This window comes from Arachis ipaensis, chromosome B6 (genome assembly GCF_059453495.1).
Source record: "Arachis ipaensis isolate K30076 ecotype BB chromosome B6, ASM5945349v1, whole genome shotgun sequence".
In the NCBI taxonomy this organism is placed as follows: Eukaryota; Viridiplantae; Streptophyta; class Magnoliopsida; order Fabales; family Fabaceae; genus Arachis; species Arachis ipaensis.
Window position 1 is genome coordinate 97472890 of NC_142441.1, and position 72089 is coordinate 97544978.

General features: G+C 35.3%; 2 protein-coding genes and 2 non-coding genes across 4 annotated transcripts; 2 read left to right on the plus strand and 2 right to left on the minus strand.

Moving 5' to 3' along the window:
• Positions 1–2439: 2439 nt before the first annotated feature.
• LOC148561897 (small nucleolar RNA R71) lies at positions 2440–2547 on the plus strand. The gene has a single exon (XR_015886872.1). It is a non-coding gene; the product is annotated as a small nucleolar RNA R71 (small nucleolar RNA).
• Positions 2548–25693: 23146 nt separating this feature from the next.
• On the minus strand, positions 25694–32430 carry LOC107647006 (uncharacterized). The gene is made up of 7 exons (XM_088490798.1): positions 32289–32430; positions 29781–30205; positions 29224–29289; positions 28823–28981; positions 26783–28302; positions 26525–26687; positions 25694–26001 (listed from the first exon to the last, which is right to left on the minus strand). The coding sequence occupies exons 1-5, from the start codon at positions 32428–32430 to the stop codon at positions 28258–28260; spliced, it is 837 nt and encodes a 278-aa protein (XP_088346924.1). The 3' UTR covers positions 25694–26001; positions 26525–26687; positions 26783–28257.
• A 29487-nt stretch (positions 32431–61917) lies between these two features.
• On the minus strand, positions 61918–62025 carry LOC148561898 (small nucleolar RNA R71). The gene has a single exon (XR_015887512.1). It is a non-coding gene; the product is annotated as a small nucleolar RNA R71 (small nucleolar RNA).
• A 1149-nt stretch (positions 62026–63174) lies between these two features.
• LOC148561899 (uncharacterized) lies at positions 63175–63711 on the plus strand. Its single transcript, XM_088490799.1, has one exon. It carries the CDS (start codon positions 63175–63177, stop codon positions 63709–63711), a length of 537 nt encoding a protein of 178 aa, XP_088346925.1.
• The last annotated feature ends 8378 nt before the right edge of the window (positions 63712–72089 follow it).

The following is a 72089-nucleotide window of genomic DNA, read 5'->3' on the forward strand; positions in this document are numbered from 1 at the left end:
TTCTCTGGCCTTAGGTGCCATCAATGGTTATGGAAAAAAACAAAAAAGCTATGCTTTTACCACACCAAACTTAGAATATTGCTCGCCCTCGAGCAAAAGAAGAAAGAATAGAAGAATAAGAAGAAGATATGGAGGAGATGGATGGGAGTGTGTATTCGGCCATATGGGTGGGATTGGGTGGGAGAGAGATGTTGAATTTTTGAAGGTAGTGGGTGTATGGATGTGAGTGGTAAATGGAAAAAAAAGAAGGGATGATCATGAATGGAAAGAGAGATGATGAGGTAGGTGGGGATCCTGTGGGGTCCACAGATCCTGAGGTGTCAAGGCATTTACATCCCTGCACCAATTTAGGCATGTAAAATGCCCTTGCACACAACTCTGGGCGTTCAGCGCCAGGTTGGTGCCCATTTTGGGCGTTCAACACCCCTTTGCTGCCATTTCTGGCGTTGAACGCCAGAACCATGCTTGTTCTGGGCGTTCAGCGCCAGGATGCTCCCATTCTGGGCGTTCAGCGCCAGAACTATGCTCTGTTCTGGCGTTTGAACGCCAGACAGATGCTCCTCCAGGGTGTGATTTTTCTTCTGCTGTTTTTGATTCCGTTTTCAATTTTTATATTTATTTTGTGACTCCACATGATCATGAACCTAAGAAAACATGAAAAACAATAAAAATAAGAATTAGATAAACATTGGGTTGCCTCCCAACAAGCGCTTCTTTAATGTCAATAGCTTGACAGTGGGCTCTCATGGAGCCTCACAGATGTGCAGAGCTTTGTTGAGACTCTCCAACACCAAACTTAGAGTTTGGATATGGGAGTTCAACACCAAACTTAGAGTTTGGTTGTGGCCTCCCAACACCAAACTTAGAGTTTGACTGTGGGGGCTCTGGTTGACTCTGCTTTGAGAGAAGCTTTTCATGCTTCCTCTTCATGGTTGCAGAGGGAGATCCTTGAGTTTTAAACACAAGGGAGTCCTCATTCCATTGAAGGACTATTTCACCTCTGTCAACATCAATCACAGCTCTTGCAATGGCCAGGAAAGGTCTTCCTAGGATGATGGATTCATCCTCTTCCTTTCCAGTATCCAGGACTATGAAATCAGTAGGTATGTAAAGGCCCTCAACCTTTACTAATACATCTTCTACTTGTCCATAAGCCTGTTTTCTTGAGCTGTCTGCCATCTCTAGTGAGATTTTAGCAGCTTGCACCCCATAGATTCCCAGTTTCTCTATTACAGAGAGGGACATGAGGTTTATTCCTGAACCAAGGTCACACAGAGCCTTAAAGATCATGGTGCCTATGGTACAAGGTATTATGAACTTTCCAGGATCCTGTCTCTTCTGAGGCAATGTCAGTTGATCCAAATCACTTAGTTCATTGATGAACAAGGGAGGTTCAACTTCCCAAGCATCAATGCCAAATAATTTGGCATTCAGCTTCATGATTGCACCAAGAAACTTGGCAGTTTGCTCTTCAGTAACATCCTTATTCTCTTCAGAAGAGGAATACTCATCAGAGCTCATGAAGGGCATAAGGAGGTTCAATGGGATCTCTATGGTCTCTAGATAAGCCTCAGAGTCCTTTGGTTCCTCAGAGGGAAGCTCCTTATTGACCACTGGACGTCCCAGGAGGTCTTCCTCCTTGGGATTCACGTCCTCTCCTTCCCTTACAGGTTCGGCCATGGTGCTTATGTCAATGGCCTTACACTCTCCTTTTGGGTTCTCTTCTGTATTGCTTGGGAGAGTACTAGGAGGGATTTCAGTGATCCTTTTACTCAGCTGGCCCACTTGTGCTTCCAGATTTCTAATGGAAGACCTTGTTTCATTCATGAAACTTACAGTGGCCTTAGATAGATCAGAGACTAGATTTGCTAAATTAGAAGCATTTTGTTCAGAGTTCTCTGTCTGTTGCTGAGTGGATGATGGAAAAGGTTTACTATTGCTAAACCTGTTTCTTCCACCATTATTAAAGCCTTGTTGGGGCTTTTGATCCTTCCATGAGAAATTTAGATGATTTCTCCATGTTGAGTTATAGGTGTTTCCATAAGGTTCACCTAAGTAATTCACCTCTGCTATTGCAGGGTTCTCAGGATCATAAGCTTCTTCTTCATAAGAAGCCTCTTGAGTACTGTTGGATGCAGCTTGCATTCCATGTAGACTCTGAGAGATCATATTGACTTGCTGAGTCAATATTTTATTCTGAGCCAATATGGCATTCAGAGTATCAATCTCAAGAACTCCCTTCTTCATAGGCGTCCCATTATTCACAGGATTCCTTTCAGAAGTGTACATGAACTGGTTATTAGCAACCATGTCAATGAGTTCTTGAGCTTCTGCAGGCGTTTTCTTTAGGTGAATGGATCCACCTGCAGAAGTGTCCAGTGACATCTTTGATAGCTCAGATAAACCATCATAGAATATATCCAGGATGGTCCATTCTGAAAGCATGTCAGAAGGACACTTTTTGGTCAACTGTTTGTATCTTTCCCAAGCTTCATAGAGGGATTCACCATCTTTCTGTCTGAAGGTTTGAACATCAGCTCTAAGCTTGCTCAGCTTTTGAGGAGGAAAGTACTTGGCTAAGAAAGCCGTGACCAGCTTATCCCAAGAGTTCAGGCTGTCTTTGGGTTGAGAATCCAACCATAATCTAGCTCTGTCTCTTACAGCAAAAGGGAAAAGCATGAGCCTGTAGACTTCAGGATTTACTCCATTAGTCTTAACAGTATCACATATCTGCAAGAACTCAGTTAAGAACTGAAAAGGATCTTCAGATGGAAGTCCATGAAACTTGCAGTTCTGCTGCATCAGAGAAACTAACTGAGGTTTCAGCTCAAAGTTGTTTGCTCCAATGGCAGGAATGGAGATGCTTCTTCCATGTAAATTGGAATTAGGTGCAGTAAAGTCACCAAGCATCTTCCTTATATTATTATTATTTTCGGCTGCCATCTCCTCTTCCTGTTCGAAAATTTCTGAAAGGTTATTTCTGGATTGTTGTAATTTAGCTTCTCTTAAAATTTTTTTTTTCAGAGTCCTTTCAGGTTCTGGATCTGCTTCCACAAGAATGTTCTTATCCTTGCTCCTGCTCATATGACAAAGAAGAAGGCACAGAAAAATAATAATAATAATAGAGATCCTTTATACCACAGTATAGGGATCCCTGTGTGAGTAGAAGAAGAGGGGGAGACAAATAATGTAATATAATGGAAGAAACACAACTGTGAGGAGGCTAGAGATGTGAGATGAGATGTTAGGATATGAATGAATAAATAGAATAAGATGGGAGGGAGGGAATTTTCGAAAATATTTTTGAAAAAGAGTTAGTGATTTTCGAAAATGGTTTTTGAAAAATGTTAGTAATTTTCGAAAATTTTTTTAATATAAAAAATAAAAATAAAAATAATTAGTTAATTAAAAAGAAATTTTTGAAAAAGAGGGAAGATATTTTCGAAAATTAGAGAGAGAGTGTTAGTTAGGTAGTTTTGAAAAAGTTAAGAAACAAACAAAAAGTTAGTTAGTTAGTTGAAATAAATTTTGAAAACCAATTTTGAAAAGATAAGATGTTAGGAAGTTAGAAAAGATATTTTGAAAAGATATTTTTGAAAAAGATAAGATAAGAAGATATTTTTGAAAAGATATGATTGAAATTAGTTTTGAAAAAGATTTGATTTTTAAAATCACAATTAATGACTTGATTCATAAGAGATCACAAGATATGATTCTAGAACTCAAAGTTTGAATCTTTCTTAACAAGCAAGTAACAAACTTCAAATTTTTGAATCAAAACATTAATTGATTATGTTATTTTCGAAAATTTGGTACAAAAATAAGAAAAAGATTTTTGAAAAGTATTTTTGGAATTTTCGAAAATAACTAAGAATTTTGAAAAAGATTTGATTTTTGAAAAAGATTTTGAAAAAGATAAGATTTTCAAATTGAAAATTTGATTTGACTCATGAGAAACAATTTTATTTTAAAAATTTTTGAAAAAGTCAACTCAAATTTTCGAATTTGATGAGAGAAAAAAGGGAAGATATTTTTTTGATTTTTTGAATTTTTATGAAAACATGAAAATTATACAATGCATGAAATTTTTAGATCAAAACAATGAATGCATGCAAGAATGCTATGAATGTCAAGATGAACACCAAGAACACTATGAAGAACATGATGAACATCAAGAACATATTTTTGAAAAATTTTTACTGCAAAGAAAACATGCAAGACACCAAACTTAGAATTCTTTAATGCTTACGCACTAAGAATTCAAGAATGCATATGATAAACATGAAAAGAAACAAAACAAAAAATCATCAAGATCAAACAAGAAGACTTACCAAGAACAACTTGAAGATCATGAAGAACACTATGAATGCATGATATTTTCGAAAAAATGCAAGATGCATATGCAAGTGACACCAAACTTATGATATGACTCAAGACTCAAACAAGAAACACAAAAATATTTTTGATTTTTATGATTTTCTAATTTTTTTTTTTTTGGATTTTTATTTTATGTTTTTCGAAAAATAATTTTGAAAAAGAAAATAAGGATTCCAAAATTTTTAATATGAATTCCAGGAATCTTATGCTCTAAAGCTCCAATCAAAGGGTCAGGCATGGCTTAATAGCCAGCCAAGCTTTAGTATGTAACTCAGACATGACACACCTGACATTCCTTACATTCAACAGCCAATTGGCTAAGAAAGATAAAGAAGCTCTTCTCTTGAGTATAAGAATTGAGACATGGCTTTACAGCCAGCCAGGCTTCAACATGCTCCATGAAACACTAGAATTCATTCTTAAAAATTCTGAAAGGAAAATATATTTTTGAAAACATTTTTATTTTAAAATTTTTTTTCTCGAAAACAAAGGAAGAATTTTTGAAAGATTTTTGAAAAATTTTTTGAAAACAAGACAAAAAGAAAATTACCTAATCTGAGCAACAAGATGAACCGTCAGTTGTCCAAACTCGAACAATCCCCGGCAACGGTGCCAAAAACTTGGTGCTGTTGCCGGATCAAAAGGGAATCTGGCACTGATGTTACCGGACCAAAAGCTTGCCGAAGACTCAAACAATCCCCGGCAACGGCGCCAAAAACTTGGTGCACGAAATTGTGATCTCCAGGCTCGAACAAATCCTGGTAATGGCTCCAAAGCTTGGTGCTTTGATCTTAATTCATAATTGTCACAACTTCGATACAACTAACCAGCAAGTGCACTGGGTCGTCCAAGTAATACCTTACGTGAGTAAGGGTCGAATCCCACGGAGATTGTTGGTATGAAGCAAGCTATGGTCACCTTGTAAATCTCAGTCAGGCGGATATAAAATAATCATGGAGTTTTCGAATAATAAATAATAGAATAGGGATAGAGATACTTATGTAAATCATTGGTAAGAATTTCAGATAAGCGAATGGAGATGCTTTTCGTTCCTCTGAACCTCTGCTTTCCTGCTATCTTCATCCAATCGGTCTTACTCCTTTCCATGGCTGGCTGTATGCAAGGGCATCACCGTTGTCAGTGGCTACATCCCCTCCTCTCAGTGAATAATATGCTCACGCACCCTGTCACGGCACGGCTATTCATCTGTCGGTTCTCGATCATGCTGGAATAGGATTCACCCTCCTTTTGCGTCTGTCACTAACGCCCAGCACTCGCGAGTTTGAAGCTCGTCACAGTCATTCAATCATTGAATCCTACTCAGAATACCACAGACAAGGTTTAGACCTTCCGGATTCTCTTGAATGCCGCCATCATTCTAGCTTACGCCACGAAGATTCCTGTTAGGAGATCTAAGAGATATTCATTCTAGCTTATTTCATGTAGAACAGAAGTGTTTGTCAGGCACGCGTTCATAAAGGAGAAGGATGATGAGCGTCACACATAATCATCACCTTCATCACGTTCTTGGTTGCGAATGGATATCTTAGAAGAGAAATAAGAAGAATTGAATAGAAAACAGTAGTACTTTGCATTAATCTTTGAGGAACAGCAGAGCTCCACACCTTAATCTATGGAGTGTAGAAACTCTACCGTTAAAAATACATAAGTGAAAGGTCCAGGCATGGCCGAGATGGCCAGCCCCCTAAAACGTGATCAAAGGATCATAAGGTAATCCAAAGATATCAAAATACAATAGTAAGAGGTCCTATTTATAATAAACTAGCTACTAGGGTTTACATGAGTAAGTATTTGATGTATAAATCCACTTCCGGGGCCCACTTGGTGTGTGTTTGGGCTGAGCTTAAGTGTTGCACGTGCAGAGGCCATTTGTGGAGTTGAACGCCAGTTTTTCTGCCAGTTTGGGCGTTCAACTCTGGTTTTGGATCCTTTTCTGGCGCTGGACGCCAGATTTGGTCAGAGAGCTGGCGTTAAACGCCAGTTTACGTCGTCTATTCTTGGCCAAAGTATGAACTATTATATATTGCTGGAAAGCCCTGGATGTCTACTTTTCAACGCAATTGGAAGCGCGCCATTTCGAGTTCTGTAGCTCCAGAAAATCCACTTTGAGTGCAGGGAGGTCAGAATCTAACAGCATCAGCAGTCCTTCTTCAACCTCTGAATCTGATTTTTGCTCAAGTCCCTCAATTTCAGCCAGAAAATACCTGAAATCACAGAAAAACACACAAACTCATAGTAAAGTCCAGAAATATGAATTTAACACAAAATCTATTAAAAACATCCCTAAAAGTAACTAGATCCTACTAAAAACATACTAAAAACAATGTCAAAAAGCGTATAAATTATCCGCTCATCACTTACGCGTACGCGACGCCCAAATTAAACCCCTCAGCGCCTGAATTCAAATCATCCACCTCCAATCCTAATTCTCTCTTGTTCTTTTATCTTTTTATAATTCTTTCCTCATACTATTTGTTTTTATTTTCAGTTTTTCTTTGCTTGAGGACAAGCAAACCTTTAAGTTTGGTGTTGTCGCTTCGCTTATGGCTTTTCTACTTATTTTAATAGCAAAAAAGGAAGATGAATGCTCTTCATGGAGGAATTAGATGGCCACTAGCATAACTGAGGTGGTTGAGTTCCTTTCATTATATTTCTCTTCCGTTCTTATGTTGTTGTTGTCTGTTTTCTGTTGCTTTGATTGTCTTCATGATCTTTAGTACTTTCAGTTCTTAAAATTAGTTTCATTCTGTTATTTGTCTCATGTACTGCTCACTGAACTTGAATCTAAAAAGAAAAAGAAAAATAAGTGATGTATTGCATGAGAAATTGAGTTTATATTGAAGAATAGTCTTATTCACTTAAATGTGGTGGTATTTTCTGTGATTCTGAATGCATGACATGAATAATGCATATTTAAATTTGAATCAAAGAATGTTAATGTACAAGGAATAGGGATTTAGAGAATTATTATGGTTTCTCTTAAATAAACAAAAATTTAATCCTTGAAGTAAAAGAAACAGCATTGAAAAAAAAAGAGAAGCAAGGTCCAAGGCTCTGAGTATCAATGACTAGGGAGGTCAGACATGATTAAAAGCTCAAAGAGTTGTTTTCCTAGTTATATGCTTGTGGTGTTCTTGTGTCAAGTAATCCTTGAGACAAAATATTTAGAGTCGAGATCAATTGCAATTAGCAGAGTATGCCAAAGGCTTTGAGCACCACTATCTGGGAATAACTGAAAGAAAAATCAGAACTTCAAAAGAGTTCCCTAGTTAAGTGCTTGTGGTGTTTCTGTGTCAAGTAAAACTTGAGACAAAACATTTAAAGTCACGGCTAGGCTCAAGGTGCAAAGCACCAAAGAAAAGAAAAATTGATGTGTTCAAGGGTTAAATTGAGTTACAAAAGATCAGAGAATTCATAATATTATCCGGATTCTAATTCCGAAGGACAGTAACATTCTTCTGATTCAAAGGAGAGTGAGATGCCAAAACTATTCAGGATTACAGTTGTAAACCCCACTATAAGAAGAGACATGAGCTTAATCGAACTCTCATTCTCATGCAAATTCACATTCTAAGCGTATATTAGTTTGGTTGCTTGAGGACAAGCAACAATTCAAGTTTGGTGTTGTGATGCGTGAGCATCTTTCTTATCTTTTTCTAGTGAATTTGCATTTAAATTGTTAAGTTTTATCAAGAATTAATTATCTTTTAGCCATTATGGATGCTACTTTGAGTCTTGTGCAATTTTATTCATTTTAGGTAGCATTCAGATGGATTTTATGGAGTTTCTGCAGAGAAAGATAAGAAAACAAGGAGCTGACCAGCGAGGAGCGACGCGTGCGCGTGCCTGACGCGTATGCGTGATTTGGAGCTATTCATGGCGACGCGTGCGCGTACGCGTACCTTACGCATACACGTGACACACGAAAAGGACCATCGATGCGTACGCGTGATTGACGCGTACGCGTGACATGGAGAAAACGCAGCAAAACGCTAGGGGCGATTTCAGGCTGAGTTTCGACCCAGTTTTCGGCCCAGAAACACAGACTAGAGCTAGGGGATAGTAGAGACTCAAGGGAAATTCACACAAGAATGATTATGCCCACTCCAAGTTAGGCTTGGACCCTACGAAGCAAGTGGTCCCCATCCATCAATTCAAGACATGCTGATTGCTTTAATTAATTCTGATTTAAAACTTTATTTTATTTAAAAATAAGAAAAGCTATTATTTTAGTTTTAGAAGATAGAATTTAAATTATTTAGGATTAGATATAAAAGGAGATTCCAACAGGGGGATTCCAACACAACATTATTCCATTCCAATTCACAAGTTACAATCCTTATTTTCACTTTGAACCATGAGCAACTAAACCTCCACTGTTAAGGTTAGGAGCTCTGTCTATTGTATGGATTGATTTTATTGTTTTTCTATTTTAATTCATGTTTTGATTTATGTTTAAGAATTGTTTTCGTTCTGTATTTTATGAATTTGGGTGGAACGAAAGTATGACCCTCTTTCTAATTGAGTTCTTGTATAACTTGGAAAAGCTCTTTACTTGAACAACAGCTTGAAAACATATTCTCCTAAATTTCTAATTTATCTGAATTTAACGGGATACGTGACATATAATACTTTTATATTTGGGTAATTAGGATTTCTGTGGCATATAACTAGAATTGAACTACACCCCCTAATTGGAATTAATTGACCAAGGAATTGGCTGTTGATGAATTTTAGAGTAGACTAGGAAGGTCTAAGGAATTAGGGTCTAGTCACATATAGTTTGCCATGAATTAAATCTTACATGATTAAAATAATTTAATAAGAAAATTCAATCTAGAAAATAGATAACTCTGAAGCCTTAACTGTTTCTCCATATTTTATTCCCAACTTATTTACTTGCCTTTCTTTAATATTCTTTATATTGTTTAATGTCTTTGAACTCTCAAACACTATTTTCTGTTTGCCTAACTAAGTAAATCAATTAACCATTGTTGCTTAGTCCTTCAATCCTCATGGGATCGACCCTCACTCACCTGAGGTATTACTTGGTACGACCCGGTGCACTTGCCGGTTAGTTTGTGGTTAGAATTACCGCACCAGTTAGAAAGTAGAAAAGAGTTGTGTGTTAGTTGGAAACAAGAATCAAGGTGCATAGTGGATGGAAACTCAAATTTTAGGATTCATGGTTGGAGTGAAGCTCAATTCAAGGGATCTAGGATGATGAGTAGGAGTTACAAGGAGAATTCAATAAGTTTATCAACCAATTGGAAGCATGAAGTTCAAGAAGAAAGGGGGTTGACAAACGAAGTTTGAGACCCCAGAATATACATAGATAATCATCAACTTTGGGGCCTTGGTACTCGCTTGAGATCCTGGAGGACATTGGAAATGCAAGCATTGGTGAGGATTCAAGGAAGGATTTAAGCATAAGCCACTATAGCAAAGTCCCTACCAAATGTCCAACTTAAGGACTTAAACTAAAAGTGCTAGGTGGGAGACACCCCACCATGGTAACCTCTTTCCATTCTCTTGTAGATATAATAAATGAATGAATTGAGTTACCATTGTAGGTAGTTTTTCTTAATTCCTATACTCTTTACATTTCTTTGATAGATAGGTTGCTTATTAGATTCATGCTTTGATTAGAATAGTTGTTTTTGAATTGTATTTTTCTTGAAGTGCAAGTTTTGTTTGTTTTGTCTTTGAAAAATTTTCAAAAAAAAAAACTAAAAGATTTTTGTTAAATTTGAATTTTGGTTGCTTTAGAGTGTTTATAGGTTAGGAGAGTGCCCTGTTTCTATTTTCTATGTTTCAAAAAAAAAAAGTCACCCTACGCGTAAGAGTAGGCAACGCGTACGCGTCGATTGCACTTCCGCAACTCCTGGTACAAAAACCTGAGAGTTGTGCGAGAGTTGTGCTGGTTTTGTGCGAATAGCACAATTTGTCATCCACGCGTACGCGTGGGCGATGCTTACGTGTCACATGCACTTTCTGCATTCCACGCGTATGCGTGGGCGACGGTTATGTGTCGCTTGTCCCTGCTGCAATCCATGCTTAAGCGTGGGCGACGCTTATGCGTCGCCTCGCGCCCTGTTTCTTCTCCTTTCTTCTTCTTTCTTTCTTCTCCTTTTTTCTTTTCTTCTTCTTTCTTTCTACTTTTCTTCTTCTCTCTTCTTCCTTTCTCACTTTCTTCTTTTCTCCTATGTCAAAAATAAATAAATAAATAAATAAGAAATTTCACTTTTTATTTTTCTCATCTTTCATTTTCTTTTGTTTATTGCATTTGCATACTTTTATTCATTGCATATGAATTTTGTTTTTGTAGCTTGTTCTTATTTTATTTTCTAAGTTCTTATTTTAGTAAGGGTGTTGAATTCTCTTACTCAATTGTTGAGAACTTTTTGCATTGTTTTGGTGCTTCGTGACTTGTTTAGCATTAATGGTCATATTTGTTACACACACAAGATTAGTGCTTTAGTCCTTCCTAATTCATTATTCTTTGTTTTGTACCTCATTGAGTTAGGATGGGACCAAATGCTTTCATGCTTATCACTAATCTTGTTTGTGTCAATTCATGCTTGAGCTTGATGTAACATGCTCTTCATGTCATTTATTGATGCTTTGACTTTACTCTTGCATCAAGTATTAGTTAATATGCCTTAGCTTATATTGTTTTCTCACTCATATGTTGTAGCTACCATATAGTTGAAAACTTTATTCTTATTTGGCATTAGCCCCAGCCTATGTTCTATTGCTTTGATATCTTTGTTGTATGCTTAATTTTCTTTCTTTTTCCTCTCCTTTTAGGATGGCCACCAAAAGGAAAAGGAAAAGCATTCTAAATGGGGCAACAAACAAGTTTATCCACACGAATCTTTTGGAGAAACTCATCAGTTGTAGCAACCCGTCCACCTTGCTCTTCTTTGCATGCACCGAGGACGGTGCAATCTTCAAGTGTGGGGAGGTTCGGTCGATGACTGACCTCCGTGGGTAACCACTACCTTTTTCAACACCAATGTTAGATTAGTTGTTGCATTGCATAATAGGTTGCATGATAGTTAGAATCTGTACATATTTTACCACTTCTTTCTTATTTTAGGACTACTTGGTTAGGGTGATAATTGATTTTCCAAGAAACTATTTTAGGGCACCCTACCAATTTGAAAATTTTTTTGTTGAACTTGCTTGAAAGAATTTATTTTGGAACATGGTTTTTGAGCTAAGAACACAAGCATGTGAGTTTTGAGCCTAATTGCATGGTTACATCATATAACCACTTATTTCTATTCTTGTGTGCATTATTCTCTTTCTATGATTGTAATCCTTGATTTGTTTTATTCTTTATGTCCATTATTCCATGTATACATGCACTTATATGATTGATGCCATCATTTTATTTAGCTCACTTACCCAAATAGCCTACCTTTCATCAACCAATATTAGCCAATTTTGAGCCTATTTAATCCCTTTTGTTCTTAATTTTAGTACATCACTACTTCTAAGTGAAAAACAATAAATGTTCCTTAATGGATCTTTGATTAGCTTAGACTAGTGAGTGTGTATCATTCAAGTGTGGGGAAACTTGAGACATTGGTTGAGGTAAAAGGATGTTTTGTATTTTCATTGAAAGTCATGGGAATTGGGTACATACTCATGTATTAATTATGTTTAAACCATATGCATTTATGCTCTTGTATATATTTGTAGTTCGAAAATAAAAAAAATACAAATACAGAGAAAAATAGAATATATATATATATATATAAGAAAAAATAGAAAGAAAAGAAAAAGAAAAAGAAAGAAATAAAAAGGGGACAAAATGCCCTAAAGTAAGATTCAATAATAATCAATGCATATGGGATGTGATAAAAAAGGAAAATGCATGAGAGTGTGAAAAAGTGAAGAATGGGTAGTTAGGCTTATATTAGATTTTTATAGGTTGTTATATAGGTTAGGTGGGAAGTTTAGGTTAATCAAAGATTCAAATTTCAAGCTCACTTGACCATATGCATTCTTACCTTTACCATAGCCCCATACAACCTATGAATAAGTCTTCATGATAAATGTATGCATGCATTGAATAATTGTTGATTGTTACAAGAAAAATAAATCATGGAAAGCATGATTAGAAGAGAATTGAGTGAATCAACCCTATACACTTGAGCGACTAGAGCGGATACACTTCCGGTGAGGGTTCGATGCTCAATTCCTTGTTCCCGGCTTTTATGAGCTTTCTTCTTGCAAGTTTACTTGTACTTCATTTTGATATTTGAATTGGTGGGATTCATGAATCATCATACTATCTTTGCCCTACTTGCTTATATATGTTCTTGGAGATTGATTCATTTTTAACCAAGTAGGTAGAATCTCTTTGCATTTTGTTGCATTCATATAGATAGGTGCGTATAGTTTCTTTACATTAAATAAATGTTCATACCCCTTTTCTTGTCTTTCTTGGTTTAGCATGAGGACATGCTTGGTTTAAGTGTGGGAAGATTTGATAAACCCCAATTTTGTGGTTTATCTTGTGCTTAATTTAGGGGATTTTATCAACTTTTCCCACATTTATTCAATGAAATAGCATGGTTTTGTAAATTCTCCTTTATTTGTGCTTAAGTGTGAAACATGCTTCTTAGGCCTTAAAATAGCTAAATTTAATTCACTTTAATTTCATTCGATACCTTGATATATTTGTTAAGTAATTTCAGGTTTAAAAGGCAAAGATTGAATTGAAGGAATGAAGAAAAAGCATGCAAAGTGGGAGAAGAAATGAAGGGAATTGCTAAGCTGTCAATCCTGACCTCTTCGTACTAAAACGATCATAACTTGAGCTACAGAGGTCCAAATGAGGCAGTTCCAGTTGCGTTGGAAAGCTAACATCTGAGGCTTCAAAATGATATGTATTTTGACATAGTTGCCTAGCGTTTAGGCAACGTGCATGCGTCGACCATGCGTGTGTGTCGCAGGATCAGCATGTGCCATTTTGAGCAACTAGTGGCCAGCAATTTTTGAGGCATTTTGGGCCCAATCTAACTCATTTTTTATGCTATTGAACCCAAGGATTTAAGGGGGATGAACCAAGGAGCCATAGTTTAGTTTTCATCATAATTTAGATGTAGTTTTCTAGAGAGAGAGGCTCTCTCCTCTCTCTAGATTAGGGTTCTTAGTTTACTCCTTTTTAGATCTAGATCTCTTTCTCCTTCTCCTTCTATTTAGTTTTCCTTTACTTTTACTTGTTCTAGTATTTTACTTCTCTTGTTAATTCTTTTATTTTGTTAATTTTAGTTCATGCACTCTTTTGTTGATTTCAATTCTCCTTTAATGCAATTTATGATTTCCATGTCTTTTTATATTTGCCTTAGTTTCCATTGTTGATTTCTTGCTTTGATTAATTATAGCTTCCATTAATTCTTGCAATTGATGATGTTTATTTTTATTTCCCACTAGGTGTTTGATGAAATGTTTCTTTTAGTTATGAGCTAGATTTTTCTCCTTTTGACTTTGATTGAGTAATTGGAAACTCTTGAGTTATCAATTTCTCTTGTTGATTGACAATTGAAAGTTGCTCATTGACTTGAATGCCACTAAAGCTAGTCTTTCCTCATGATTTGACTAGGACTTGTGGACTCAAGTTGATTGTATCCACTTGACTTTCCTTCATAGTTAGAGATTAACTAAGTGGGAGCAATGGACAATTCTTGTCACAATTGATGATGATAATGAGGATAGGACTTCTAATTCTCATTCCTTGTCAAGAGCTTTCTTAGTATTTAGCTTATTTCTTTTGCTATTTACATTTCTTGCCCCTTATTACAAAATCCCAAAACATTCCTTCATAGCCAATAATAAAGCAATTCATTGTAATTCCTAGGGAGAACGACCCGGGATTAATACTCTCGGTTATTTTTATTGGGGTTGAACTAGTGACAACCATATTAAATTTGATGTGAGGATTTATTGTTGGTTTAGAACTATACTTGCAACAAGAATTTATTGTGAAATTCTATACCGACACAAAATTTCTTCTCATCAACTATATGGATAAGTTTTAATTTTATACAGAAAAATAACCATTTGTATTTATGAACTTTGTGAACGCTTATAAAAGTACCCATTAAAAAAAGAAATTAATGATATACTCATGAAAAATGGGTTCTATGTGACAAAAGTACTTAAACCCTGATTTTTTGTTAACTTTTTTTAATAAAATTTTGAAATTATCCCAACCTTTTATCTTCAACCTCAACTCCACCACCACTTCTTCTTCTCTAAATCTCAAACTTTCACAACAATCACGACCCAAACATTCCTACCACCTCTGGAACTCTATCCTTTTCTGCATCTAACACTCCTAGTCCTTTGTTGCCCGTCCCTTTCGCTTCCAATCCTCTGTTGCTGCCCTTCAAAATAGCTCCCTGCTTCTACACGAACCTCCCAGAGATGACATCATAGTCAAATCGAATGCCGTCATCGAAGGCCCTACCTTACCAGTGCTGCTCATGCTTCCACAGTCGTCGTCCTCTTCCGAAAACCTTATTGCATTCTCTGAAACTCTCGAAGTCGACACAAAAGGCGTATCGCACGACTCCACCACCATGATTTGTTCTCTTGGCTCGATCCCCTTATTCAATTTTGACGACAATCCCCGCGCGACCGCTTCCTCTCCTCGCACATGATTGTCCTTATCTTGGCGAAACATGCAAAGTTTGGCATATTCGTGGCTACTACTGATAAACCGCTATTTTACGGTTTATTTTGTATTGAATTGAATGGATTTTATCCATTATTCTCACACTTATTCATACAATTTGCATGTTTTACAATTTCCTTCCTAATTTTGTGCTGTGATTGAAAACATGCTTCTCTGGCCTTAAATGTGCTAATTTTTAATCCTCTTTTATTACCATCAATGCCGTGATATGTGTGTTAAGTGTTTTCAGGTTTTATAGGGCAGGAATGGCTTAGAGGATGGAAAAGAAGCATGCAAAAGTGGAAGGAACACAAGAAATTGAAGTTTTGAGAATTTGGTAGCGACACGCACGCATGGTCGACGCGTACGCGTGACTTGTGCATTCGACAGATGACGCACACGCGTGGCTGACGCGTACGCGTGACAGAGCGTCACATGTTGCATTAAATAAAAAATGCTGGGGCCGATTTCTGGGATGCTTTTGATCTAGTTTCAGGCTCGAAAATACTGATTAGAGGCTGTAGAGTGAAGCTGTAGGGAATCAATCATTCAATTCTCATTCTCACACTTTAGGTTTTAGATGTAGTTTTCTAGAGAGAGAGGCTCTCTCCTCTCTCTAGGTTTTAGGATTTTTAGGTTTAGCTTTTCTCAAATCCAGATTTCTACCTTGCTTTTATTTAGTTTTCTTTTACTTTTATTTGTTCTAGTACTTTGGTTTGTCTACTTCTATCATTGATTCCTTTATGTTGCCAATTTAGTTCATGAATTCTTCCTGTTTCCTTTAATCCTTATTAATTCAAGTTATATTTTCATGTTTATGATTGATTCTTTCTCCATTTGTTAGTATTGTTTCCTATTACAATTGTTGGTCTTAGATTTTTCTATGCCTTATTAGTTTTCTATGTTCTTATTTTATGCCTTTCAAGTATTTGATAAAATACTTGGTTGGATTTTAAATTAGATTTTTATGTTTTTGACTTCGATTGATTAATTAGAGACTCTTGAGTTATCAAAAGTCTTTTGTTGATTTGTGATTGAAGATTGCCGGCTAGCTTGAACTTCACCAAAACTAGTCTCTCACTATGAGTTGACTAGGAATTGTGAACTCAAGTTGATTGTATGCACTTGACATTCCTCCATTGGTTAGAGGTTAACTAAGTGAAGGCAATTCACATTTACCATCACAATTGACAATGATAATGAGGATAGGACTTCTAATTCTCAATCCTTGCTAAGAGATTTCTTAGTTATTAACTTATTTTCTTGACATTTTACTTTCTTGTCTCTTATTTCCAAAACCCAAAAATATGCTTTTTCATAACCAATAATAACTACACTTCCCTGCAAATCCTTGAGAGACGACCCGAGGTTTAAATACTTCGGTTAATTTTATTAGGTTTGCTTAAGTGACAAATAATTTAAACATTGATTGAGGATAATTTGTTGGTTTAGAACTATACTTGCAATGCGACATTTTTGTGAAATTCTTTACCGACATTTTTCCTCCATCAACTGCCGGCTGCTTATCCGACCTCCTCAGCTACAAAATCGGGCTTCTATTCGTGTTCACAAAGGCACGGCGGAGGAACGATGAGTTTAGGTTGATGGGGAAAATAAATAGTGTGGATTCAATGGTGGACATTCACGTGGCGAGCACGAATGGTTACAAGGTGCCAGAGGGAGAGGGAGAGGGGTCGGTGGCAGGAGTGGGGCAGATGGAAAAGGGGGGGATTCAAACAAAGGAGGGCCACGGGGGAGGAAAGGGGGAATGAGGTGAACAATGAAAGAGGAGTGTTTGGGCTGCAGGATTTGATGAAGTGGTCAGCAGAGGTGCTGGGGAACAGGGAATTTAGGAAAGAAGAGAGGGAATGGAGGTGAAGTTGAAGATAAAGGGAGGGGGTAATTTGGAAATTATATTAAAAAGTCAACAAAAAATTTGGGTTTGGATACTTTTGTCATACGAAACTCATCTTTTATGAGTATATTGTTAGTTTTCTTATTTAGTGGATACTTTTGTTAGTGTTCACAAAGTTTATGGGTACAAATATTTGTTTTTTCTCTTCATAAAGGTATGGGCAAAACTCTCTTATTATTTCTAAAGTAAAAAAAAATTTGTGTCTATGAATCTTAAATTATTAAAGGTAAAAATAGAAAAATATAGAATTTATTTTTTATTTTGAATTCCATATTTAAATTTGATACTATAAAAAAACCAAAAAATAATTACTAAACTTGATATTAATCACAGAGAATTATGAGAAAAAATTGCAAGAAAGAAAGAAAGGCGGAGAGGCAACAAGAAAGGAAACAGTAGTAGCCTACATTACAAAAAAAAGAGGTTTAAAATGGAATTTATATTATGACAATTTTAAAGAACCGCCATAACATTTGGATATCATGGCTTTTTATGTTGCTGTCGTAATTAATTTGCATAAAATGGCAGTTTTAGGGGATTCTGACGGTTTTAAACTGCCATTATTTGTGCCATTATTTAGAAAAGCCCAAAACTCTATCTATTTCAACCCTAAAATTGTAGTCAGTTTCCTTGTCTCTTTATGTAATTGATTCTCTATCTGATCAATCTTTCATGCAGTTAGTTTTGGTTCTTCCAATAGGTTGGCTATTTTCAGTTCTTCTTTACTTGGTTTCTTTTGAATCAAGAACACTGATTTTGGAAGAACAACATTATAGATTTACATTTTATATTACAAGAGGTTATTTTATGTGCAAGTGATCAAGACAAATTGATTTGGAACTATTTAGAAGATGGAAGCTACTTAAATAAGAAGCACTTGAAAATAGAGATCATTTTTCATTCATCTGGTGAGTATTAACATGCTGAACTTAAATAATCACTTAATCGATCCAACAAGTAAAAAAACAAAATGATATAATTCAATTCAGTGATTTGGAATATATCTTTTCGACCCTGAATGAAAATTATGTAAATATCTGAAACAAAATGTCTTAGTTGCAAGTTTTCAGTATTTCGAATGATGAATAAGATTTGACAGATTTGTTATAAAAAGAAAGGAATAATAATAATACGAGAAGTTCGATGAAGAATTACATCTCAAAACAGAAACAGAAAACTGTGAAGCGTTCACACGATAATTAAAAGCATAAAGGTGCAAGATACAACATAAGACATAATATAACAATAATCAATATATATATAAGTGTGATAGGCAAAAGAACACTAGCCATAGCCCGCAGAGTTAGGCCGACTGGTGACATATAGACAATACAGAATTTTTGAAAAGTTAAACAGCAACATATGTCTCTCAAACTTAGCCTCTATGGCAACCAAAATAAAAAAGATAGAGAGATTCTACAATAAAATATCCAAAATATACAAAAGAGATATCAAAAGATCCTCCACTCTATCACCATCTAGTAACTTACCGTGGTGGGCTGCGACCTGCATCTGAAAAACAACAACAGAATATGGTATAAGAACAGGAGGTTCTCAGTATGGTAACAGTGCCCAATATGGCAATATATAAGATATAAGGTTCCGGGATGGCAAAGGCAATCCTAGAACTTCACATTGATATAATTATTCAAGCTTAAATAAAATATGATATATAAAACATAAATAGGGTATTCTAACTTAAGGGATTTCTAAACTAATAGTCCGTAAAAGCCCAGACCACCTGCTAGCACGATATTGTCCGCTTTGGCACACAAGACCTCACGGTTTTGCCTTTGATGATAAGGATGATAGCACATGCCCCCCACACTCACTCGTCAAAACGCGTCATGATAGGGAGAGGTATTCACACCCTTATAGGGCATGCTTCATTCCCCTCCCCAACCGATGTGGGACCTTACAATCCACCCCCTAAGGGAGCCCAGCGCCCTCGCTGGCTCATCGATCCCGGCTCTGGCTTTGATACCATCTGTAATAGCCCAGACCACCCGCTAGCACGATATTGTCCGCTTTAGCACACAAGGCCTCACGATTTTTCCTTTGATGATAGGGATGATAGCCGAAACCCCCCACACTCACGCGTCAAAACGCGTCATGCTAGGGAGAGGTATCCACACCCTTATAAGCATGTGATGTTGTATGGATATATGGACTGATATGTTTAATTGATGAAAAGGTTGAAGCTCTTGTTGATGAGCATGTCTTTGGAGTATGATATTGATATGTGAAAATATATGGTGATTGAGGAAATTGATTGTTGCTTTGGAAATTGAGAGAGGGAAGAGTGAATAATGAATTGAGTTATGTAATGTTGTGTGAAAACGTAGGTTAGTGGCCCTAGGATAAGATTTGGAATTATTGATATGATTAATTGATGATGTATTGGTTGTGAAAATGAAATGGCTTATGAATGATGATATCTGAGATACGAGTTTTCCCTGGATAAAAGCAGTGGCTAGCCACCACGTGCTCCAGGTGGAGACTCGATAATCTGCTGACCCTATGTCGTAAGTGTGGCCGGGCACTATGAAAGTCCCGGATGAGCTTGCCCCTGTAAATATACACCAGTAAGGGTGTTGGATATATATGAGATTATGACTTATGTTGAAAATAACTCGAGTTGGGGGTGCACAACAGAGGGACAGTCCAATAGTTAGCTACCAAGACTTGTCGAGTTGGCTTTATAACCGACAAATGAGACTCATCAGCCACTAGGACAGGCATGCATCATCTGCGTTATATGTGAATTATCTGGAATGCCTATTTGATTGCATCGTTACTTGCTAATTGCCTAATTATCTCACTTATTTCCTACTTGTGCATTTCATTGCTTGATTTAATTGTGCTTGCATATTGGATCACTGTTGGCGGTTGGGAGGTTTGCAGGATTTCGAAAGGGGATGTTTAGTTAGTCTGAAGATCCTTAAGTTAGTCACCTATTTACATATCTTATGGTTTAGCATGTTTATACGCTCTGATACCATCTGTAACAGCCCAGACCACCCGCTAGCACGATATTGTCCGCTTTGGCACACAAGGCCTCACGGTTTTGCCTTTGATGATAGGGATGATAGCCTATGCCCCCCACACTCACTCGTCAAAACGCGTCATGCTAAGGAGAGGTATCCACATCCTTATAAGGCATGCTTCGTTCCCCTCCCAACCGATGTGGGACCTTACACAGTCACCGCTGTCCCATAGCCTTCGCCAATCTACCCTCCGTGTGATCCCATCACCACCGCTTACCGATCCTCCTCAACGCCAGTAAAACAGATATAATACAAACAAGTAAAGCACAAATAGTATACATATATAGCAGGTAAACCAACTAGCAATTAGGCATGTTATTCAAATAGGCATAACTCAAGTAATCAAAGCAAGCAAGTATGAAAAAGATGCATATGATGAATGTCTGTCCTATTTGGCTTGTGATATCACTTGTCAATTCAAAATGCCAACACGACACATCCCCGGGATGTTGCCTTTCTGCCACGACCAGGGATATAGTGTCATGCTCACTCTTTCTTGCACCATACGAGTTATAGTGCCCGGAACACTCTTTCTGGTTATAGTGACCGAGTTCACTCTAGCGGTAGAGAAGGTTATGCCAGCGGGAGACTGCCTCAGTCCTCACATCTCAATGTATACAGGACTGCCTCGGCCCCTACGCTGGCACCGCTACCTCGACAAGCGAGAGACTGCCACATCCCTTATCTGAGGTGTATAATGATTTACCAATTCAATGCATGTCACGTGAGCAGGAGGCTGCCACAACCCTCACATCTGAACGTAGGTAGAAAACTGTCACAACCCCTACGATGGAGAACAATGCATATCACAGTCACATACTCAATCTCAGAGATATACTGCTCATAGCAAAAGTCTGCTTATACTCATCTCATTAACCATAATCATTCATGTTTCTCAATTCGTTGTCACCTCAACACTCCGCCCAAACACTCAAGCTACAGAACTTCCCATCCCTAGTCACCGTCTTCTAAACTTATAATAGAAATTCATCAATTTAATTTACTAACTCATGTCTAATAGTCTTAGGACCTAATTACTAGATAGAAATCGTAAACGGTAACTAAAGAAGTTTAGAAAGCTAGAGAATCCTTGAAAATGTGAAGAAAACCATTTTTCAGCAAAACAGAGGTTTCACATACGCGAACCCTTGTCCTGCGTACGCATGCCTTGAAATTTGAATATCCACGTACGTGGCACCCTACACACGTACGCGAGTGTTCCAACCCAAATGGAATGCTCGCATCGCGTGTTAAAATCTCACGTATACATGGATAAAAATTTGAGTTTCCGCGTACGCATTCAGTGCCCGCATACGCGAAACTCCCAGGTAGTGGAGAATGCCCGCGTCGCATGCATTGTGTTGCGTACGCATGCTGTATTAGACTTAGAAAAATTTAAAACTACAGAATTTCAGATTTTTGTACCAAACTTTCGATGTTCATAACTTCATGTAGAAAACTCTGTTTTCCTCAAACTTTATATCATTTTAAAGCTCTTGAAATCATCTTTAATTTGAAAGAAAAACCACTCAATTTCAAAATTTGAGACTCAAGTTATGTTCTGCCAAAGTTCATTAAAAACAAAGTTTTACACAAAATTACCAAAATGCTCTAGTTTCCAAAACTTCAAAACCAAACCAAACAAACACACTCAACACAGCATCTAGCTATCAAACAATTTCTCAAGCATCTAGCTATCAAACCATCAAATTCTCATAATTTCCTTAATGTCTTCCCAATATAACCATTCTTAAACATAATTAACAATTCCAACATCAAACAATTCACATATACACCATTCTAAACCATCACAAACATTGTTTATCCACTTATCATAAATTCTCAAATTTCTTATAAAATAATATCTAATAACTTTATTGAACAAGATTATTATTATTATTATTATTATTATTATTATTATTATTATTATTATTGAGTGACAATATATATATATATGCCTTTTTATATTTTTATACAAAATTTTTTTTATATTATAAATACATACATAAGAATCTAATGAATAAATTTATTATTATTTTTGTCTAAAAATATACAAAAAATTATAATACAGTATTATTGTGCAATTAATAATAATAATAATAATAATAATAATAATAATAATAATAATAATTTATTTTATTTTACTTTTTTTTATGTGGTGTAATTGGTACTAATGAATGTCATTAAATGCGTATTCGGTGATGATGACTGTATGAGCATATTTACTTATAATTTTATATAGTGTATACACATGTATATAATCAATGTTTGGACCACTTTTTAATGAAAGGTATATTTGACTTGGAGTTATAGAATACTCAACATAACAAAATAAAACGTACAAATAGGACATGAAACTAAACAAATCACAATAATATGCTTTTAATTTAAGAGACTTAATACATCTCTTTTTGTCAAATTTAAAATTGTGTATGTAATAAAAATAGTTCAATAATATTTTTTTTAAAAAATATCATATTAAAAATTAAATTGATTTAACTTTATCTTAAAAATTAATTTGATTATAATATCTATTAATATTTTTTTTAATAAATACTTGAAGAATTTAGTGAATTATACCGAAAAATAGACAAAAAACTGTTATGTCTAATAAAAAAAATATTAAAATTATCTGTATATTAATTTTTTTTGAGATTAAAATATCTATTTTTAAAAATTTTAAAAATTTATTTAGATAATTACTTTATCAAAAAATGAATAAAAATTGATTTGTCTATCGAAATAAAATTTTTTAAAAATATTTTTATATATTAATTTTTTTTAAAAATTAAAATGTTTGTTTTTAAAATATTTAAAAACTTATTTGAATAATTTCTCTTATTTTATTTATCCATTTTGCACCAACCTCGTTACTGTGATACTATCTCATTTATCTGTTTATAATTCAGTATTCAGTACAGATTCAAGATTATCATATACAGTACTAAATTTATTTACTGAATCCGTGTCAATGTGTCATTAATGAGATTTTAGGTGAGCCTATTTTATATTCCAGCTCTCATATTATTATTATTATTATTATTATTATTATTATAAGAGACCTCTCGATACTTTAAACTTTAAACTTAGCGTACATTCTTGCCGACACGTTATTATTATCCGAATATCTTTAGAATATGCTCCTATTAAACAATAATAATAAATTGGCTAATGGCGAATAATTGGTTTCAGCGGTTTCGTGTCTTTTTTTTTTTTTTTTAAAGATAATATGTTATATTTTATTAATTATTAAAAAATGAAATATAAAGATGTCTAAAAGTAGAACAGCAGAATAAAAGATGGGGATTTTCCAAAAACACTACACTGAAGGTATTCATTCAACGGTGCGTGGTCGAAAAACGAAGAAGAATCTTAAAGAAGAAATAATGATAAATCAAATTGAATGCAACTAAGAGCTTGTCTCATGGAGATGACGACCTAAACTGTGAGTTCTTTGGATTTCACGAAACAACTTGACAGAACTTGCTAGAATGGCAGACGGCATAGAAGTAGAACCTTCAAAAATCAACTGATTGCGAGCTTTCCAGCAGTTCCAGCAAATGATGGCAAACAATTGAAGATTACGGTCAGCATTCTTCAACGGGTTAAGTATCTCTGTTGATGCAGTCCACCATGTCCAAAAGTCGTTAGAACTTTGAGGGGGAAGACAGTCACGAAGATAACTCTAAAACCATACGTCTTTAATTCTAGAGCAATCGATCAAACAATGAGTGACTGTTTCCGTTGCTTCATGACAATAAGGGTATATTGGTGATATAGATGGAATGGTGTCTTTAATAAAATGGAAAAACAGAATATGATATTTAAGGAGAGAGAGTTAATATTTAAATTGGTTGTATACAAATTTTAATTTAATTTTTAAAATTTTAATTGTTTTTATATATTTTTCAAATTTTATAAATGTATTTTACATTAGTTTTTAGGACGATTTTTAGTACAAAAATATTAATAAAGTGTTTATATAAACAAATAGACAATCACTGAAATTTATAAAAATATAATTTTAGTTTTAGTATTTAAATAGTCTAAAAATAATATTGTATTACTGGTTTCGTTAGATAAATTAAAATTTCAATAAATATTATTTACAGTGTTATATTTAAATTATTTAAGTGTCAAAATTAAAACAACATTATTTTACAAAATTTAGTGTGGTATTTAATTGTTCACGACAATATTCTATTAATATCTGCACATTAATAATTATTTTAACGATTAAAAAATAAATTATATTCATAAAATTTTAAAATTAAATAAAAATAATTAAAATTTTAAAAATTAAATTAAGACTTACATATAAATTTAAATATTAAATTAAATATTATCTTTTATAGAGAACTAAAACAAGTTGAAACGTAGAAATCACACGTACAACTGTACAAAGATGAAGCACGAACACCTATGACAATTGACAAGCACCTGTAAAATACGTAACATTATTAATTCAAAACCATATCTTTTCCATTTTATAGACTATGGAATAAGGATGGTAAATTTAAGGATGGAATAAGGATGGTAAATTTGAAAGTTAAATCTTATACCATATTATATACAAATCTCTTACGCCATGGATCCACGGCTAATGACTTCAACTTTATCATTTTTTTTTTATGAATGCAATCCATTTATACGTGTACGCCAGTATAATCTTGAAAAAAAATTGCACCAATAATTTAAATTCTGAAAATACACGCGATAGATATTATTTTAACCATTAGATCTTGATTTCACATGGAAGTTTAAATTCGTTTCACAAAAATTAAATTTAATTTACGATTTGACTCATTTAGCTTATCAAAAATTTACTTACTAGTTCAAACTCACCAACTAACTAAAGACAGATCCAAAAATTTAATAGAAGAAGAACCAAAAATTAAAAGATTATGTAATCAAATATAATAATATTATATATTTAATAATATATAATCATGAGTAATATCTTTTAATTAAAAAATATTAATAAGTACTTATTATATATATAAAAAATTATCTTAGTTTTTATAAGCTTTTTTCTTGATTTTAGATTTAATAAAATATAAAATTTATCTATTCTTTTTAATTAATTTACTTTGTTCACAACTAGAAAATAGATTAATACAGACAGATTTACAGACGGATTTAGTCTTTATTACAGACGGATTTTTGGTTACCGACGAAATTACCGACGGATTTTGTCCCTCTGTAAAAGTCCCGTCGGAAATTATTTACCGACGGATTTTTTTTCCGTCGGAAAATTACAGACGAATTTTTAATAGTTACCGACGAATTTTTCCTCTGTAAATTTTCTATCCATTTTCCAAAGGCGACGGATTTTCCGACGGATTTTCCGTCTGTAATTACAGACGGATTTTCAGACAGATTTTCCGTCTATAATTACAGATGGATTTTCCGACGGATTTTCTGTCTGTAATTACAGACGGATTTTCAGACGAATTTTCCGTCTGTAATTACAGACGGATTTTCCGACAGATTTTTCGTCTGTAATTTGAACTTTGGAAAATCATCTTACATTCTAATTACAGACAAAAAATCCGTCTGTAAATCCGTCAGTAAGGTAAAATAGAATTTTTTTTTATTTTTCTAATTACAAAATAAACTTATTTTCATACAAAATAAATATAAATTTAATAAATACAAATTTTTATTGATGGTATAAATAGAAAAACACACCAGTGAGTACAAAATGCTTTCTTTATAATAAGAAGCAATTATTTCCATGCAATAATACAAGCTAAATACATTAGATGACAAATAACTACTAGTGGACTCATCAAGATTCAACATCCTAATTTATGGATAGCTTCATTCTTTCTTGAGCTTCTTAGTGATGATGGCAATATACTTGCTTCTTGAGATTCTTGGTCCATCAAAATTATTCGCTGCTTCCCACTTTCTGAACAGAGGATGTCTACCTTACTATATCCGATCTACACTCAGACAACAAATAAGGCAATTATTAGAAAAAAGAACCAAAAAGGAGTTGTTACTACTACAGTTACTTTTTAAAGATCATGGACGCTGCCAAATAACAATAGCAGATTTGGAACATGTAATGCATACAATGCAATAAATAGTTTTTGAGAGAGAGAAACCTGAAAGTGTTGCTAGTGAAAATCTGAATTGCAGAAAATAGTTTTTGTTGAATATATAGTATTACTCTCTCTCTCTATGTATATGAATGAGGCAATGGTGGCAAAAATGTATAAGAGTTTTACACTATTATTATCAATCACATACTACTTCTATAGTGTGGCAGCGCATAATTAAATATTTGTACAGGTGTAACAGAACCATAGCTCATTACAGCCAACATTAGTCAATTCACTGAGCGCACTCTTGGTCTAAGTGGAATTCATCCCCAATTTAACTCCAAAAGTTCAGTCCAAGTATTGCCTCCTAAATATATTTTGAAGCATTCTAGAAGCATTCATGAAAACTATGAAAGCTGACCTTTAGACTTGGTAGAAAAGGAATCAACATCAGAACTCAATCTGGAATCAGTTCCATTGCTGGAGATGCTTGTATCATTAAAGCTATTCTCAAATATTCCCGAGCCCATTGACTGTAATGGGCCAAAACCTCCTTTATAATTATCACCTCTGTTCTTTATAATCTGTATATTACATGAATTGCCTTTTGATTAAATGATGCACACTATTAGAATTTAAAATAAACAAAAATTAAAAAGAAAATCACATCCAGTCATACCTTGTTTTTATCAATCTCATTAGCTTTCCTTTTCATTTCATCCTTTGCTTCTCTAATATTGTCCTCCCTCATCTGTCTGTACAGCTTCTCTTCATGACTCTCCATCTCACAGTATTGCTTAACTTGTGCAACGGTCACATTTTTCTTGTGTCCAAGAGAGATTAAAATCAGGTCAAATGCACATTATTTCATCAACCAGTCATACATTATTTCATCACTAGGCCCTGTTTTGTACATTGTATAAGGCATGATAGAATAATTTAACAATATCAAATCGAATTTTATCACATGTTTGAAGCTATATGAGTTAAAAACTAAACTTAAAAGAAGAAAACACAAACTAAACTCAAACACGAACTCCTCTTTCCGAATCCACTGATCAGAATGCAAACACCACCCTTTCCTTGCATCCCTCACAATCTTCACCCGAACAGCAACCCCATTCTGAATCAACCGGTTTCCACACTCTGGTCCGCACCTACATCCCGGCCCGCACTCACTGCCCACGTCATCCAGCACACCCAAGCCCAAACAAGGGCATTCGGAACCCACACCACCACAAGCCTCGCAGTCGCAACCAGACAACACACTCTAACCCTTCTTGATGCTGTGCAAGTTCAATGTCTTTCAAACAAATCATGAACTGTAAAATCTCTTCATTGATCACACTTGGTAATTTTATGATCAAACACAAACAATCATAGCTCATGCTATAATCAAATACAAGAATGGAAACATAGAGTATGCATACCACTAAGCTTCCATTTTCAAGTTGCATCTTTTTTCTATAATTCTTCCTCTATATAGTGCTTATTGAAGTGGAAGGAAACATCAAAAACACAAGAATGGATTCAGAATATACCATTAGGTTTCAGAATTTCTGTGGCATCATAGGCTGAAAGAGGTGTTCTAGTTACTTCAACCCTGGATCAAGGTAACATAATTCATTATTAAGAATGAAAATTCTATCATTTTTCTAAAGTATATTACTTTTTCTCCTTCATGTATTAATACCCTTATCATTTTAATGAACCAAAATGCTCAAAAGATATACATATTTCCGTAGTAGATATGCTGCTGAATTCATAAGAACAAATAAATACTGATAGCGCTGTTTCTGCCTCATCAAGAGTGGAGTTTGGTTCCCCTGTTCAAGTAACTCTGATATTCAGATCTTTGGCACGTTGCATGTGTATCCTTACAGTTCTGAAGGCTGTCAATAACAAGATTCGAAAGAATGAAAGGAAAAAGAAGGGTTAGGCACAAACTAATGCTGGGAAATTTTTGAATCCCCTTTCCTCACCTGCAGCCAATAATAGAAGCTTTAATTTTGCATCTTATCTTTGCTTACTAATATAGTAACAGAGGGAAGAGCAGCAAGGGGAATTTACCATGTAAACTGCATACAAGATTACCAGAAGCTATGCAAGGATTTGATTATGGCTATTCATGGGCCTGGGCTTTCATAACTACTACTAGCACTCAAAAACACAAAAATGCTCGCCATGGTCATCTTTTACCTGAAGGATACCATTAGTAACATTTAATAAAATTCCATAGAAATAAATTAATATTTAATGAATATGAACCATCTCCTATTGCTTACAGAAGTCCAAATAACGTTTTCAATCAAAGCCATTGTGGCTGCATAGAAGAGTTAGTAAAAATCCGGTCGTCATAAATTTCAGAATAAGAATCCCTTTACACTTTCTTGAAATGCAATCACAGCATCCTATACTTCCCCTTTTCCTCCTACTCAACCAAGCAGACCCTTATTTCAAAAGTATCTGATTTCCACACTAAGCTAAAAACTAGGCAGAAAGAAAACTTTTTTGTAATCCTTAAAGTGTTAGAAACACCTAAGACAATAGTAAATTCACATTAAAAGCACACACAGAATCCCTCTGATTCTCATTAGCAACATTACCATCAACACGCAACAAGCAATGCCATTCAAAATGGATAACGATAAGTCCAAGTTCGAGTTCAATTCAATATTCACATTGCAATTCCTTTAGCATAAACCTGTAAGAAAGCTACCAAAATATTAGGTTTTTGCATTGACTTGTCAAGTTCTTGTTTTCTCTTTTCATCATTATGCAGAAAATTGTGTTCCTCATCATCTTCTGTGACCCCCTCTTCTTCATCATCATCCTCATCATGATTATAGGCCTTGTTATAAGGCAACATTCTATCAGGCTGCATAGACATCCAGATACAGAAGTCATAAAAGTTATATAAAGAATTTTGTTTTGACATTCTTTTAAAATTTTGAACAAAAGATTAAAAAATGATGAAGATAATCAATCTCTCGCCTCATAAAATACTAATGTAGCTACCTTACCTAATCAGAAAATATTTAGTGGTACAGTTCTTGATGCTATATATAATAAGATTCAATTATTCAACTTTGAGGGAATGCAAAAAATGCATAAACTTACAGGCTTTCTTGGAAGCAAAAACTTGTTGCTTATGCTATTGTTCTTCTCGTTGTTATCATCTCTGTTCTGTTCTGAAACAGAAGGCATACTCAAAGAAGCCATAATCAAACAAGTGGATCACTGGATTGTTATAACTTCAAATATGGCAATTTACTCAATTCAGTAGGATCAACACAGGTTCTTATAAGTCAGTGTTTTGTGATTAAAAGGATTACTGTGGAAGAAAAAGGTCAGTGAAGAGACACACGGAAGAAGTTGTATAACAAGAGGAGGCTCAATTGAAGATAAGATTAACACTACGAGCTACAAGCATGAAACTTTTCTGTCTGTGCAGCTAATTTGAACAAAAATTATGGTCCTATGGTAACAGCAAACCCAATTTAATCCACAAAGAGACACCTACGCAAACTAACATTCTCTAATCCTAATTAAGTAAAAGCGTGAACAATCCCATAACCCTAATAAATCCGAACGCGAGAATATTGATAACGAGAGCAACTAATCAATCAGGAATGAGGAATGAATCTGAAAACCCTAGATCAGGGAGAAGCAGAAACCTGGAATGAATCAGGCATTGGCGATTTTAGGGATGACGGGAAAGGTGGCGCCCTTGGATTGAGAGTGATTAAGGGAGGCTCGTTCCTTGATCTTCTGCATCTGAACATGCGCTCCATGAGGAGCTCGTACTGGCACTTCTCGTAGGAGTGACTCTCGTTCTCGCACTTCCATGGAAGGTAGAACTCGGCCTGGCGGCACTTGTTGAGAGGGATGAGGAGGTGTACGCACTGGTCCCTGTATGCAACAGAGCTTCGGTGCAACAGAAGCTCAGTACAATGGAGGTTCGGTGCGACGGCGTTGCAAGGCTGAGAGGCAGCGCTGATGGAGCATTTGGAGGAGATGAGGGTGTAGAAGTAGAAGGATCGTGATTGAATGGAGGAGTTATCAGTAACAACCCTAATTTCAATATATTTTCTGACGGAAACTTTTAAATTACAGACGGAAAATCCGTTCCGTCTGTAATAACTTAATAAAATGCAATTTTTTGTCCATTTAATTACAGATGGAAAATCCGTCTGTAACCATTTCTCACAGAAAAAAAATTAATTTTTTCGACGGAATTATCGACAGATTCTCTTTTTCGTCTGTAATTTATGTTAATCTATTTTTTTTGTTTTTCGACAAAAAATCCGTCTGAAATTCCGTCTGTATTTCAGTGGGATAAAATCTATCAGAAATATCCGTCTGTAATAACTAATTTTCTAGTAGTGGTTGAGTATTATTGTGACAGTAAATTATATTTTTATAATTTATATTAAAAAAATATGCTATAAAATAATATAAATAAATTATTCTAATAACTTTGTTATATGCATTTAAAATATATTCGTGAATAAATATATAAAATATAATCATTTTAATAAATTTAGTTAATGTTATAATTTTAATGTTATGAGAAAAATAAATAAATTTTAAAATAATTTACTTTATGTATGTATTATAATATATAAAGATTTTTTAAATATTTAATTAGATATTGCTGTTATTATAAATATTAAAATATTTTTATATGATAATAAGTGTAAAAATAAAAAAAATATATTTAAAAGAGAAAAAGTTTAAATGTTAAAAAATTTAAAAATTTATTTAAGATTTTTTTACTTAAATAAAATAAAGAGACTCAAAAATTACCTTATTCTCTTAAATTGATTATCAAAACGTGAATCTTCTATTTCTATTAATATATAAATCGTCTCAGAGATGTGTACTACTACAAGAAAATGAAACATTTGTAACAAAAATTTTGTAACAAATTTAACATTGTTATAAAAAATTATTTTTTTGTAACCAAAATTAGTGATGGTTACATAATAATAATATTTTGTAACAACAATATAATTTGTTATAAAACGTTTTGATATTTTATAATGACTTGATCTTTTGGTATGTTGACTTTTGTAACGAATCGGTATTTTATTGCAAAATTTTATAATATTTTGTAACAAAAAATGAAGTTATTGCAAAAGTTCAAAATATTTTGAAACAAAATATCTATTTGTTTTAAAAATTCTAATTATTTTAAAATAAAAAATTAATTTATCACAAAATTCAATATTATTTGTAATAAGTTATTTGTTTGTTAGAAAATACAAGAATTTTTGTAATTAAAAAATTATTTTAAAATGTTAAAATCTTTAAGATAATTTTATTTTGTTTCAAAAGTTTAATTTTTTAAAATATTATTTGTATTAGTTAATTATTTTTTATAAAAAATAAAAGATTAAATTATTAATTTTTAAAAATAGTATATATTATTTTATATTTTTTATAAAATTAATATATAATTTTTACTAATAATCAAATCTTAAATGTTGACTAAAAATTAATTTTTTAAATTAAAAAAATTAGTTATTAAACATAAATAAAAATAGTTAAAATTTAAAATTAAAAACAAATGTAAAAAGTAAAAATCCTAATTGTAACCTTCAATTTCACTCTTTATTCTGCTGTTTGCCGTCCTCGTCCACTCTCACTACTTTTACAATTCCACCGTCTCATTGCAGAAAGCAGAACCCACCATAACCCAACACTCATCATTAAGCTTGTAAGACTCTCGATTGTTAGAAAATAAATAATAATTATTTGTGATTTATTATAGTTATTCATGGTTTTATTTTCAAAAAATTATTTATCAAAGAGTAATCAAATCAAAATTATAAGGTTTTGAGTTTAAAATTAATTACAACTTATATAATTTTTATAAATATTTGGATATTTTATTATTTAAACTTTATAACTTTAATAATTTGATTACTCCTAATTTTATTAAAAATACCTACTATATACTCTATACCCTAATTTTATTAAAATTTTTAAATAAAAATCTAATTTATCCCACTCTCCAAATCCTAACCCTAACCTAACCCTTTTTTCCCTAATTTACAGACACACACTCAACCCTTCACCGTATACACACATACGAAAAGAAAAGGAAAGAAAAGAGATAGGTCGGAGCTCGAGGGGGGAAGAAGGAGAAAGAAAGAGAGGGAAAAAAGGGGAGATGGCACTGGTGGGTGTCACTGCTACCGTCGCCGTCGCCGTGTCGCCGTCGGGAGAGTCATAACGCGAGCAGAGAGAGAGACGAGCTCGCGAGGGGAGAGAGGAAGTAGTGCCGTTGCCACTGGAAGGGAGCCCTCCAGCCCTCGTCATTGCCAGCTCCGTTGCCGATGTCACCATTGGAGCTGCGCGAAACCGTCGTCGTCGTCGTCACCATCCATGCTTCTCCTCATCGTTTGTGGGTTGACACCTCTCCTGCTTCTGTTGTCACGCCGTCATCTGCCCCTCTGGATGTCGCTACTTTTGAATCGCGCCCTGTCACTGGTTCTCTAATTAGGTAACTCAAGTGTCTCTTGTTCGGTGATTTTAATTGATTTGATTTCTATTTTGATTTGGATATTGATTTGGTATAATGCTGCCTGTTTTGGTCCCTAGTTCTCTGGTTGGAAGTACATTTTCTATTTCAGTCACTGATTCTCTGGCAGAAAATTCATTTTCTGTTTTGATTACTGCTCTGTTTTGGTCGTTGATTCAAATAGAAAAACATTAATACTGTTTTGGCTAAAGCTATTCAATGCAAATAAAATTGATTTTATTGTTAATTTTTGGATGTCATAGACCAAAAAAAGTTTTTTTGATTCAGTATATAATTGTTGATTTCTTGATGGACTTGTTAAGGTCACCGTCCTTTCTGAGTTTTTGATGGTGCTATGGTGCTGATTTTTTTTTAATTCTAAACTTTGACAGAATAATGTTGTTGCAGTTTCTGTTGTTAAATTTTTTATTTCTATAATTTTTATGAAACTGGAATAACTGTTGATGGTTAATTTTAATGATTCTGAAATGATTTTATTGATGGTGCTATTAAAGCTAGTGATGAAAAGTAGGAGCAATTAGAGTTCAAGAAAGCTTAAGATAGTGTGGCTTATTTGTCAAGTTGTTATTCAGTTTGTTATAAATTTTTTAGGGAGCCTTTAGCTTTATTATTAACAGTCTCCCTCTATCTAAGTCTAATACTCATTGTAATCAGTTAGTATTTTTACTCCTTGTCAATTTTTTAGTTAATTCAGTTTTATTTTTCCGTTCTTGCTATACTTCTCTATTTCCAAACTCTGCATCTCTATTGCTTCTGCATCTCTATTTCCAAAATCTCTAAGATTGATTCTATGCTTATTGCTCATATTTGTATTTCTGTTTCATATAAGAATCACATTAAATAAGAATGTTGTACTGCATGGATAATTCTTATGTAGACCTAATTAAATATGAATGTTTTAATGTGACAATAAATTTGAACAATGTTAACTGTTTTTAAATCTCTAAATTTGATGATGGTTTAATTTGATCATTCAAGTCTGTAAAAAGTCTAAGTCTTAAAATGCGAAGGGGCCAAAGATATTAGGTAGCATTAGTCTATTTCAAATTAAATTGGATTTGGCATGACGAATCACATCGCAACAGCTGTATATACATTATCTAGTTACTAAACTTTTCATACATAAACTTGCTCAAGTGCTTCACTGCGTTGTTAAATTTTGATGGTATGCTACTTTGAAACTTTTGTTTTCAAAGTTTGGATTTTCATTAGAACAATTGTTGTGATATTCTTATATTGTGTTTTGACATAAACTTTATTATGAAATTTTATGAGTGTAAAAGTATAAAAAAATCAAGTATATTTATTATGAAAATTTTGGTAAAAATTATATTTTGTAGTGATTGTTTGATAATTGATACTTATGTAAATTTAATGAATTTGTTCAGTAAGTTGTGATTGAATTATGATTAATTAGTCCGAGTGTATATATTGAATTGTCAATTCTTGATAATTTGCATTTTTGAGTGGCTAAATTTGAACTTTGAGAATAGATTCTGAAAGAATTAGTTAATTTTAACTTGTAAGTTCTAACTTAATTTTTACTCTGATAAAGATAGTTTTATGTGTTGTTTTTTAATTTTGATTTTTATTGATCATATTTGCAGGGGTACAAAAATTGATGCCAACATACTAGACTTTATATTGACTGAAATTTGTTAGAAGAGTCAAAAATTATAAATCCGACATGATACAATTTTATGTTAGAAAAAAATTGTATTTAGTTGAATTTGTAGAACTTATTTTATTGTAAAAAAATCTTAATGATATGTAAGATATATCAATTATTTAATTAAATATTTTAAAATAAACTTTTTATTTTTGTAACTAAAAGAATAAAAAATGTTACAAAAGTAAGTAGTATTTTGTAACAAAATATTATGATACAAAAATTTAAATTGTTATAAAAAATATTTTAAAGGTCAAATATTGTTATCACTTTTGTAACAAATTTTGGTTTTTGTATTAAAAAAATTTGTTACAAAATATTACTTTGTATTATAACAATTTAATTTTTTGTTACAAAATCCTTTTGTAACGGGACATATTGCAACAGTCATTTTTTTTTGTTACAAATACCTTTCGTTTCAAAATTTAGATTTTTCGTAACAAATTTTTTTGTTACAAATATTACTTTTTCAAATCAAAACAGAAACCAAATTAATTAAAATCACAAAACAAGAGACACTTGAATTACTTAATTAGAGAACCAGTGACAGGGCACAATTCAAAAGCAGCGACATCCAGAGGGGCAGACGACAGCGTGATAGCAGAAGCAGGAGAAATGACAACTCACAAACGACAAGGAGAAGTATAGATGGTGACAACAACGACAGCAGTTTCGCGAAACAGCGACGGAGCTGGCAATGACGAGGGATGGAGGGCTCCCTTTCAGTGGCAGCGGGCTACTTTCTCTCTCCCTTGCGGGCTCATCTCTCTCTCTCTCTCCTCACGTTATAACTCTCCCAACGGCAACACGATGGCGGCGACCGTGGCAGTGACACCCACCGGCGCCGTCTCCCCTTTTTCCCCTCTCATTCCTTCTCCTTCTTCCCCCTCGAGCTCCACCCTCTCTCTTTTCTTTCCTTTTCTTTTCGTATGTGTGTATACGGTGAAGGGCTGAGTGTGTGTGTGTGTGTGAATTAGGAAAAAAAAGTGTTGGGTTAGGGTTAAGGTTTGGAGAGTGGGATAAATTAAATTTTTATTTGAAAATTTTAATAAAATTAGGGTATAGAGTATAGAATAGGTATTTTTAATAAAATTAGGAGTAATCAAATTATTAAAGTTTTAAATTTTAAATAAGAAAATATCCAAATATTTATGAAAATTATATGAGTTGTAATTAATTTTAAACTCAAAACCTTATAATTTTGATTTAATTATTTTTGATAAATAATTTTTTGAAAATAAAACCATGAATAACTATAATAAATCACAAATAATTTATTATTTATTTTCTAACAATCGAGAGTCTTACAAGCTTAATGATGAGTGTTGAGTTATGGTGAGTTCTACTTTCTGCAATGAAACAGTGAAATTGTAAAAGTAGTGAGAGTGAACGAGGGCGACAAACAGCAAACAGCAAAATAAAGAGTGAAAGTGAGGGTTACAATTAGGGTTTTTAATTTTTATATTTATTTATAATTTTAAATTTTAACTATTTTTATTTATGTTTAATAATTAATTTTTTTAATTTAAAAATTAATTTTTAGTCAACATTTAAGATTTGATTATTAGTATAAATTATATATTAATTTTATAAAAAATATAAAATAATATATACTATTTTTAAAAATTAATATTTTAATCTTTTATTTTTTATAAAAATAATTAATTAATACAAATAATATTTTAAAAAATTAAATTTTTGAAAAAAAATAAAATTATCTTAAAGATTTTAATATTTTAAAATAATTTTTTTTAATTACAAAATTATTGTATTTTGTTACAAAAAAAAATAACTTGTTATAAATAATATTAAATTTTGTGACAAATTAATTTTTTATTTCAAAATAATTGGAATTATTGAAAATAATAGATATTTTGTTTTAAAATATTTTAAACTTTTGCAATAACTTCATTTTTTGTTACAAAATATTATAAAATTTTGCAACAAAATATCGGTTCGTTACAAAAGTCAACATAATCTATAACAAAAAAATCAAGTCGTTACAAAATATCAAAACGTTTTGTAACAAATTATATTGTTATTACAAAATATTATTATTATGTAACAATCACTAATTTTTGTTACAAAAAAATTTTTTAAATTTGTTACAAAATTTTTATTACAAATATTTCATTTTCTTGTAGTGTGTGTTTTAGATTATATATTAAATGTTACATCTTAGGATGATTTATACTTTAAAATCTTCTCAAAAACGCACATAAATCGTTCTATGATAATGAGTTTTTTTAAAATAAACATAAATCGTCCACTCTGTGATGATTTACGTTTTTTGCTTTTAAAACACATCCTAAGACAATTTACATTCAAACCTAAACTTCAAGAACATATGACGATTTATGTTTTGAAGGCTAATTCTAAAAATCCTGTGATGATTTGATATCAAATTGAATTTAGATATAAAATTATTTTCTAGAATTGGATAATTGAATTTAGAATTACCCTTTAAATAAAGAAAGTCGTAAACATCTCAAAAATGGTAGATAAAAAGGTTAATATACTACATAAAATTACTCCTCCTAAATATCTAAATTTAATAAGAAAAGCATATAAAACATTATATCTAATTCAACACAATGTGCTGAAACACAAAATATTCTAATAATTTACTTGGACATTAATTCTCTAATCTGTTAGAGCACAAAGACCCCATGATAGATACATGAAGCCAGCCACAATAGGCGTCATTAAAAAAAAATATTTTAAAAACCAATGCAATTACATTCAACCAGTGTGAATAACCCCACCATTGAATCTCTTTAACTTTTCTCTCTACATCTAGTGAATATGATTGAGATTACTATTTGAATTTGAGACATTTTACTCTTTAAACACTTCCTTTTCTTTAATTGATTTTGCCACACACTTAATGAAAACAAAAACTAAAACAAAAATCATAATTGAATAAAACAATTAGTGACAACTGATGTGAATAAAGCTAAGTGATCAAATTTTGTCAAAGTCGAAGTCTCTTAAAATTATATCATCAGCAACAGAAACTAAGATGAATCAATCTTCTTACAGACAAGATTCAATCAATAAATAACGTAAGAAAAATGCCCAGAATGATAAAATTAGATCAATTAATATGTTTCCCCGTTTAGAATGATTTTATAATCCTAATGTGCTTTGCCTTAATTCTTTCAAGAAATGCAAGTGTGCATCCTGTAGATTTTCGTCACACAGTCTTGAGGGGTAGTCTTCATCACGTAAATCGTCCTAAAATACTGTATTTTAAGAGTTAAAAGTGTAAATTATCATAAAGTGGTAGATGAAACGATTTACTCGTTCAATTTAAAAAGTTCATTATTCTGAGACGATTTATGTGTATTTTTTAAAAAATTTCAAAGTATAAATCGACTTAGAGTATAACGTTTAATATATAATCTAACACACCGCCTTAAAACGATTTATATATTAATAAAAATATCAGGTAAAAATTAATGTAAGAAAATCAGGTAATTTTGGGGTCTTTTTATTTTATTTAAATAAAACAGCTTTATTTAATTAAATAGTAATTAACAATAATATTTTTTTCAATTTAAAAATTGTTACTTATTTTTTAATTTTATATATATATATATATATATATATATATATATAAAAGACAATTACTTACTCCATTTTTTAAATAAAAAATAAAATTATATAATATATAATAATTTTATACACTTAAAATTATTAATTTTTGTTTAAAGATGTTAGAGGACCAAGACCTATACTTGTTTCCTTTAAATTTGTACTTAAAACCAGTTCAAAGGATATAAACATAATCCATAATTTTATATAAATAAATTATAACTTGTATATTAAAAAAATTATCTATTATATATAATATCTATCTATCTATTATAGTTATGTCCTCTAAACATATAAAAAAATTACCATAAAATTTTATATAAAAATATTAAAACATAGATATATTGTTCTTTTCAATTATAAATAATTTAACTAGATTTATGATGTTCTAATTCAACCATTCAATTTTCAATAAAATAAACAAAAAAAATTATAATTTAGGTATGATAAAAGTAAGAATCATAAATATACGTTCTTGAACTATTATATATTTAACAAAATTAATTTTATAATTATATGTGCTTAATATTATAATTTTTATTGTAAATTAAAAGTATAAAATACGAAACATATATATTAATATAAATAATTATAATAAATAATATATATAATTGAGTCCATTTATGAGATAATGATCTAAATTTATTCAAAATCAAGTTTAATTTATTTAGTATATCAACTCAAATTATGACTCAAGTTTGACTTGTAAATTTTGTTAAAAAGCTGAACTCAAATTGACTTTACGAACTAGTTTAAGCTTAACTCATTTTTAATTCTATACTTTTATGAATTAAAATATTGATTGTGTATTTTTTTAAAATAAATCGTCTCAATTTTTTTTAATTATTTAATAAAATATGATCTCTTATTTTATATTCTTTAAGTAGGATAAAAAAATATATAAAATAAGATATTAAATAATAAAATATTATATTTTATTAAATAATTAAAAAAAATTGAAAAGATTCCCTCTCTCATTTTCTTGGTTATACTAGTGTAAAAGTTTTTGAATTAAAGCCAATGTTAATTAACTAAACACAACCACTATTGTATTTGATATTTTAGATGATATTGCCTTTAGCTCGTTACCCATCAAGGGTTGCGATTATATTATATTTGTAGATAACTATTAACTAAGATGATTTTTTAAATGGAACCAAATTTGGAGGTTGTCAACATCTTTTTGTAGATATTTGAATTGTTATGTGATTATAGCTTTGGAAAAGTTTGAGGCTTAGTTCTGACTGGCTAATTTTCTTAGGATAAAGCTTTTGTGGTCTCTCTCTCTCTCTCTCTCATATATATACAGTATATTATTGATCAAAGAAATAATTGTTTCAAAAGCGGAAGCAAAGCACTTCGTTGAAGGTAGAATGACATAGTTAATTATACTAGCCAGTTCCCAGACATTTGATCCGTCTTATTTAATTTTTTTATTTAATTTTTCCCTATTCTTGATATCTGTATGTCTACATCTAACCATTTTTTATATAAGAGAAAACAGCCGCAAAGGTTTCTCATTTCTCATATATTTTACAAAGATAACAATTATTACTACGCCTAATAGCAGTTTAAATTTGAAAAATAAGTTTTCATATTTTTGGATTATCTGAATATAATTTTGTTTCTTTATTGAGTTGCAGGTAAATACATTCATTATAAAGAGGGATTTTTTATTTATAAATAAAATAAATTTTTATTTAAAATATATGTAATTTTCAGACTATTTATAAATTTAAAATCTAATACACATCTAAAATGTAATATATATAAGATAAATATAAATATATTTTGGATACATACTACACCAGGCACGGAGCATAACGGCGAAAAATTGGAGGCCTCACACCTCACCGCCGCAAAAACAAGCTGGGGAAGTAGGACTCCTTCGCGTGCCACAGCATCAGCGGCTATCGCATCACAAAACGCTGCCAGGTGAGGATCTAATCTTAAAGCAATTTTTGTTTTACCCCCTTTTTTGTCTTAAAAACCTGAATTGATTCCCTCCAAATTTGCAGAAAATCCGCGAAGAGTACTTGGTAGCCCGCGAAACACACCCATCGCTGCTATTCCACGCCACTGCTACCGATCCATCGTCCTCCCTCCCTCGTCGAGCGTTCCCCTCTCATCCACAGTTCCTGAAACCCATAATCCCTCTTCCAATGTGTGCGAAATCCCTCACCTCTGCGTTACCCTGCTCCTCCGTGTGGATTGTCGAGTCGCACAGCTGCCATTTGTGCTGCTCTCACCGGCGTCGAAGTTGAGCATCTCCTCGATCGCGCGTGAAACCGTCACACCGTCCTCCACCGTGCGCCAATCTGACCTATCGCGGCCTTTCCCCTTTCACTGGTTCGTTCTTCCCCACTGATCTTTCCTTCTTGTTGTCAATCTTGGTTCAGAATTTTGAGCAAGAATTTGTCTATATTTTCTATTAATTGGGGTTAATTGCTGCTGTTTAGAGTTAGGAATTTGATTCATGTGATTTAATCCATGATGGGCAAGCTCAGCTGGCTAATCCTTATTCTGTATTTGTCATTACTTTTACTATTTGGACTCGTGAGAGTTGATGAGCTAGATAGCTAATTGAGTTAGATTAACTAACAGATTGTAATTTTTTCTGTTAGAATATAATTTTATTTAGATTAATCATACATCTGTGTATGATCAGCAAGAATGAATCGCTCAAGGTTGACTAGTTTGAGTCATCAATAATGCATGTCTTAATCTCATCCAATTGAACTAATTTTTAAAGATCTTATGATTTTGATGCCAGGGCATCTTAGGCTAGTTTCACTAGCCTTTTTCTTTGTTTTTAATAGGTTTTATGCACTTTCTTGAGCTATAAGTAAGTAATTGGGTTAGAAATTCCTGTATGCCTAGATTCATTCAACCATGATTAATTTGATGCAATTTCATGAGAATTGTGCTATAATTACTTGTATGCTAAGAATGATGAGAATTCTCATTACTTTAGCAAGGCTTTGATACATGTATTAGTTGATGATAGGTGAAAGAAAGCATGGAGGAAGGTTGAAGAAGGAGCCTGAAAAAGATGAAGAAGAAGCAACGTTGGTGGCCAAGTTGGACCACCAACGTTGCCTCAAACGTTGGAAGGGAGCAGAACAATTCTCTGCATAATCTGCTGGTGCCAATGTTGGAGGGAACGTTGGAGGTCCAACGTTACCTCCAACATCATTGAAAATGTTCAATTCTGGAGCTAAAGAATTTTTGAGCGACGCGTACCCGTCTATGACGCGTACGCGTGAAAAAGGAAAATTTCTATATCCACGCGCAAGCGTGAGTCACGCGCACGCGTGGAATGGCAAAAATTGACCATCCACGCGTACGCGTGGGTCACGCGTACGCGTCACAAGAGAACGTTGAAGGTCCAACATTACCTCAAACGTTGCCTCCAACGTCCGTGATGCCAAGCCCAGAATTTGGAATTGAAAAACTTGAATCTATGCGTACGCGTCAGTGACGCGTACGTGTCGGTAGGAAAAAGGACAATTCACGCGTAAGCATGAAGCACGCGCACGCTTGGGTTGGCCAACGTTGGAGGGAACGTTGCCAGTCCAACGCTGAGGCCAACGCTCTTCTACATGTTTTTAAATGGGATTTTTGCATCCACGCGTACGCGTACAGCACGCGCACGCGTGGATGGGAAAAATGGCAATGCACGCGTAAGCGTGGTGTACGCGCACGCGTGACTAAGCAAAATCACAGCCAGCACGCGTAAGCGTGGTGTACACGCATGCGTGAAAAAGCAAAATCACAGACTTCACGCGTGCGCGTACGCGTGGATAGTAGAATGTTGGCCCTCCAACATTGAGTCAAACGCCAATGACAGCAGATTCATCTGGTTTTTTTGGAAGGCATTTGAGTCAACGTTGGCCCTCAAACGTTGACTCCAACTTGAAGCACCAGAACTTGTAATTCAAACAGATCTCTTCTCAACAGCAAAAGAAACCAATTGGAAGCCATTTCAACCCAATTCCATCAAGGCCAAAAGCCCAAATCAGAGATTGAAGATCAATGGAAGAAAGTGTATAAATAGCTTAGGATTTAAGTTAGAAAGGACCTTTTTTTCGACTTTTACTTTTTACTGCACTTTCACTCTTCTGTTGATTTGAATTTCCAGAATGCATCTTTCAATTTCAATTTCCATTTGGAGAGCTATGAACAACTAAACCCCTTTCATTGGGTTAGGGAGCTCTATGTAAATTCAATGGATCAATACTACTTTTCATTCTTCTTCTTCTTTCTTTTCTCTTGATTTTACTAGAAAGCTTTTGTTCTTCATCCAATTGGATAGTTATCTTGGGAAAGAAGCTATTCATAATTGGATCTCCTCGAAACCTTGGAAGAGGAATGAGGAGATCATGCTAGAATTGCTTTCTCACATTGGATTAGATTGGGGTTTGGATGGATATAGTGACATGTAATCCTACCAATACTTTGATCTATGAATTTGTGTGGTATAATCAGTGACCAAATTTCATCTCTTCCCATGAGCACTTAAATCAAGGAATTGGGCAATTGTTCATGCTTAGAGAGATTAGATTGCCAAGGAATTGGGATCTAATCACTTAAGATTGCCAAGGAGATCAATGAATGCATTGATTGAGGAAGAGATGAAAATGAATTTGATCCGGAGAATTCACACATCTCCTGACCCCAATGAGCTTCCCCATCTCTAATCTACCCATTCTTTTATATTCTGCTTCTTTAATTTCATGCTTAATCCCCATTCCTATTTAATCTCTTGCAATTTAAGCTTCTGTCATTTAATTTCCAACAATCTAATTTCTGTTCATTTACTTTCTTGCAATTTAAGTTTCCCGCCAATTTACTTTCTGCAATCCCAATTAAATTCTGATTTCGCTCAACTAGTATAATTCTCCAATTAACATTGATCAACTAACCAATCCCTGTGGGATTCGACCTTACTCTATAGTGAGTTTTTACTTGACGACAATCCGGTACACTTGCCGGTAGGAAATTGTTGAGAGACGGTTTCCAGGTGAATCAAGTTTATGGCGCTGTTGTCGGGGATTAGTTTTGAATTGACAATTACTAAATTGAAGGATAACTAGATTGAGAAGTTTTCTTTTCTTTTGATTAATTGAATTTTAATTTCAATTGTTCATTTTTGTTCTCTGCAATTTTTAGTGTTTTTCTTTGATTTTACCTTACTTCTTTACTTTCCAGCAAGCTAACCCACTAACCATTTGATAAATTGCTCTAACCAAGCTAACTATACTCTGTTTAGTGAACTCTGCATTTGCTGTTTCTTGTTGTGCTACTTGTATGACAGGTAGAAAAGAGGTTTTAACCTCATTTGATAGTGAATCGGAAAGAACCTTCCTGAGATTAAGAAGGGAAGCAAGAGAAAAGAGGGTTGTTGGTGCAGAAGAAGAGGAGGAAGACTTTGATATAACCATGGAGGATGATATGGCAACCCATCATGAAGGAGAGGTGAACAATCATGCCAGAAGAGGTGGAGCCAACTGGTACGGCGGAATCGTGATCTCAACACTTCTTCACAACTCCGCGCAGCTGACCAGCAAGTGCACTGGGTTGTCCAAGTAATACCTTACGTGAGTAAGGGTCGATCCCACGGAGATTGTTGGCTTGAAGCAAGCTATGGTCATCCTTGTAAATCTCAGTCAGGCGAATTCAAATGGTTATGAGGTTTTGATTATTAAAATATAAATAAAACAGAAAATAAAATAGAGATACTTATGTAATTCATTGGTGGAAATTTTAGATAAGCGTCTGGAGATGCTTTGTTGCTTCTGAACTTATGCTTTCCTACTACCTTCTTCCAACCATGCGTTACCTCCTTCCATGGCAAGCTGTATGATCCTCTCGAATGAAAACAAATCCATATGTGCTGTCACCGCATGGCTAATCATCTGTCGGTTCCCGCTAGCGTCGGAATAGGACCATTGTCCTTTTGCATACTGTCACTGCGCCCAACATTCGCAAATTTGAAGCTCGTCACAGTCATCCCTTCCCAGATCCTACTCGGAATACCACAGACAAGGTTTAGACTTTCCGGATCTCAGGAATGCTGCCAATGGTTCTAGCCTATACCACGAAGATCCTAATATCACGGACTCAGTCTGTGTATTAGATATCCAAGAGAGTATATTCCAGCTGTCGTCCAATGACTATGTTGAACATCATGTAGATCGCTTTGTGGTTGTCAGGCACGTGATCTTGGCTAAGCGAGTAACGAAGATTAGGTGATTGTCACGGGTCACCCCTTTATTCTGACTTAACTGAATTAAGAACAAGAGTATATCTTGGAGAAGAAGTAGGTGTGAATTGAAGGAAAAACAATAGTACTTGCATTAATTCATGAAGAACAGCAGAGCTCCACACCTTAATCTATGGGGTGTAGAAACTCCACCATAGAAAATACATAAGTAAAAGGTCTAGGCATGGCCGTGAGGCCAGCCTCCAAACGTATACAATGGTCTATGATTGCATAGAAGTCTCTAAGATAATAGTAAAAGGTGCTATTTATACTAAACTAGTAACTTAGGTTTACAGAAAATGAGTAACTAAGTGCAGATAGTGTAGAAATCCACTTCCGGGGCCCACTTGGTGTGTGCTTGGGCTGAACATTGAAGCTTTTTCGTACATAGGCTATTCCTGGAGTTAAACGCCAGCTTTGGTGCCAGTTTGGGCGTTTAACTCCAATTCTGGTGCCAGTTTGGGCGTTTTACGCCAAGATGTTTTAGGCTGTTTTTGAACGCCAGTTTGGGCCATCAAATCTCGAGCAAAGTGTAGACTATTATATATTTCTGGAAAGCCCAGGATGTCTACTTTCCAACACAATTAAGAGTGCGCCAATTGGGTTTCTGTAGCTCCAGAAAATTCACTTCGAGTGCAGGGAGGTCAGAATCCAATAGCATCTGCAGTCCTTTTTCAGCCTCTGAATCAGATTTTTGCTCAGGTCCCTCAATTTTAGCCAGAAAATACTTGAAATCACAGAAAAACACACAAACTCATAGTAAAGTCCAGAAATATGAATTTTGAATAAAAACTAATAAAAATATAATAAAAAGTAATTAAAATATACTAAAAACTACGTAAAAATAATGCCAAAAAGGGTATAAATTATCCGCTCATCACAATACCAAACTTAAATTGTTGCTTGTCCCCAAGAAACTGAAAAAAAAATGGGATAAAAAGAAGAGAATATGCAATGAATTCCAAACTTATCAATGAAGATTAGCTTCAATTAGATGAGCAGGACTTGTAGCCTTTTTGCTTTTGAACAGTTTTGGCATCTCACTTTATCCTTTGGAGTTCAGAATGATTGGCATCTATAGGAACTCCGAATTTAGATAGTGTTATTGATTCTCTTAGTTCAGTATGTTGATTCTTGAACACAGCTACTTTATGAGTCTTGGCTATGACCCTAAGCATTTTGTTTTCCAGTATTACCACCGGATACATAAATGCCACAGACACATAACTGGGTGAACCTTTTCAGATTGTGACTCAGCTTTGCTAGAGTCCCAAATTAGAGGTGTTCAGAGCTCTTAAGCACACTCTTTTTGCTTTGGACCACGACTTTAACCGCTCAGTCTCAAGCTTTTCACTTGACACCTTCACGCCACAAGCACATGGTTAGGGACAGCTTGATTTAGCCGCTTAGGCCAGGATTTTTTTCCTGTGGGCCCTCCTATCCATTAATGCTCAAAGACTTAGATCCTTTTTACCCTTGCCTTTTGGTTTAAAGGGTTATTGGCTTTTTCTGCTTGCTTTTCTTTTTCTTCTTCTTCTTTTTTTTTCCGCAAGCTTTTCACTGCTTTTTCTTGCTTCAAGAATCAATTTTATGATTTTTCAGATCATCAAAAAACATTTCTCCTTTTTCTTTATTCTTTCAAGAGCCAACAATTTTAACATTCATAAACAACAAATTCAAAAATATGCACTGTTCAAGCATTCATTCAAAAAACAAAAATTATTGCCACCACATCAAAATAATTAAACTAATTTCAAGATAGAATTCGAAATCATGCATTTCAAGTTCTTTTGCAATTTAAAACATTTTTCATTTAAGAAAGGTGATGGATTCATAGGACATTCATAGCTTTAAGACGTAGACATTAGACACTGATGATCATGTAGTAAAGACACAAACATAGACAAAACATAAAGCATAATTTTTGAAAAACAGAAAAATAAAAACAAGGAAATTAAAGAACGGGTCCACCTTAGTGATGGCGGCTAGTTCTTCCTCTTGAAGATCTTATGGAGTGCTTAAGCTCCTCTATGTCTCTTCCTTGCCTTTGTTGTTCCTCCTTCATTGCTCTTTGGTCTTCTCTAATTTCATGGAGGAGGATGGAATGCTCATGGTGCTCCATCCTTAGTTGTCCCATGTTAGAACTCAGTTCTTCTAAGGAGGTGTTAATTTGCTCCCAATAGTTTTGTGGAGGAAAGTGCATCACTTGAGGCATTTCAGGGATTTCATGATGAGGAACTTCCTCATGCTCTTGTTGAGGTCCATGAGTGGGCTCTCTTGTTTGCTCCATCCTCTTTTTAGTGATGGGCTTATCCTCTTCAATGAGGGTGTCTTCCTCTATGACAACTCCAGCTAAATTGCATAGGTGACAAATGAGATGAGGGAAGGCTAACCTTGTCAAAGTGGAGGGCTTGTCTGCCACCTTGTAGAGTTCTAGGGATATGATCTCATGAACTTCTACTTCTTCTCCATTCATGATACTATGGATCATGATAACCTGGTCTATTGTAACTTCAGACCGGTTGCTAGTAGGAATGATAGAGCATTGGATGAACTCCAACCATCCCCTAGCTATGGGTTTGAGGTAAAGCCTTCTTAGTTGAACCGGCTTGCCTCTTGAATCTCTCTTCCATTGAGCTCCTTCCACACAATAGTCCATGAAGACTTGGTCCAACCTTTGGTCAAAGTTGACCCTTCTAGTGAAAGGGTGAGGATCTCCTTGCATCATTGGCAAGTTGAATGCCAACCTCACATTTTCCGGACTGAAATCCAGGTAATTCCCCCGAACCATTGTAAGCCAATTCTTTGGGTTCGGGTTCACACTTTGATCATGGTTCTTAGTGATCCATGATTTAGCATAGAACTCTAGAATCATTAAGATCTCGACTTGTTGAATGCGGTTGGTGAAAGTTTTCCAACCTCTTCTTTGAATCTCATGTCGGATCTCCGGATATTCACTCTTTTTGAGCTTGAAGGGGACCTCGGGGATCACCTTTTTCTTGGCCACAACTTCATAGAAGTGGTCTTGATGGACTGAAGAACGAATGATTGATGGTTTAGAATTCAGAATAAATTCCCGTTGCAAGTATAGTTTCTAAACCAAGCAATCATCCTTTCTTACAAACGTTTTGGTTGTCACAAGTAACAAACCCAATAAACTTTATAAACCGAAGTATTCAAACCTCGGGTCGTCTTCTCAAGGAATTGCAGGGAGGTGTTCTTATGATTAGTTATGGAAAATAGTATCTTTGGGTTTTGAAAGGTTTGAACAAGGAAAATAAGTTGCAGGAATTAATAAATTAATATCTAATAAAACTCTTGGCAAGATATGAAAATTTGAAATTCCTATCCTAGTTATCCTTATGAGAATTGAGTTTAATCCCACTTAGTTAACCTTTACGAAAGCAAGGGAAAGTCAAGTTGACTAATTAGTTAGATCCCCAAGTCCTAGCCAACTCCTAAGGAAAGACTAGAGTTAGTGGAATTCAATTCAATTAGCAAAATAACAATTAACAATCACGATAAGTTTGATAACTCAAGAGCCTCCAGTTAATCAATTAAAGCCAAGAATATAAAAAGCTAAATAAGAATCATAAATCTGAAATACCTCAATTTATATCAAATAAAGAAAATCCTAACATGAATGGTTCATAAGCCAATTTGGCAACATAAGTAATTAAATAAAAGCATTAAAGTATCTGAAAGTAAAAGAAAAATATAAAGTAAAAGGAATATTGAACCTGAGAAGAAGTTGAAATAATAAGTTGAAATAATAAGAAGTCCTAATTCCTTTAAGAGGAATCCTAATCTTAAAACCTAAGAGAGAGGAGAGAACCTCTCTCTCTAAAAGCTACATCTAAATCCTAAAAATATGTATTATGAATTGATGATTATGAATGAATGGATTCTCCCACTTTATAACCTTTAATTTGTATTTTCTGGACCGAAAACTGGGTCAAAAACAGCCCAAAAATCGCTGGAGAAGAAATCTGCCATGCTGATTTTCATCACTGCGACGTGTCCGCGTGGTGCGCGCGTTCGCGTCATCTAGCGTCAGGGCAACTATGGCATATTATATATCAAATCGAAGCCCCGAACATTAGCTTTTTAATGCAACTACAACCGCATCGTTTAGACCTCTGTAGCTCAAGTTATGACCATTTTAGTGCAAGAGGGTTAGGCTGACAGCTTTGCAGTTCCTTCAACTTCTTGTATTCCTTCCACTTTTGTATGCTTCCTTTCCATCTTCCAAGCCATTCCTGCCCTGTAATCTCTGAAAACAATTAACACACATATCAAGGCAATTACCAATAATAAGAAAGGATTAATATTTGGTAATTTAAAGCCAAAGAAGCATGTTTTCAATTATAGCACAAAATCAGGAAGGAAAATGTAAAACATGCAATTAGTATGAATAAGCGTGCAAAGACATGATAAAAACCACTCAATTGAGCACAAGATAAACCATAAAATAGTGGTTTATCAACATCCCCACACTTAAACATTAGCATGTCCTCATGCTAAGCTCAAGAGAAGCTATAAAGGAGTGAAGAGGAATGGTAAAATGTATGAAATGCAACCTATCTATATGAATGCAACTACATGCAAAATGTTTTTTTCTACTTGGTTTAAAGTAAATAAATTCTCCAAGAATAAATATGAACTGGATTTCACTAATTCAAATCACAAAATAAAATACAAGTGAACTTGCAGAAGAAAATAGCTCATGAAAACCGTAAACAAAGAATCGAGCATCGAACCCTCACTGGAAGTGTATACACTCTAATCACTCATGTGTTTAATGTTCGACTCTCTCAATTCTCTACTATCCTTGCTTTCTAAGGCTTGCTTTTCTTCTACCAATCAACAAAAATTTAATGCATAGATACACATATCAAGAGGTCTTTTAAGGATTGTAATGAGGTTAGGGTCAAGGTAGGATTGTATTTGGCCAAGTGGACTAAAATCTGAATCCTTAATTAACTTAAACTTTCCACCTAACTTAGACAATCCATGTAATCATAATACAATATCTAACTATCCATTAACCATGTTTTCCACATATTTATGCATTCTAATTTCAAGTACAGTACATATGCATTGCTTTCACTTACTTTGGGGTATTTTGTCCCTTTTTTGCTTAATTGCTCTTTTTTTTCTTTTCTTTTTCTCACTTCTCTCTTTTTTTTTTGTATATATATATATATATTTTTTTTCTTTTATTTTTCTCAATGCATATGATTAAATTATTGGATGCATGAATCATGTCCTAAACATTTCTTTCACATTTTCAGAAAATTCTAACATACTCAATTCTCAAACCAAATGTTTCCAAATTCAACTTCCCCACACTTAATTCATGAGCACTCTCACTAGTCTAAGCTAACCAAGGATTCAAATTAAGGACATTATTATTTTCCGCTTAGAGTTAATGATGTGCTAAAGTAAAGAACAAAGGGGTATAATAGGCTCAACATTGGTTTGCAAAGAATAATGAAAGGGTAAGGCCATATGGGTATGTAAGCTCAGTGAAACAAAGGCCTCAATATTGTAAGTGTATGCATACATCAAATAATGAAAATATAGAATTAAGCAAGACAAAGATCACAATTTTAGAGAGAACAACACACACCAAAAATAAAATTTTGGTTGATAAAATACAACCAATCAAATAGGCTCAAAATCTCACAGGTTTTGTGTGTTCAAGCTCTAAACCATGTTCCAGTATAATATTTCTTCAAACAAGTTTAACATTAAATTTTATTCAAATTAGTGAAATGCTCTAAAAGGTTTCTTGAAAAAGAAAATATTACTTCAACTAAGTGGTAAAATATGCACAAAATCAAATAATCATGCAATCAAACATGCAAATGCAACAACTAACAAGGAAAATAAACTATTGGTGTTGAGATAGAAGAGTAACTAACCCATGGAGATCGGTATCGACCTCCCCACACTTAAAGATTGCACCATCCTCGGTGCATGCTAAGATGTACAAGTGGACGGGTTGCTTCAACTGATACTTTTCTCCAAAGATTGTGCAGGTGGACTTGTTTGTCTTCCCATTAAGAACCTTTTTCTCTCCCTTTGTGGTGGCCATCCTGAAAGAAGAGGGAAAAGAAGAAAAGTAACCCAAAATAAAGATAGAAAATAAAATATGGGTGTTAATGCCAGATAATAAGGGTCTCAATTACATGGTAACTACAACATGCAAGTGAGAGAATAGTAGAAGTACATGGCAAGTCAAGACTGCAAAAATTAGCAATAATGGGGAAGAGAGTGGGTAAGGAAAGATAATATAAATTCATGTCAATGCAAAAATAATACAGGCATAAAAGATTGGCATTGATTTAAATAATATTACCTAACTAGAATAACACAAGTCACTAAGCACCCAAAATAATTCAAGAGAAGATGCAACAGTTAAATAAGAAAATTTTAACACCAAAGGAAAAATAATGAATTTAGAAAAGAAAACAAAAATATGCACAAAATTAAGATGCAATGAATGAAATATGCAAATAAATTAAGTAAAATAAAATGAAAGATAAGAAGAATGAGAAGGGAAAGAACGGAAGAAGAAGTAAGTAAGAAAGGAGGGAGGAAAGATTAGGATTGGGGAAGAAAAGATAAGATAATTGGCACTGATCTGGTTAAGCTGTGCGTCGCATGTGACGCGGACGCGTCGGTCACGCGGACGCGTGAGTTGCGATATTTTCAAGTGACGTGGACGCGTAGGTCACGCGGACGTGTGACTTGATTTATGCTAGTGGCGCGAGAGCAGCCTCGCATTCGCGCAACTCTCTGTCTCAAACGCATATTGCCAAAATTCAGGGTGACGCGTGCGCGTGGGTGACGCGCACGCGTGAATGGCTTTTCTTTTAAAAATGACGCAGACGCGTGGGGCACGCGTTCGCGTGGTAGGGCTTGTGCTTCTTGCATGGTTCCAGCCCCACTCCATCATAACTTACTGCCATACACCCTTTTTACGTCGATTTGTTAGAGCACGCGTTCGCGTGGGTGACGCGGATGCGTGGGAGGCTATTTTTCCAAATGACGCGGACGCGTGGGTCACGCGGACACATGGGCATGTTTGTGCCTAAAGCGCGCCTCCAGCCACGCTTTCGCATGACTTTCTGTTTACTTTCTTTTCTTCACAACGCACTGGTGACGCGGACGCGTCAGCGACGCTGCCGCGTCGCGTGCGTGTTTTTTTTTAATGCAGTATGCAGAATGCAAAATGACATGGATGTTATGAGTAATTCCAGGTTCAATGAAAATAATATAAAATAAAACAAACAACACAAAATAAAATTGAGAAAGAAACGATCATACCATGGTGGGTTGTCTCCCACCTAGCACTTTTAGTTAAAGTCCTTAAGTTGGACATTTGGTGAGTCCTTTGTTAGGGTGGCTTGTGCTTGAACTCATCCAGGAATCTCCACCAATGTTTGCAAATCCAATGGCCTCCAGGATCCCAAACTAGGCGCAGAAAGCCTTCAAGCAAGTTAAAGCAAGTGACAAGGCCCCAAGAGTGTTGATTGCCAGAAAGAATTCCGGGGTCCCAAACCTTGCTTTTGCACCCGTCTTCTTGTTGATCATTAGTGTTCCAACCGGGTAGCAGGCAATCTGAATTCTCACTAAAGCGGCCAAACAACTTCCTAGACCCATTCAGTTGAGCTTCACACCAACCTTTGCATTTAAACTTTGAGCTTTCCACCATATTGAATCTTGCATGACGACTCCTACCACTAACCATCTTCCTCTTACTCTTAATGCCACAAAGAGCTCCAAGTTGACCATCCGTCTCCAGTAGCCCATATTCAAGTGGGAAGGTAAAGTTCAAGGATAAGAATTTTACCCACTTGAACGTTGTGTTGGACGGTAATGGCCTTGGGAGAGGTATTTCTAATGAACTTGCAAGCTCCACTCCCTTGTGCTCTTTTCTAACAACTTCCACCTCCTTGTAAGCTTCTTCAATTTCAACCTCTTCCTCTTGGTAGCTTTCTTCCAAATCAAACTCCTCTTCACTGCTTACCAAGGGCATAGGAGGTTGTGCTTCTTCTTCTTGAATCTCCATCTCTTGATCAACCTCTTCAAAGTCTTTAGCCATGATATGCCTTGGAGGTTGTACACCCTCCTCAACTTCAATTTCGAACGTCCTTGAAGGAGGCTCTATAACTTGACTTTCCCATGGAGGTTCTGCATCTCCTAAATCTTCAACCAATTCTTCCTCTGCAACTATTATGGTTTCCTCCACTTGTTCCAATACAAAGCCATGTTCCTCATTATCTATCGAAGTTTCTAGTGTTTCCTTCATGCTGTGCTCTTCTTTTGATTCTCCACATGCAGCCATGGGAGTACTTTGAGTGCTCAGATGTCGGGAAGCTATTATATTTACTACCTCGGTTAAGGAAGTAGTGAGTTCCAGTACTTCCCTTTGCATCTTCACTTGTCCTTGAAGAAGAACACGAAGTTTATCATCCATTGGAGATTGGGGTGGATATGAGGGTTCATTATTTTGGAGAAAGAGTTCATAATAGGAAGGTGGTTCTTCTTGATAAGGATATGGAGATGGTGAATATCGAGGTGGTGGTTCTGGGTGTGGTTCATATGGTGGTTGGTGTGGTGGATACAGGTCAGGGTCATATGGTGGTGTTTGGTGGTAAGGGGCTTGTGAGTATGATGGTTCAAAGTTGTGTTGAGGAGATGGTTCATAAGTATATGGCGGGGCTTGTTGGTAACTACAAGGGGGTCCACCATAGTCATCATCTTGGTACGCATCACAGAATGGTTGTTGGTTATAGTGCATTAGAGGGGGTTGTTGCCAAGAGGGTTGATCAAATCCTTGTGGCTCCTCCCATCTTTGATTGTTCCAACCTTGATGCCTGTTCTCATTGTAATTTCCTCTTCCTGCAACATAATTGTAACCAGACTCATAGCCAAAGGGGTGAGAGTTCATAGTAACAAATAAAAATTAAAAACAAAAATAAAAACAATTTTAAATTAAAAGGTTATTGAAATTTAAATTTTGAAATTTGAAATTTGAAATTTGAAATTTGAAATTTGAAATTTGAAATTTGAATTTTAAATTTTGAATTTTTAAAAAGTCAACAATATAAGATAAAGATTTGAAAAAGATTTAAATTTTGAAAAGGTTTGATTTTTAAAATTTTAAATTTAAATTTTGAATTTTGAATTTTGAATTTTAGAATTTAATTGAAATTTGAAATTTGAATTTGAAATAAGATAAGATAAGATTTTGAAAAAGATATGATTTTTGAAAAAAAGATTTGAATTTTGAAATTTAAAACTAAGATAAGATAAGATAAAAATTTTAAAATAGAAATCCGAATTTTTTTATACAAATTTCGAAAATTCAATTAAAATAAAGAGAAAAGATATTTTTGAATTGAATGAGGAAAGAGAAAAATAATAAAATGACACCAAACTTAAAATTTTCAGATCAAAACGAAGAGAACAACTAAGAACAACTTGATGGTCAAGATGAACACGAAGAACAAATTTTTGAAAACTTTTTAATAACTAAATAAAAAACCAATAACCTCTTAATTTATGAAAAAAGCAAAAATAAAAACAAAAATAAAAACAAATAAACAAGCAAAAAGCAAATATTTACAATAACCAATAATAAGGCACACGTTTGCATTTCCCCGGCAACAACGCCATTTTGAAGAACGAATGATTGACGGTTTAGAATTCAAAATAAATTCCCATTGCAAGTATAGTTTCTAAACCAAGCAATCATCCTTTCTTACAAACATTTTGGTTGTCACAAGTAACAAACCCAATAAAATTTATAAACCGAAGTATTCAAACCTCGGGTCGTATTCTCAAGGAATTGCAGGGAGGTGTTCTTATTATTAGTTATGGAAAATAGTGTTTTTGGGTTTTGAAAGGTTTGAACAAGGAAACTAAGTTGCAGGAATTAATAAATTAATATCTAATAAAACTCTTGGCAAGGTATGAAAATTCAGAAGTCCTATCCTAGTTATCCTTATGAGAATTGAGTTTAATCCCACTTAGTTAACCTTTAGGAAAGCAATGGAAAGTCAAGTGGACTAATTAGTTAGATCCCCAAGTCCTAGCCAACTCCTAAGGAAAGACTAGAGTTAGTGGAATTCAATTCAATTAGCAAAACTAACAATTAACAATCACGATAAGTTTGATAACTCAAGAGCCTCCAGTTAATCAATTAAAGCCAAGAATATAAAAAGCTAAATAAGAATCATAAATCTGAAATACCTCAATTTATATCAAATAAAGAAAATCCTAACATGAATGGTTCATAAGCCAATTTGGCAACATAAGTAATTAAATAAAAGCATTAAAGTATCTGAAAGTAAAAAAGAAATATAAAGTAAAAGGAATATTGAACCTGAGAAGAAGTTGAAATAATAAGTTGAAATAATAAGAAGTCCTAATTCCTTTAAGAGAAATCCTAATCCTAAAACCTAAGAGAGAGGAGAGAACTTCTCTCTCTATAAACTACATCTAAATCCTAAAATTATGTATTATGAATTGATGATTATGAATGAATGGATTCCCCCACTTTATATCCTTTAATCTGTGTTTTTTGGGCCGAAAACTGGGTCGAAAACAGCCCAGAAATTGCTGGAGAAGAAATCTGCCACGCTCACTACGACGCGTCCGCGTGGAGCGCCTGTTTGCGTCGCCTAGCGTCAGGGCAACTATTGCATATTATATATCAAATCAAAACCCCTGACATTAGCTTTCCAACGCAACTGGAACCACGTCGTTTGGACCTCTGTAGCTCAAGTTATGACCGTTTTAGTGCAAGAGGGTCAGGCTGACAGCTTTGCAGTTCCTTCAACTTCTTGTATTCCTTCCACTTTTGTATGCTTCCTTTCCATCCTCCAAGCCATTCCTGCCCTGTAATCTCTGAAAACACTTAACACACATATCAAGGAAATTACCAATAATAAGAGAGGATTAATATTTGGTAATTTAAAGCCAAAGAAGCATGTTTTCAATCATAGCACAAAATCAGGAAGGAAAATGTAAAACATGCAATTAGTATGAATAAGCGTGCAAAGACTTGATAAAAACCACTCAATTGAGCACAAGATAAACCATGAAATAGTGGTTTATCATGGACCTTTGAGATGAATCTCTCCATTTCTCATGACTCGGAGGCGGAAGCAATTGCCTTTCCTTTCCTCTTTCTAGAGGCTTCTCCGGCCTTAGGTGCCATTGATGGTTATGGAAAAACAAAAAAGTAGAGCTTTTTCCACATCAAACTTAAAAGGTTTGCTCATCCTCGAGCAAAAGAAGAAAGAAAGGAGTAGAAGAAGAAGAAATGGAGGAGATGGAGTAGTGGTTTGGGTTCGGCCAAGGGGGTAGTAGTGTGTATGTTGTGTGAAGATGAATGTGGTAAGGAGGGATATTTATAGGGTAAGGGAGAGAGGGTAGCCGTGTATGAGGGGTTGGGTTTGGGAGGGAAATGGTTTGAATTTGAATGGTGAGGTAGGTGGGGTTTAATGATTGATGGATGTGAGTGGTGAAGAGGTTGTGGGGAAGAGGGTAGGATTTGATAGGTGAGGGGTGTTTGGGGAAGAGGTTTTGATGGGATTGGTCAAGGGTGTTTAGGGAAGAGTGTTATGAAAAGGTGTGAAGAGGAGAGAAGAAGAGGTGGGGTAGGTGGGATCTTGTGGGGTCCACAGATCCTGAGGTGTCAAGGAATTTGAGTCCCTGCACCATTCTAGCGTTTAAACGCCCATTGTGTGCCAAATCTGGTGTTTAACGCCAGCTCTGCTACCTTTCCTAGTGTTAAACGCCAGCCGTGCTACCTTTTCTGGCGTTAAACACCACTCTGTTGCTCATTTCTGGCGTTAAACGCCAGCCAGATGCCCATTTCTAGCGTTAAACGCCAGCCAGATGCTAGACAGCCCTTTCTGGCATTAAACGCCCAGAGTGCTACCCATTCTGGCGTTTAACGCCCAGAATGCTGCCAGGCTGGGCGTTAAACGCCCATTTCGCTATCCTTACTGGCGTTTAAACGCCAGTAAGTCTGTCCTCCAGGGTGTGCTATTTTTGATGCTGTTTTTCATTCTGTTTTTGAATTTTTTGTTGTTTTTGTGACTTCACATGATCATCAACCTAAAGAAAACATAAAATAGCAATGGAAAATAATTAAATATAATTAAATAACATTGGGTTGCCTCCCAACAAGCGCTTCTTTAATGTCAATAGCTTGACAGTGAGCTCTTAGAGAGCTTCACAGAGACTCAGAGCTTGATGTTGGCCTCCCAACACCAAACTTAGAAGTTGAGTGTGGGGGCTCTGTTTGACTCTGTATTGAGAGAAGCTTTTCATGCTTCCTCTCCATGGTTACAGAAGAAGATCCTTGAGCCTTAAACACAAGGTAGTCCTCATTCAATTGAAGGACTAGCTCTCCTCTGTCCACATCAATCACAGCTCTTGCTGTGGCTAGGAAGGGCCTTCCAAGGATGATGGAATCATCTTCATCCTTCCCAGTGTCTAGGATTATGAAGTCAGCAGGGATGTAATAGCCTTCAACCTTCACTAAGACATCCTCTACAAGTCCATAAGCCTGTTTCTTTGAATTGTCTGCCATCTCTAGTGAGATTCTTGTAGCTTGTACCTCAAAGATCCCTAGTTTCTCCATTACAGAGAGGGGCATGAGGTTTATCCCTGACCCCAGGTCACACAAAGCCTTCTCAAAGGTCATGGTGCCTATGGTACAAGGTATTAAGAACTTTCCAGGATCCTGTTTCTTCTGAGGTAATTTCAGTTGAACCAGATCATTTAGTTCATTGATGAGCAATGGGGGTTCATCCTCCTAAGTCTCATTACCAAATAACTTGGCATTCAGCTTCATGATTGCTCCTAGATATTGAGCAACTTGCTCTTCAATAATATCTTCATCCTTTTCAGAGGAAGAAAACTCATCAGAGCACATGAATAGCAACAGTAAGTTCAGTGAAATCTCTATGGTCTCTATATGAGCCTCAGATTCTTTTGGTTCCTTATTAGAGAACTCCTTGGAGGCCAGTGGACGTCCATTGAGGTCTTTCTCACTGAAAATCACTGCCTTTACCTCCTCTACAAGTTCGGCCATGTGGGGCGTGTTTATGGCCTTGCACTCTCTTTTTGGATTCTCTTCTGTATTGCTTGGGAGAGTACTAGGAGGGAGTTCAGTAACTCTTTTACTCAGCTGACCTACTTGTGCCTCCAAATTTCTAATGGAGGACCTTGCTTCAGTCATGAAACTGAGAGTGGTCTTAGATAGGCCAGAGACTACAGTTGCTAAGTCAAAGTGGCTCTGCTTAGAATTCTCTGTCTGTTGCTGAGAAGATGATGGAAAAGGTTTGCTATTGCCAAACCTATTTCTCTCACTATTTTGCTGTTGATCCTTCCATGAGAAATTTGGATGATTCCTCCATGAAGGATTATAGGTGTTTCCATAGGATTCTCCCATGTAATTCACCTCTTCCATTGCAGGATTCTCAGGGTCATAGGCTTCTTCTTCAGAGGAAGCTTCCTTAGTACTACCTGTTGCAGCTTGCAATCTAGACAGACTTTGAGAAATCATATTGACTTGCTGAGTTAATATTTTATTCTGAGCCAATATGGCATTCAGAGTATCAATGTCAAGAACTCCTTTCTTCTGAGTTATCCCATTATTCACAGGATTTCTTTTAGAAGTGTACATGAACTGGTTATTTGCAACCATTTCAATGAGTTCCTGGGCTTTTGCAGGCATCTTCTTCAGATGAAGAGATCCTCTAGCAGAGTGGTCCAATGACATCTTGGACAATTCAGACAGACCATCATAGAATATACATATGATGCTCCATTATGAAAACATGTCAGAAGGATACCTTCTGATCAATTGCTTGTATCTTTCTCAAGCTTCATAGAGGGATTCACCTTCCTTCTATCTGAAGGTTTGGACTTCCACTCTAAGCTTGCTCAACTTCTGAGGTGGAAAGAATTTGGCCAAGAAAGCATTGACCAACTTTTCCCAAGAATTCAGGCTGTCTTTAGGTTGTGAGTCCAACCATGTCCTAGCTCTGTCTCTTACAGCAAAGGGGAAAAGCATAAGTCTGTAGACCTCAGGATTAACCCCATTGGTCTTAACAGTGTCACAGATTTGCAAGAATTCAGCTAAGAACTGATGAGGATCTTCCAATGGAAGTTCATGAAACTTGCAATTCTGTTGCATTAGAGAAACTAATTAAGGCTTAAGCTCAAAGTTGTTTGCTCCAATTGCAAGAATTGAGATGCTCCTTCCACAGAAGTCAGAAGAAGGTGCAATAAAGTCACCAAGCATCTTCCTTGCATCTCCACCATTGTTGTTGGGTTCTGCCATCTCTTCTTCTTTTTTGAAAAATTTTGTCAGGTCCTCTCTAGAGTGTTGTGTCTTAGCTTCTCTTAGCTTCCTCTTTGGAGTCCTTTTAGGTTCCGGATCAGCTTCAACAAGAATGTTCTTATTCTTGCTCCTGATCATATGAAAAAGAAGAGAACAGAAAAGAAGATGAATCCTCTATGTCACAGTATAGAGATTCCTTTATGTGAGTAGAAGAATAGAAGAGTAGAATGAAGAAGAGAGAAGATGAAGAGTTCGAACACAGAGAGGGAGAGAGGGTTCGAATTATAAGAAGAAGAGAAGTGTTAGTAAATAAATAAATAAATAGAAAGAGATGAGAGAGAGAGAATTCGAATTTTAAATTAAAATAAAAAGAAAATATTTTTGTTTTTCTTTTAATTATTGGTTAGTATTCGAGATTTAAGAGAGAAAATAAATTAAAATTAGAAAAAGAATTTTGAAAAAGTGGTTAGTGATTTTCGAAAATTGGAGAGAGAAAAGTAGTAAGGTAGTTTTGAAAAAGATAAGAAATAGTAAAACAAACAAAAAGTTAAGTAGTTAATTGAAAAAGATTTGAAAATCAATTTTGAAAAAAAATAGGAAGTTAGAAAAAGATTTTGAAATTAAGTTTTGAAAAAGATATGATTGAAATCTTATTTTGAAAAAGATTTGAAAAGGGAATTAAAAAGATTTGATTTTTGAAATTAAAGTTGATTACTTGACTAACAAGAAACTAAAAGATATGATTCTAGAGTTTAAAAATTGATCCTTTCTTAGTAGGCAAGTAACAACTTGAAAATTTTTTGACTCAAAACATTAATTGTTAGCATTAATTTTAAAATAAGAAAAAGATTTTAAAAATTGATTTTGAAAATTTTCGAAAATAATTAAAAAATAAAAAAGATTTGATTTTTGTAAAAGATTTGAAAAAGATAGAATTTTTAATTTGAAATTTTGACTTGACTACCAAGAAACAACTAAATTTTAAAATTCTTTGACTAAATCAATTCAAAATTTCGAAATTTATGAGAGGAATAAGGGAAAGATATTATTTTTTATTTTTGAATTTTTAATGAGGAAAGAGAAAAACATCAAAATGAAACATGACATAAAAATTATGAATCAAAACAAGAAAAATATGCAAGAACACTTTGAATGTCAAGATGAACACCAAGAACACTTTGAAGATCATGATGAACATCAAGAACATATTTTTGAAAATTTTTAAGAAAAGAAAGACATGTAAGACAGCAAACTTAAAAATTTTTAAACTATAGACATTAATAAGTCAAGAATGCATATGAAAAATAAGAAAAGACACAAAACAAGGAAATGTAAAGATCAAACAAAGACAATCATCAAGAACAACTTGAAGATCAACGAAGAACACATGCATGAATTTTCGAAAATTTTGAGAAAAGTTAAAACATGCAATTGACACCAAACTTAAAATTTGACACTAGACTCAAATAAGAAACACAAAATTTTTTGTTTTTATGATTTTATTAATTTTTTGGATTTTTTGAAATTATTTTGAAAAAAAGAAAATAAATAAATTCAAAATTTTTAATAGGAATTCCAGGAATCATACAATGTTAGTCTAAAGATCCGGTCCAAAAATTTAGACATGGCTTAATAGGCAGCCAAGCTTTATGTGAAAGCTTCGGTCCAAAAGATTAGACATGGCCAATGGCCAGCCAAGCTTCAGCAGAGCATTAGTTACAACAGCCATATTGATGGGAATAAAAAAGCTCCTACAATGATAAGTGGAAGCTTCTTTCCAAAAGAATTTAGACATGGCTTGACAGCCAGCCAGGCTTCAACAGATCATGATGAAACTCTAGAATTCATTCTTAAAAATTCTGAAGAACACAAATTTTTTTTTTTGAATTTTTCGAAAACTATAATTTTTTTGTATTATTTTTCGAAAATAAAATTAAAACTAAAATGTTTAAACATAAAATAAAATTACCTAATCTGAGCAACAAGATAAACCGTCAGTTGTCTAAACTCGAACAATCCCCGGCAACGGTGCCAAAAACTTGGTACGGCAGAATCGTGATCTCAACACTTCTTCACAACTCCGCGCAGCTGACCAGCAAGTGCACTGGGTTGTCCAAGTAATACCTTACGTGAGTAAGGGTCAATCCCATAGAGATTGTTGGCTTGAAGCAAGCTATGGTCATCCTTGTGAATCTCAGTCAGGCGGATTCAAATGGTTATGAGATTTTGATTATTAAAATATAAATAAAACAGAAAATAAAATAGAGATACTTATGTAATTCATTGGTGGGAATTTCAGATAAGCGTCTAGAGATGCTTTGTTGTTTCTGAACTTCTGCTTTCCTACTGCCTTCTTCCAACCATGCGTTACCTCCTTCCATGGCAAGCTGTATGATCCTCTCGGATGAAAACAAATCCATATGCACTGTCACCGCACGGCTAATCATCTGTCGGTTTCTGCTAGCGTCGGAATAGGACCATTGTCCTTTTGCACACTGTCACTGCGCCCAACATTCGCAAGTTTGAAGCTCGTCATAGTCATCCCTTCCTAGATCCTACTCGGAATACCACAGACAAGATTTAGACTTTCCGGATCTCAGGAATGCTGCCAATGGTTCTAGCCTATACCACGAAGATACTAATCTCACGGACTCGGTCCGTGTATTAGATATCAAAGAGAGTATATTCCAGCTATCATCCAATGACTACGTTGAACATCATGTAGATCGCTTTGTGGTTGTCAGGCACGCGATCTTGGCTAAGCGAGTAACGAAGATTGGGTGATTGTCATGGGTCACCCCTTCATTCTGATTTAACTGAATTAAGAACAAGAGTATATCTTGGAGAAGAAGTAGGCATGAATTGAAGGAAAAACAATAGTACTTGCATTAATTCATGAAGAACAACAGAGCTCCACACCTTAATCTATGGGGTGTAGAAAATCCACCATAGAAAATACATAAGTGAAAGGTCTAGGCATGGCCGTGAGGAGAGTTTTGGAATCATACATCAATCCAAATCCAGGAAATTATGGCAGCAGCATTCAAAAGCCAACTATCCATGCTAATAATTTCGAATTGAAGCCTCAGCTCATAACTCTTGTGCAAAACAACTGTTCTTTTGGAGGAAGTGCCCAAGAGGACCCTAATGAGCATCTCACTAAATTCCAAAGGATATGTGACATGGTTAAATCTAATGGTGTTCATCCTGACACATATAGATTGCTACTGTTTTCATTTTTTTTGAGGGACAAAGCATCAAAATGGCTGGAGTCATTTCCCAAGGAAAGCTTGACCACCTGGGAAGATGTAATGAATAGATTCTTAACAAGGTTCTACCCTCCACAAAAAGTAAACAGGCTGAGAACTGAAGTGTAGACATTCAGACAGCAGGATGGTGAGACTATTTTTGAAACCTGGGAGAGATTCAAAGATTTGACAAGGAAATGCTCCCCTGATATGTTTAATGAGTGGGTGAAAATTTATATCTTTTATGAAGGGCTGAATCATGAATCAAAAAAGGCTGTAGACCACTCATCTGGAGGTTCCCTAAACAAGAAGAGGACCATTGAAGAAGCCATTGATGTTATAGAGATAGTGGCTGACAATGAGTATTTTTATGCCTCAGATAGGAGCAACAACAGGGGAGTCTTGGAATTAAACCATATGGATGCAATCCTGGCCCAGAATGAGATGATTACCAAGCAACTGGCTGAATTGACCAAGCAAATGGAGAAGAATCAGGCTGCAGCCATCCACACTCAACTATCACCTCAAGGAAAGTTGGAGACAGAAGAAGGAGTTAACTGGGAGGAAGCTAATTACCTTGGAAACTCATCTAGGCAAGCTAATGATCCATACTCTAAAACTTATAAATCTGGTTGGAGGAACCACCCAAACTTTGGGTGGAAAAACCAACAAAATCAAAGCCAAGACCACAGACCCCATAATCCTAACCAGTATAACAACTCCACTCACCAAAACTCCAACCAAAAACCATACCAGACCATACAAAATACTTATTCACAGCTACCATACCAAAGCCACAATAACCAATCTCAACACCCTAATTTCAACCAACCATCACCACATGATGAGGACAGAATGGCCAAAATGGAAGCAATACTTGCAAACCTTTGCAAGGAGTCTGAAGACATGAAGAAATTCAGGGAAGAAGTGAGAGGTAGTATAAAGAGCCGAGGAGAGGTTCTTAAGAATCTTGAATCTCAGGTAGGACATCTTTCACAGCAGATTCCGAAGTCCACTGATAGTTTTCCAAGTGACACAGAGAAAAATCCAAGAGGAGAAATAAAGAAGGTGAAATGGGAAGAGTGTAAGACCTTGCAAATGAATAAATTCAGGAAGGAGATGCCAGCAGACCAACAGAGCATAGCCAAGGAAACTCCCAGAGCAACTTGGAGAAAAAGGAACAAGGAAATGGATCTGTACAAAGGAAGGAGTCAACAAGGAAGGAAATTCCGAGACCGTATGTGCCAAAGGCACCATTTTCTCAGAGACTTAAGGGAGATGAAAAAGAAAAGTCATATTCAAGATTCCTAGACATGTTTTACATCTCTCAGTGTCAACATCCCCTTCATCAAAATTCTCCAATAGATGCCCACATACATCAAGTGCATCAAAGAGCTGCTGACCAAGAAAGGAACCTTAAAAGGGGGACAAACAGTGACAATGAACAAGGAATGTAGTGTCCTCATCAAGAAATACGTACTCATGAAGAAAAAAGATCCAGGGAGCTTTCATATTCCATGTGCCATAGGAGAGACAAAAATTGACAGAGGATTTTGTGATCTAGGGGCTAGCATAAATGTGATTTCTCTATCTCTTATGAAGAGGTTGCAAATTAATGAGCTAAGATCCATGAATGTAATCATCCAATTGGCAGATAAAACTCAGAAGCAGGTCGAAGGAGTAGTCGAAAACGTATTGGTGAAATTAGGAAGCTACTTCCTCCCCACTGACTTTGTTGTTCTGGACATGGAGGAAAGCTACCTTCATCCCATTATTCTGGGGAGACCATTTCTAGCCACTGCTAGAGCCCTGATTGATGTGGAACAAGGAGAGCTAATCCTAAGAATACATGATGAACACCTCACTTTCCATGTTTTCAAACTTACATCTGAGTCTGAGTGATAAACCACTATTTTATGGTTTATCTTGTGCTCAATTGAGTGGTTTTTATCAATTCTTTACCCACTTATTCATATGATTTGCATGATTTTTTGTTTTCCTTCCTGATTTTGTGCTATAATTGAAAACATGCTTCTTTGGCCTTATATTTGCTAATATTAATCCTCTCTTATTATCATTCGACGCCTTGATATGTGTGTTAAGTGTTTTCAGGGATTATAGAGCAGGAATGGCTTAGAGGACAGAAAGGAAACATGCAAAAATGGAAGGAACGCACAAAATGGAGTTTTGAAGAAAATGGCAGCGACGTGCACGCATGGATGACGCGGACGTGTGCCTAGCGCAAAACGCAAGCGACGCGCACGCATGGACGATGCAGACGCGTGCCTAGCACAAAACACAAGCGACACGGACGCGTGACTGACGCGTACACGTGACAAGAAAAATCTCCAAACGATGCGCACGCGTGATCCACGCGCACGCGTGATCCACGCGCACGCGTGACGGACGCCACGTGCAGAAAATTGCAGAAGTCACCCCTAGCGATTTCTGAGCCCTTTTTCGGCCTAAATCCAAGCCCAGAAACACAGAATAAAGGCTATAAAGTGGGGAATCCATTCATTCAACATAGATTCCAGAACACACAATTTTTAGGTTTTAGATGTAGTTTTCTATAGAGAGAGGCTCTCTCCTCTCTCTTAGGTTTTAGAATTAGGATTTCTCTTAGAGTATGGTTATTTCTCCAATTCCAGATTCAATGTTCCTTTAATTTATGTTTCTCTTCTACTTTTATTTATTCTAATACTTTTACTTGTTAATTACTTACGTTGCCAAATTGGCTTATGAACCTTCCCATGTTAGATTTGAATTTATGTTTAAATGCAATTTGAGGTATTTTAGATTTATGATTGCTTTCTTCTATTTATGATATAAATAATTTAGATTTTCCCCCTTTGCTTTGGTTGAGTAATTGGTGACACTTGAGTTATCAAACTCAGCTGTTGATTGAAAATTGAAATTTGCTGATTGATTTAGATCCCTCTAAAGCTAGTCTTTCCACAGGAGTTGACTAGGACTTGAGGAATCAAATTGATTAGTCCACTTGACTTTCCTTTATTTAGTAAGGGTTAACTAAGTGGGAGCAATAAACAATTCTCATCACACCTGATAAGGATAACTAGGATGGAATTTCCAGTTCTTATACATTGCAATGGTTTTGATGATAATTAATTTACTTTCTTGCTAGTTTATTTTTCCTGTTCACTATTCAAAAACCCCAAAAAGATAATCTTCCATAACCAATAATAAATCACACCTCCCTGCAATTCCTTGAGAGATGACCTGAGGTTTAAATACTTCGGTTATAAATTTTATTGGGTTTTGTTACTTGTGACAACCAAACTTTTGTACGAAAGGATTCTTTTTGGTTTAGAAACTATACCTACAACGTGATTATTTTTATAAAATTCCAGACCACATAAAAATCAGTTCGTCAAAATGGCGTTGTTGCCGGGGAATTTCAAACATGTGCCCTATTATTGGTTATTGTAAATATTTTATTTTGCTTGTTTATTTCTTTTTATTTTTGTTTTTAATTTTTATTAGTTACTATGAGTTCTCACCTCCGTCGCTTTGAGTTTGGTTCTATTGTTGTTGAAAGGAATGGAAGCTATAACAGGAACATGCGTCAAGGTCAAAACAATCACAGATGGAAGGAGCCACGAGGATCTGATCAACCCTTTCGGCAACAACACTTTCCAAAGTACCAGGGACAACGACCATTCTACGATGCACACCCAGACAATAGTTATGGTGGACCCCTTCGTGATAACCCACCTCCACCTTATTACTATGGTCAAGAGCGATTCCGAGGTGTATACCAAGATGATAGATATGGTGGACCCCCTTGTAGTTACCAACAAGCCCCATCGTATGCCTATGAACCACCTCCTCAACATAGCTTCGAACCACCATACTCACAAGCCAATCACAACCATTCACCTCCATATGACCCTAACCTTTATCCACCCAAATTCCAATCCAATTACTCCCAAGAACCACCACTTCCATATGCACCATGTCCATATCCATCGACCCAAGAATCACAAGCTCGCCTCAAGGAAACAGTAAATCAATTTCATGCAACCCTTCATCAACTGGAACGAGCGATAAATCAATTAGCTTCCCGATGTTCGGGCACTCAAGAGACTCCCATGGCTTCATGTGGAGACTCTAATGAAGAACATAGCATGAAGGAGACACTAGAAGCTCCGATTGACAGTACGGAGCATGACTTTGTACTGGAACAAGTAGAGGAAGCTGAAATTATCAAGGAAGAAGAATTGGTTGAACACTTAGGGGACGCTGAACCTCCATATGAATCAAGAATTGTGGAGAATTCTACCCAGAAATTTGCAATTGATGCTAAGGAGGATAGTGCACAACCTCCAAGGCATGTATCTTATGAAGAACTGGACGAAACAGATCAAGAAGCAATTTTCCTTGGTAATGATGATCATGAATCAAGCTCTCCTAGTGATGAACTTGCAGCCATAATTGAATTCTTTGAGACTGAAGAATCTGCCCCAAGTGAATATGAAGATGATGTGGAGGTAGACTTTTCTCAACCTCCAACTTATTACTTGAGTGATGAGGAAGAAATTGAAGACTTTGATCAAGACGATGTTGCAATTGAAGAGGTTTATTAGGAAATGGAAGAATTCACAAAGGAGTACAAGGAAGTAGAGCTTGAAGAACCACTGGAAACACCTCTCCCAAGGTCATTACCACCTAATACAAACTTCAAGTGGGTAAAATCCTTAGCCTTTATCTTTACCTTTCCACTTGAATATGGTTTGCTTGAAACCGATGGCCAGCTTAGAGCTTTTTATGGCTTTAAGAGTAAGAGGGAGATGGTTAGCAATAGAAGTTGGCATCCAAAGTTCAATAAGGTTCCACGCTCAAAATGGAAGTGCAAGGATTGGTATAGAGCTCGATTGAATGAATGTCGGAAGAAGTTTGGGCATCTCAGTGGAATTTCAGGTTGTGTACCGCCCAGTTGGAATAATGAAGATAAAAGCGAAGGCAGTTATAAAAGTAAGGTTTGGGATCCTGGAATTTATCCTGACAATCAATACTCCTGGAGCCTGAAAACCTACTTTAACTTGCTCAAAGGCTTTACATGCCTAGTTTGGGACCCCAGAGGCTATTGGAATTGCAAACGTTGGTGGAGATTTTTGGATGAGTTCAAGCACAAGCCACCATAACAGGGAGCTCAACAAATGTCCTACTTAAGGACTTTAACTAAAAGTGCTAGGTGGGAGACAACCCACCACGGTATGATCGTTCCTTTTTCAATTTTAATTTTATTTCATTTTGTTTGTTTTTAGTTTCATTTTATTTTATGTTATCTTATTTTTCCTAGAATCATTCATAACATCTGCATCAGCATCTGCATCATGCATTCTACATATTCAAAAAAAAAAAGAAGTGCATTCCACGCGTGCGCGTGAATCACGTGCACACGTCACATGCGACGCTAAACCTTACAGAAAGTTACGCGGGAGCATGGCTGGAGGCGTGCTTTAGGCACAAACACGCCCACGCGTGCACGTCTTTGACGCGTTCGTATCAATTACAAAATCAGCCTTCCAAGCGTACACGTCACCCATGCGTACGCGTGACCCTACAAATCGGTGTAAAGAGGTGTCAGGCCGAAAGTTGTACTGGCCTGATGTGGGCACTGTGCCCAAGGCACAAAATACCCATGCGTATGCGTCCCTGACGCGTGCGCGCCATTTTCAAATTCTGATCACTCACACGTACGCGTCAATGACGCGCACGTGTCACATGTTATTTTGGCACACACCCCAAGACAAACAGAGAGTTGTGCGCGCGCAAGGATGCCTTCGCGCGAGTAGCACAAACACGGTCACGCGTGTGCGTGACCGACTGATAAACCCTATTTGTAGGGTTTATCTTATGCTTCATTTAGGGGATTTTATCACCTTTTACCCACATTTATTCAATGAAATAGCATGGTTTCATGATTGTCTTCCAATTTGTACTTAAGTGTGAAAACATGCTCTCTAGGTCCTTAACTAGCTAAATTTGACTCACCTTTGATTCTACTAGATGCCTTGATTTGTTTGTTAAGTGGTTTTAGGTTGAAAAAGGATAGGAATGGATCAAAGGAGTGAAGATGAAAGCATACAAAGTAGAGAAATGATGGAAAAACCAAAGAATTGGAAATGTGCATCCACGCGCACGTGAATGGTACGCGCACGCGTGGATTGCGAAAACTTCAAGGGGCGCACACGCGCACTGTACGCATACGCGCCGATGGGCGCACGTGATTTTTTAAAATAGAAAACGTGCCCAACGATTTTTGAGAGCTGTGGGGCCCAATTTCAACCAACTTTGGCGCCAAAATGCATATAAGGACCAAGGATTGAAGGGGGAAGGCATCATCACTCATTTTTGACTCATTCTACTCATTAGTTTAGCTTTAGGTTAGTTTTAGAGAGAGAAGCTCTCACTTCTCTCTAGGATTAGGAGTAGGTTTTAGATCTAGATTAGAAATTCTTAGATCTAGTTTAATTTCATGCTTTGATTTACTTTTCCTTTGCAATTTCTTCTTCTTCTACCTTTCCTCTCTCTAGTTTAGCATTTGATTCATGTAATTCTTTACTTTTATGTTCATGCACTTTTGTTTCTTCTATTTTCCTTTAATGCAATTTATGATTCATGTCCCTTTATTGTTCAATTGAATTGTTGTTGTTTAATTCCTTGCAATTGAATAGTGTAGATTTACTTTCCTAGCAATTTTACTATGCTTTCCTTTTATGCCTTCCAAGTGTTTGATAAAATGCTTGGTTGGATTTTAGAGTAGAATTTTGTGTTCTTGGCTTGAGAAGGTAACTTAGGAACTCTTGAGTCACTAATGTCCAAGTAATTGACGATTGGGAGCCATTAACGCTAGATCTCACTATTTGATTTGGTGGAGAACTAGGACTTATGGTCTTGGATTGACATAGCTCACTTGACTTTCCTTTATTAGTTAGAGGATGACTTAGTGGGATTGATCCTTGCCCATTCTCATGTTGTGGTTAGTGATTAGGATAGAGATCCTTGACCACCAACCTTTGCCCAGACCTTTTTAGTTGTTAGTTTATTTTCATTGCCATTTACTTTTCATGTTTCTTATCCAAAAACCCCAAAATACCTCATAACTAATAACAAGACACTTCATTGCGATTCCTAGGGAGAACTACCCGATGTTTAAATACTTCGGTTTATAGATTTTAGGGGTTTGTACTTGTGACAAACAAATTTTTGTATGAAAAGATTATTGTTGGTTTAGGAACTTTACTTGCAACGAGAACTTATTGTGAATTCTAAACCGTCAAAAGTCCTCTCATCAAAATGGCACCGTTGCCGGGGAATTGCAATGGTGTTGTGTTATTGGTTATTGTATATATGTGAATATTGTGAATATGTTTGCCTTTTGCTTCTTTGTTAGTTCTTGCTAGTTTTAGGATTTGGTTTTCTTTGTTTCTTATTTGATTTTATTTTCATTTTCTATTGCTATCATGAATTCTCACTTTGGCTATGAGTTTGGTTCTCACTATGTTGTAGGAAATGAGGACTATAATGAGAATGTGTATCAAGGATGGGATAACCAAAGGTGGGAGGAGCCATATGCATATGATTAATCTTCATGGCAACAACCTCCACCAATGCACTATGAAGAAGAGTCATTCTATGATGCATATCAATCCAATGGCTATGGTGAATCTCCTTGTGACTTTCAAGAACCACCACCATATGCCTATGAGCCATATCCTCAACATGAACCTCAACCATACTCACAAGCCTCTTTTCACCAAGCACTTCCATATGATCTTAATTCATATCCACCATACCAACCTCCTTTTGAACTATATGAGCCATACATGGAACCACCATTCCAAGATCACTACTCCCAAGAATCATCTCAATACAAACTACCACATCCTTACCAAGAAGAACCACCTTTCTATTATGAACCCTTTCTCCAAGATAATGAACCCTCTTATCCATCCCAACCCTCAATGGATGAAACCCTTAGCCTTATACTTCAAGGGCAAGGAGAAATGCAAAGGGAGACACTAGAATTTGTGGCTACCTTGATCAAGGTAGTAAGCATTTTAACCTCCCAATATTTGAGCACTCAAAACACTCCCATGGTCACATGTGGAGAATCAATTGAAAAGCATAAGGGGAGATTGGAAACTCCGGTGGAAAATGAGGGATGCTATTTTGTATTAGAGCAATTGAAGGAGCCTATGATCATTAAAGAAAAGGAAGAAGTGGTTGAAGACTTAGGAGATACAAAACCTCCTTGGGAACCTAAAGTTGCAGAGAACCTCTCCAAGAAGAGTGAATTTGATGTTGAGGAGGAGAGTGCACAACCTCCAAAACAATATTTGAATGAAGACTTGAAGGGAATGAAGCAATAATTGAGTTCCCTTGGTGATGAAGACCATGCATCCAAACTTCTTGGTGGTGAATCCTTTGAATTTGAAGAACCTTCTCCCAATGAGATGGAAAGCAATGTGGAGGTAGATTTCTCTCAACCTCCCATTTATTATTTGAGTGATGGAGAAGAGTTGGATGAAATTGATGAACAAATGATCGAAAGTGAAGACGTTTGTGAAGAGGCGGAGGCAATCAAGGAAGCATATAAGGGAGTGGAGCTTGCAAGGACATTAGAGATACCTCTCCCCAAGCCATCACCATCCATTCTTTCATTCAAGTGGGTAAATTCCTTATACTTGAGCTTTATTATTCCCCTTGAATATGGATTGCTTGAGACGGATGGTCAACTTAGATATATTTGTGGCTTTAAGAGCAAGAGGGAGATGGTTGTGGTGACATGTTCAAAGCTTATTAGCAAGGGTTGGTATAGACCTAACTTGCATGGGTCTAGGATGATGTTTGGTCACTCTATTGAGAATTCATCGTGCACACCACCCGGATGGACTAATAATGATGATCCACTTCAAGACGGGTGTGAAAATAAAGTGTGGGATCCCGGATCCCAAGACGAGGATCAACTTTGGGAGCCCTAAGCTTGTGAAGAACTCCATCAACACTTGGTGCAACAAATAAGAAAACTTGGGGCACAATGGAGAACCAAGCATTGGTAGGAGTTCCAAGAAGAATTCAAGCACAAGCCACCTTGAGAGGAGCTCCCCATAAGTCCAACTTAAGGACAATAAACAAAAGTGTTAGGTGGGAGACACCCCACCATGGTAACTTCTTTTCATTTTTTCTTTTTGTACATATTGGTAATTAGTTTAAATTTATGCTTTTGGTTGATTTGTTGAGTATAATTGATAGTTTAGTATGTTAAATAAGGTTTTAAGGTGTTTTGGTAGTGTTTGGAGGTTTGGAATGCTTGGATTGGTGCAAAAACATAGAAAAAAAAAAAACAGAGCACCATCCGCGCGTATGCGCACTGCGCGCGTACGCGTGCATCAAGCATTTTCGCCTACCCATGTGGACGCGCCATGTACGCGTACGCGTGGATTGAGAAATTCCACCCCAAGCCAAAAACTCGAGAGTTGTGCGAACGTTGCGCGCGCATTGTGCCTTTCGCACAAACCAACTCGTGCGTACGCGCACATGACGCATACGCGCCACTCTCGAAATAAGCCATCCGCGTGCACGCGTCATGTACGCGTACGCGTCGCATCCATTAAACCATCATCCGCGCGCGCGCACCTTGCGCGCGTACGCATGGATGTCCTTCCTTCAACATATTTCTTTTCTTCTCCTCTTTCCATTTCTTTCTTTCTCCTTTCTTCTTCCCTTCTTCTACCCCTCATCCAACACTCCCAAGCACCATTGATAACCATTTATTTTAGTTAGTTAATCAGTTAGTTAGTTAGTTGATTAGTTAGTTTTAGTTGGTTTTCATTTTATTTTATCTTTTTCATTGTAAGGGTTAGATTGTTATTCTTGTTTACCATTAATTGCTGTTGAGTATTAAAAAGGGGTGTTATCTTAACATCATTATGTTTATATACTTTGTTGAATTCTATTGTTGAGGTTATATTTTGCTACTTGGTTTTGATTTTTTCATGCTTACCTTTTAAGAATACCAAGTGATGAGAATTGCCTTCGAGCTTGTAACTCTTCTTGAATTGCATAATTTGGCCAACATGTATTTTTGAGGTTATATTTTGCTACTTGGTTTTGATTTTTTCATGCTTACCTTTTAAGAATACCAAGTGATGAGAATTGCCTTCGAGCTTGTAACTCTTCTTGAATTGCATAATTTGGCCAACATGTATTTTTGAGGTTATATTTTGCTACTTGGTTTTGATTTTTTCATG

Excerpts from the sequence above, each read along its gene's own strand:
- LOC148561899 (XM_088490799.1), top strand. The coding sequence starts at position 63,175 with ATGCCCACATACATCAAGTGCATCAAAGAGCTGCTGACCAAGAAAGGA.
- LOC107647006 (XM_088490798.1), bottom strand. The coding sequence starts at position 32,430 with ATGACGAGGGCTGGAGGGCTCCCTTCCAGTGGCAACGGCACTACTTCC. Across the intron at positions 30,206-32,288 it reads GGTAGCAGTGACACCCACCA|TTTCCGTCAGAAAATATATT; the intron begins GTGCCATCTCCC and ends GTAATTTAAAAG. Across the intron at positions 28,303-28,822 it reads TGCAAAAACCTAATATTTTG|GTAAAAGATGACCATGGCGA; the intron begins GTAGCTTTCTTA and ends GGTATCCTTCAG.